Genomic DNA, 61,395 nt, shown 5'->3' on the forward strand with positions numbered 1-61,395 from the left:
ACTAATTTTCAGTTCATGGTGATTTATGAAATAATTAATTACTAGTCATTAACTTTGTTTAAAATTAGATTATATGTGTGCATGGGGTCTCCATGATTCCCGTGCACCTTTTCCAATAATAGCCTATACACTGCTAGGTGCCCTTGAGCTTTATGCGTAAGTGTAGTATGTGTTTCTGTTGTGTTCGTTATATCTTTTATGTCTATCTGATCCACAAACCACTAAAGTTTGTTCTGGTGAGCCTGGTAAGTGGAGTCTTGTCGAGGTGGCCCTGGGTGACCTTGGCTCTCAGGTGAAGTGACCCCAGGTCAGGTAATCAATCAATCAGTTGACAATGGTGAATATTGCTCAGACTGTGGAGAAAGACAACAGGACCAAACCTCTCTAGCTATTCTGTTACCCAACGCGGCTGCTTTGTCCACTGTTCCACTGAGTGAAAATACCCAAGAAATGTAACATTCTAAATGAACCTAATATTCAATAAGTTAAAGCACATAAACCATTGAAATCCAAGAGCTAAATAATCCATGGGGTTCAGTCAGTTTTGGTGGTCATCCAAGACTTAATGCCATTTTTTTGTTTTTTTAAATGTGTGTCCAAAGAGTGCCTCAGTAATCATTCATGAAAGTCATTGTCAAATCCTCTTTCATAACACTTTAGGTGTTGACTACATTTATCCAAGGATACCTCCTCGATTTATAATCAAGACACTGGATTGTAGATTTCATTTCTGTCCACAAAATGTATGGTGTTTGCAAGACCAAACATAATACTTCTTACATCTGAGTGTTCATTTTCCGTAGCTTCCATTTATGAACATTTACTTAATCAACATTTCAACTGAATGAGCACAAAAAAAGGGAGAAAAGAAAAGACTCACCCACCAAAAGTTTGCTTTCTCCTCTTTCTTGACATAGAGGCCTAGTGTCATCTCAGGGCGTTTAGTCTCCATTCTGGCATTTTCTTTCAAATAATGCCTGTGTAACATTGTGCAGCAGCGTTCCATTTATGACATAGGCTCGACCAATGTGTGTTTGAGAGATGATTTAACACGTTTTGGGGTTAGTAATTTCAGCTAGAAAGAAGAACGATGGCCAAATGTCCGCGACACCAGGTCAAATGTTAGCGTCTTGTTTCATGAAGTGTTATAACCAAGTCCTGGGGCCTTCATTTACATCATGTCTGCTCACTACATGATGAACAACGTTACAGTCGCCTTGGTATTTAAAAATGGGGAAGATCATACACAGAGGTCATGGTCATTATGTAATGGGCCCTACCTGAGGAGGATGCATCGTCGTGTACCTCCTCACCTCCCTGGCAAGGCCCCCTGAAATTATGCAGGGCTTGGCGGCCTCTCGTTTGACCCCAGAGGAGCGCCAGGCGTCATTATTTGTTCATCTCTCGACCCTGGGAGTGCTAGGAGGATAAATTGGTGCTGACAGATGACTGTCACCGCTGGTAGAGGAGAGGTCAGTGAACACCGCTAAAGTTGAGCTAGTGCTTGGTCTGCCTCTGCTGTTGGGAGAGGATGATTGGTGTGAGCTCTGATATCACATCTGAGCCTTCACTACACTGAAACATGCCACTTAGAGGAGGATGTGTGGTTCCATGTTTGAGAAGGACTAGAGAGAGAGAGAGAGAGAGAGAGAGAGAGAGAGAGAGAGCGAGAGAGAGTGTATGAGTGAGTGAGTGTGTGAGTGTGAGTAAGTAGTGTTGTGTTCTTTTCATGATCTAAAAATGCTGAAAGGGAATGAGGGTAAAATAAAGGAATTTTCACGAATATCCACAATTTATTATTCAATCAGAGACAAAAAATGGACTACCTGTAAGCTCTAAGTAAATAACATAATAATATAACTTTTATCTGTTATCAAACATCCTGCCTTACAGTTAGATCAATTCTTTATTGTTTTAGATGACTGTCTCTTGATAAGATTCAGGGTCTTTAGTCTTTAGGGTCTTTAGTCTTCTCTATGGAGTTGTTGTGTTTGTCTGGCTTACCTGTAGCGGCCACATGCGGTACACCGTCCTGGCTTTAACGGGCACCAATCACCTGCTAAACGGGAATGCCGTTAAGTCCTCATTGATTTTGATAATGTGCTGCTTTAATATGACAGTAACAGTTGTAAGCAGTACAGGAAGTCAAATTCCCTAGATTGATAGCCCCTAAAAACTGAGTTACAACCCCTCAACCTTACTGATGTCTCTGTCCCTACACCATTATAATAAAGCAGACAAATAAATAAGAGCCATGAAGGTGACAAAGGAAAATTGATATTTGACATTCCCCTGTGAACAGGCATCAATGAATGGAGACGAATCATACAGCAGTATACTGGGGTATATCTGCAAGGGTGAATGGGAAAAGACCATTTTTATTACTTCGTTGTGGTTATTGGTTTCAGTTTGACAAGAAGTTCATTCTCATTTTTGGCCAATTTTAGAAAATGTACATATGGGTAAAACAAATGGTTTTTTTGCTAGAGATTTCCCTTGATCATATGTCATTCAAACAGCTCTCAGAAGCTCTTGATGCATCTGGGAGGTTTTGACATTGAGCTTATGATAGCATCTCTTTAATACCCTCACAGATTTGCATTCTCCACATTACTGCTGTGACTTAGGCATGATTCAATTTCTTGGATAACTCATATGATTTTTCTTGTGCAGCAAGAAAGCATGTTAATGGAAATTTTAGCATTTTAAATGCAGTTAACATTGTTTTGTCGAGGACATGAATCCACATTATTCTTTGCCATGCAAGAGGAATCATGTTTTTATCCACTATCTGTTTATATTCTGTTTAAATTAGTATAATTTCAACACCAACCATTCTTCTACTATTCTCTAACTCACTTCAGTCAGGGGAAGAGATCTGAACCAACATTGAAAGGTCTGAACAGCAGACTTGGTTGGACCACCAGGGGCAATAACAAATAAACACAATCATAAACAGGCAAACAGAGGAAACACTTGTTTGTCGTGGGTCTTTGGGGCTTTCTCTTCTCTAGCATCCCCTGTAAGTGCTTTGAATGTTTTGCTTTGATTAATAGCCGTGGGATTCAGAGCCATGTGTCGTGGAGATGCTCTCTCATCTGCATCTGTTCCCACATTTACATAATTTCAATCTGAGTGTGATTAGACTAAAATGTCGTTATTCAGCAGCGACTTTGGTCTGCAGTATGACCCCTCCAGGTAATACAAAACATAGGGTAAGCTGTGTCCCTGTTGTGCGTATCATTTTCCAGAGTGATTTTGTCTTTTGTTAACTCCATCTTGCAACTATTGCAGCTGCCTCAGGAGGAAGGCTAAATACTGCACTAAAGATGGAGGAAAAAAAACTAACTCAATTCGCAAATCATTAAGGTTTGCATCCTAATAATTATGAATTTCATAATGAACTATATATTTTTTATGGTATATATTTAAGTGTTAGGGCCTTAGATTGAGTTGCATTAATTGCGCTTGTGTATTTCTCCCCCCCAACCTCCTATTCTCTGAGGGCCGTGATTAATAGTCGTATGACAGTAATAACAGAATTAGAATGGTATAGTGTGAGGCGCGGAGCACAGAGTTGGCATTTGCTACTGTCACAAACAGGGGCCATCGGCGGGCCAACTCCACCATTAAGCCCATTGCTCTGACTGCGTGGGTGATGGATGGTAATGCAGTGCCGTATGTACAATACCCGCATCCACGTACACAGGACGCCACTGCAGACACCAGGGACACAGAGAGAGAGAGAGAGAGAGAGAGAGAAAGAGAGCAACCAGAGAAAAAGAAAAGGCACTTCAACAACACCCTCAAAACAGCCAATATTTTCCATTATTATCCATTTGACAATCATCATCCCTAATGTTCTTTTGTTCTTTTGAAATACTTAGAATCTGCAAACAAAAAGGACCAGGGATTTCAGAGTGGGGCATAATGTAAATGTAGCATAGTGTTCATTGAGGCAGCAGACACGATTGTGCTGTGTGCTATTTCAAAGCAATTGTGATGATCTCACAGGCAGGAAGTCTGCTGATATGGCAGTTTACATGGTTAAAATATAATCAATTAACACAAACTGGATTATTCAAACATTTAATCAACATTTTCACAATATTGTTTACAAGCTATGATATTTTATGGTGTGTGGATATCACAATTGTATTAATACATACATAATAGTTTTTTCAATTCAATATGAATATTGTAATACATGATTACACATGTAAAATATTATTAATGTAATGCCCTTTCACAATGAGAAATGATTGCAGCCGGTGAGTAGGAATAACATTACAGATCAAACATTGATCAAATTACAATAGTTAGACATGACACTGAGTAGAATGCAGTTCACCTGTACAGATAGTATAGTATATGTATGTATATACTCAGAGTACTGAGGAAGCCATGTGGGTTGTGTCTTGATGTTGTGTTGAGGTTCCTGCAAATACCCCAGATGCAACATCTCACTGATGTTAGTGGAACAGGTGTGGGTAGGAGGAGCCGGAGTCTGCTGGCATGGCTGTTGATGGTCGTCCTCAAAGGTGTAGTCCAACAGAGGCTGATGACAACATCAGCCAACTACAGCAATTAGCACCTGTTCAAGTACCTGTGTGCAGCACCCTGCTCTCTAACCCCCTTCACAATTCATAACAAATGACCAAGTGCAACATCATTTCATTCATAATTATGGAGAGGTAGAAATGCTGTCCGTAACACTAGAAAAATTATCTCAGAACACCAGATTCATGAGGCTACGAGTTAAAGGAATATCCTTCCTAAGCCTCCGTATGCCTTGTTAGTTCCTCAGGTTTCCCAAAGTCAAGATTCTTTACTGAGAGGACTTGGGAAGCATGACTTGCTAAGTAGTTAGTTACGTCAGCCGGCCTCTGCATGGATCCTCATCAGAGCTCGGTCCGAAGTTCTGGAACCAGATTCTCCCTGAGACGCATGTGAATGGGGAGCTCAAGAGCCAGGCTCCTCGCATGATACCTGTGCAGTTTTCTGTCACTGCGGCCGTCCAAGAGGAACAAGTGTAGTCTCTTCTGTTGACTTTGCCACTGTCACACCTATCAAACAGGCTCCACCCCACTGGTCTCCTCCTCAAAAGATGTGCCTGGAGAGAGGGATACATAGGATAGACATTACATAGTGTATATGCAAAGGTCAGATTTAACTAACCTAGTGCTATACAATAGTGTCAATGCAATGTAATGCATTATGGACAATACCTGTAAAAGATTGATTCCATATAAGATAATTTACATTTCCAACATGTTTACATTAAACCAACACCACAGTTGTAATAATTGAGGCAGAACAACCTTGCTTTCCAATTTTTGCACTTTGGAGACTCAGATATCCCCTTCACTGCCTATGTCATATTGTTAGGTAGATGGACTGCCTGTGAGCTCTAAGTGGTTTGAAGAATGTTCTAGATGTAAAGTGCAACCAATTCAATTCGTCAATTCTACTGAGAGATGATTCATAAATGTCGATGGTTTTACAAAGACAGCAAGTCTTTGTAAAACCATAGACATTTATGAATATATTCTTGAAAAATGGAAAATGTAAGTCGATTCCTTCTGGATTGAGAGAAGGAAGACATCCTATTTCTGTCTTATATTTCCATGTGACATATAATATCTGTTATGGATTTCCCTCAACATCACGTTTGAAAGCTATGCGAACCTGAGACAACATCTGAAAAACACAAGTCAATCACGTGTTCTACTTCAATGCCAGCAATACCCCAATTAGCTCTAATTGAAAAAGCACATCGGACTGTGTAGTACAACAACAAGCCATAGGCCTACATTGGCTAGCTATCCATTATTGCCAGGCTAATATTCATGCTGCCATTTTGTGTTGTTTTTCACATGTTGGACAGGCATGGTATTTCCCATTGCCTCCTCATTGCAAAGTATCTTATGCTGCTTGTTTGCATAGCTCTTCACACTTTCAGGCTTTGGGTTAGGGTTTGAGGAAGGGGAGTGAGTAACAGAGTGAGTGAGTGAAAGACCCACAACGTACGTATTTCCTCTGTGAACTGTGAGTAAGTAACTTGGCCTAGCTACTTTCATGGTTTGCATCGCCTGTTCTCTGTTCCCCATGATGGATGTTGTGTAGGGGAATGTCAACCCAGAGTTGACCCTGCCTCCACTGAAGATATGATCTCCATTTAATTTACCCTTCAAGCATTAGTGGTTTCCATACGATGGACACCAGTCTTCCATATGCATCAAATGTGAAGGTATTAAGGAATTAGGGGATTATTCATTTTGCCCACAGAGGTTTATAAGGTCCTATGCTATAAGGTAAATAGGTTGTAACATTTAGGCCTAACATCTGTATTTCAATGAACAAACATTTAGGCCTACACATTAGAAATCTATCACCAATGGCTTTCCTTGCTGTTATGATGTTCTGCTGTGATCAGTATAGGCCTACATCTGTTTTAGTCAGTTGTCTAACCTATTAACAATTTTAGCAAGTTAGATCTTAAAGGAGCAATCTGGAATTCAAACAACAACAAAGCGGTCTCCCTGCCACTTTTTTTGGTAAACAACTGAGAGATGGGGCTGGAGACCCCTCTCAAATTCATAGTATGAGCTATGGATGCAAGGACTGACCATCCATGAGATCAAAATGATAGATTAAAAGCTATACAGTGTTTGTTTACAATTACATTTCTTACAAACAATGGAGTAAAACAATCTTATATTTTGGGTTCTGATGGGGTAAGAAGCATTTCTAAGTTATATTCTTTAAGAATCAGTTCATTTAAAAGTAAAAAAATGTATGTACCAATCCCAGATTACGATCCCCTTTAGGATGAACATGTTAAAACATAAGCAGCATTAGCAATGTCTGGAGAAACTGCATAAATAGGTTAGGCCTTGCGCAAAGTTATCAACGGAGATCATAATGGAAGTTTTCGAATTTTAGGGATTTTCACATTAATTGATCAATACCACTCAAATAAAGAAAGTGCAGTGAAATATTGAACTCGCAATAGACCCCTGTCTACATCTTCCACAAGGCTCTGCAGTCTTGACAAAAGAGAAGCAGCTTTGAATGATTTCAATGGTCTGTTATTTGTCATTGATGTACCATTAAATAACAGAAAACAAAGATACTACTTGAAACGACAATTAATTAGCCTACTGTTTTGCAATAACATGAGGTTGTTGAGCGGGTTTTGTAATTACAAATGAAAATAGGAACAGTCCATATTCCATTTTTGTAATAGCTTATAAACCCCACTAAACTCTAAACTATTAGGCCTGCACATATAAGAGCAATCGATGCTGTTCAAAGTAGCCTAGCCCTAATTGCGGAATGTGTTGTGTGGAATGTGGAATGTGTACAATTTCGCCCGCGTGAACAGTTGGACTCCCATAAAATAATTTAAAATGGTTGTCATTTTCATACTTTTCAATTCTTTATTTGAGAGGACAGTGACCATTTCCTTCCAATTTTATATCGCTTTCGAAGTTGACAAGAACAAACACAAACACTTCAGGTGGATTCATTATTATTGTTATCAGTGTTATTTATATTACTGTTATTATTATTGTTGTTGTTTTTATTATTATTATTGTTGTTGTTGTTATTATTATTATTATTATTATTATTATTATTATTATTATTATTATTATTATTATTATTATTATTATTATAGTTATGCCGATTATTATCATTTACAACCGGGAATTAGGCCTATATCATTTCGTTTTATTATAGGGTATTGTGCACGCGCAGTACAACAAACTTAAGTGAATTCTAAATGTTCACAGTATTTCTCTTTCTTTGTTATTTTCTTTTTTCAGAGCCAGCTCAAGCCCTTCCCTCTTCGCGCACAAGCAGGCGTGAACTCTGTGTGAACCGCGAAGGCGATAATAAATCATTTTTACTCTCCGCTCTCCCAGCGTTCGTGCCTGATGTTAGCTCAGTCTGTCCATAGTCTCCTTGCCTTTGAGGCTGCAGAGATTCGGAGGAGAAATATGAATAAAGGATATCTGAAGAAAAACCTCTATTACATATGAAATAAGAGTTTGATAATAAGAACAATACTGGGTTGTCTGTATACTGTAGCTCTATTTAAAAATAGAAGACATTGCCTAGGCAATAGCCTGCAGGCCTATACTGTTACAATCGGTTATTTCACATGTTTAAATTAGCTTATTAAACAATAGCCTAGTGAGCCTATCGTATAAAGCAAACAATCAGTAGCTTAAACGCTACTTTGATTTAGTCCCTAGTTCCTCTCTTCGGGGTCAAATGTAGTGGTGTAGGACGCACGGCTGGGGGATAGAGAGAAGGCAAAGGACTATGAAGACATGAATGGGAAAGGTACGGGCTGTGGTTTGGACCATGCATACAAATGGGGCTGTCTTGGAGCAGTCAGGGTAAGATTTATGACTTCATCGCCCTCTATTGCTGTAAACAACGCCGAGTATAAAAAAAGATGGAGTCGGTCGACCATTGAGGAGCCCAATATCAACGACATGAACATTGTTCAGAAAACAGTAATTCCAATGTTTTCCCATCTGATTCGATGTTGAAATATGTATGTTATTTAATTTAAAAAATGCATATTGTCCTAACCTGAATATTTGTGCACTTAAAGTAGCCTAATAAGTAGAATTTTGATGACCTTTCATTCATTCATTTAGAATACTAGGCCTATAAGACCAGTAAACTGGTAGGTACTTTCATAAAAAAAAAGTATTTTACTTAAAGGTCCAGTATGTATGCTAGATTTAAAATAGCGCTAAATGGCCATGATAAATCGGTAGCGATTGAGAAAAGAGACCGGAATGAAAAAGAACGTTTATTGGAGAGTGCTGTTTTGGTCCAGTCAAGCACTGGCCTTTTTGGTGGCTTTACATACCATGTGTAGGTTTTGTGGATATGCACACATTTGCCATTATAAGAGAATGTAGCATATTGTACAATTTCAGATTTTCAGTGTTGCCAAAGAGGGCAGCAACGTGCAAAACTACATGCTACACCTTTAACATTGCCATACAATATGATAAGAAATGCAGCCATAAGTAAATAGATTGGCTATAACACTAAATATTGTAGGTTTCAGTAAGGGGTTGTTTAGGCATTAGCACTTAAAAGAACACTTGCAAAACTAAGTTCCAGGATTCTAACACACAGCACTGGTGAGGCAATCATGTGCCGTGTGTTATGTTCCTCCATCACTTATACAGGTATACTTTATATATATTGTCAGCCACAGAGTTCCTAAAAGTTTCTAAAAAGACATTTAGTGAGCAGAGTCTACTTGCCCTGTTCACATCCATTACAGTGAGCTCAAGCCTAGCCAGGAGCAGCTGTAGGCCCCACTTGCTAAATAACAAAGATATGCAAGTAAAAACGATTTGGATGTTTCTGCATCAATGCTAACAACAACAACAACAAAAAAAGTCTAAACATGTGAACCATCTCTTTAAGTCGCATTGCTGCATTGACCCAGATGGGTAATCCCTTGGAGGGAGAGGTCAAAGCAGGGTGAAGTGTAATGGAGTTGGTTTGGTGACCACGCTTGTGGGATGTTGAAGACATGCGTTAGCTCCCTGAGCTAATGCCTGGCCTTAAGTGGGCCTAGTTAATAGTTTGTAAACTACCTATACAGGATAGTGATAAATGCACATGAATCTTAGGCCTGAACATGATGCAAGTGAAATTATGTAAATACTTTCGTGCACATATTTTCCAAGAGGACAACAAAAATAATACATTTGACTAGCAACATAGGCTACTTATATACATCTGGCAGAGGGTGTGTATGTGATTTGCGATGGGGGAAGGGGGCAAAACCGTGCTTCTAGGCCTCCATGTTTTCATAAGCAAATAACCACCTTTCGCAAAATGATGCCTGACAAGGTATGAAGCAGGTATCGATAGGCCTAAAGCAATCACTTTAGCCGGTAGCCAATATGTAAATCACATTATTTCGCGTAAATTACTTTTTTGTCACACAATGTGTGATACAAAGGCCTGTAGGGATACTGATGACCACACACACACACACACACACACACACACACACACACACACATACACACACACACACACACACACACACACACACACACACACACACACACACACACACACACACACACAGACACACACAGACACACGCGCGCGCGCACATCCGGGAGGAGGGGACATCTGCTGCTCTCCGGAGTATTGAATAAGAGAGCAGCTAGATTTATAACACATCACCATTGAGAGTGCCGCCCATTTTGTTCAATAGCAGACGACCTCTGTTTCAACTCTGTATTTCGCATGCTGCCGTCATGATGCACACATATACTCACTCACCTACACACTGAAACCATGCATCGGCGAACTCCAACAGCAATCCGTTACTTATAAAACCCTAAAGCGAAAAGAGGCCTACCTATACAACGTGCCTACAAATAAGATTGCGTATAGAAGGAACAAGTGAACACAGTATACGCTCCCTCTCGAATTCCTGACCAAAGATCCTCTTGAAGATCTCCACATTTTTGAGTGGCGTAGGAAGAAACATCTTTAAAACCTGCCATAAATCAAGGACGAAGGAATGCTCCACAGACACAACATAGTTCCAAAGCAGCTGTCCAGTGCTTGTGGACTCCCCCAGTCACACAGTGCTATAAAAAAACTATTGCCCACCGAGTTACACAAAATCCTATATTCAGTCGACTATATGATTTATGTTCATCATGAATTGCATTTCGCCACGACTTCATTATTTATTTATTTACTTCTTGTCAATATCTAGTCATACAAAAAAGTTTTACCCCATAAAAAAATCCAATGTTCCTATTACCATTCTGATAGAAAATGTGGATTCACGCCTGACAAATACACAGGCTATATGCCCTACGCCTATAACGTTTGAGATAGATGTTTTTTTTACATTTTTTACAAACGTCGAAAGACATTCAAATCCGTGTCGAACTTCAAGGTTTTTATATAGGCTACGCTTTTGTTTTTGTTTTTATCTCTGTCTTTGCATGATATCTGAATCAAGTATTAATTTAGCAGACAGCAAATGTCTCTCAACGTGCACCTACATGCACCTACATTATGAAGTGGCGCACATTATAATCCAGTATAGGTCTCTCCTGAACCTCTTCTCTTCCCTCTCCTCTCCTCTAAAGTGTTCATCCCATTTTGAAGTAGGGTCATGACCCTTTTCGTTGCCAGACACCAACTCACAAGTAAACATGTCATTAGGTCTTTAAATATTTATCATTGCTCCGCAAACAGGACAATCCGGAGACTTGGCCTAGTACGGCCAAAACATGCAGTCCACACCCAATCCACACCCTGAATTAGACAAGGCAAGAAACTAACAAACAAAAAAGCACAGGCTGCATAATTTTAACACAGCTGTTGAAAAAGTGCATACTTTCAGACCACTTCAAGAAGTAGGCAATAGTCAAAAGCAAACTTTCCAATGTGGCAAGCCGGGGGCTTGTTACACATAGCTAAAGCAGAGACACAAATAATCTCTTTTATTTGTTCTTAGATATTTTTCTTATTTGAAGGTCCTTCGATCAAATTTGCGCAAACAAAAGCATGATGGTTCAACGCAGCTGACTCCTGATGAGACTGTGAGCTCAATATTTCAATTGTATCTGTGCCTATGAAGTGAAGTATCATTATTATTAATATAAGTGTTATATATAGTGTTATAATTAGCCTTTCACTGAGGAAGGAGGGAGGTATGGTGTTATTTTATATGTTCCTTGTTTTTCTTTTTTTCATAGGCTAATGTCCTATTGAGATAGATCGTTTTTAGTGACCTAAAAAGACATGTAGGCCTATTTGCATTTGTAGGCAATGAAATGTTACTTCAGTTCTGATACAAGCCGAAAGATCTTACCTACACTCTGAAATCCACATCTCTTAAGGATTCGTTGAAATTGAAAGGTAAAATATGGTTGGCTATAAAGTATGATTGAGCAAATATGGTATCAACATTCTTTTCATCTACATACATTTTGTAGGCCTACACACAAGGAACCGTGTTTTCGTTGATTATACCGAAATGAGTTTTGAAATCTATCATTAGTCCCTGAGCACTTTTCTAACTCCGCCTTTTCATTAGTAAATGCATGGTGGTCATACATAGGCCTATTGATTATTTTTGCCAATTTGAAATTGGAATGGACGTGTAGCCTATTCATCATTGACATTGATCGCTCAGAAATTTTAACGTAAACATAAGCGCAGCATCCGATGAAGACCATCAATCTAATGCACGGCATTCACACATTTCTCTCTCTTTTCTTCTCTCTCGACACACAGTGGGAAAGAACAGGGTGATTCTGCAAAAGTATGCATCAAGCTCCCCTTTCGCCTCGATTTAATGTCTACCTTTACTGTTTACCTTTACAAGCACCTATGCCTGTCAGTACAGGTCTACTTGAAATTGTTTCCAAAATATGTTATCGTTGTTGAAGATAGTGAGAAATACATGACTTGCAGTTCCTAATCTGTTCGTAGGATACAGCCAAACGCCTCCAAGATATGCATAGCCTATATTTTACCTTGCAAGCAACGCAACAGGCTAAGTGAGAATAGTTTTATGGTCTCAGATTTATGTCACAGCAGCCTTAGGCCCCGAAATGCCAACACGATCGAATAAAACAGCCCTATTCAAATAAGTAAGCCTATTTCATTTGGCACTACAATGGAAACGAGGATATGGTAACATGATGAATCAGATTGGGGCTCTGATAGACAACAAACATTTGATTGAGTGAAGCAGTTTGAATCAACAGTAACAACCCATTTATTAAACACGTGTGATCAACACTTACACCCCAAGCGTATACCAAATACATGTTGTGCACAAAGTAATAGCCTAGATTTATGCGCTGAGCAAGTCATCTTTTTGTACCCCCGGTGCCGAAGTGATGATTAGGCCTACATTATTTAAATAAATGGGTTATATTTTCTAGTTAACTGTCTATCGATTAGCCTAATTATAAACCCTTAACAAACTCAAAAAAGGATATCTCAATGTAAAGTGTTACTGAATAGTCGTATACAGTACACAGTCTTTATGAGATACACGTGGTTATAAACTAGATATCACCTAATCCAGGTTATGAACATACACATAATCAGAACAATCAAGAAGTCCAAATGGCACCCATGGTTTCCCAATAGAACACACATCCACAGACAACCCCTTAACGAGACAAACAGACACACACACACACACACACACACACACACACACACACACACACACACACACACACGACAAGTTACAAGTCGAGAGATCTTGACCAGCCACGCCATTGAAAAGGTCGAGCAACTCGGGCTGGCTGAAACGAAGTTAATGGCAGAGAAAACGTGTCCCCCATGTGAACCCCGCGCCTTTTTTAACGTCCCCCTGAAAAATGTTCAATAGGAGTGCCCTTTTCAGCCGCGCAACGGGGCGACAAGGCTTTATAGAAAGAAGCTCACGGGGAGGCTGCAATTCTGGTATGCACACATTCATTTCTCACCGGTGTCCGGGATCATAATGGCCTGCATTACGTTGTGTAGATCTTATGGGTTCCATGCCCCCGAAAGTCATGGCCAAGCAAGGCTTTACACTGCATGTTGCTTATACCCGTTGTCGGAAGGAACTCAGAGAGGGCCATGTGGCGTGTTGTGGCGTGGTTGATTCATCAAGCCTCAAATTGTAGCCAACAAAACACAATGCTAAGTGTAACACCAAACAGGCTGATGTAAATGGTAGGATGGTGGTGACTTGGAATGAATGGTGACTTATATAACCAATATAGTTTAATCTTGCATCTTCCTTATTTTCATGCTGTTAAAGAGAATTGATTTGTGTTTACCAAATGAATTCGGTGTTATCTTTTGATGAAACACCGGAATTGCATATTGTGTTTCATCCAATCAGTTGGATAGACGACAACACAATATACATAAGGATGGTGGTGGATAGTCTTGGACCCTGAACTGTTTACGGACAGTGAGACCTACAGTACTGGAACCAATGCACCTCTCAACAGAGTTCATAGTACAGTGCAGTGTTTCCCTCTCCAAACTAATTGAATTTATTTTAATAATAAATAAACTCTAATAAACTCTTCTGCATTTGTTTTAACCTTTAGGTGAACTCAAGAGTGAGCTATTCGTGTGTGAAGACTCGGAAAGCACTCTACCGTTCTCACTCGAAGAATAGAATTGTTAAAGGAAGTTATCAATCAGTTATTTTAATGACATATACCACTTTAAGGTCTGAGTAGTCTACTTTTTGGGGGACGCCCAAGGGTTCACAGTATCTATATGGATTACCCAAAACACGGTGTGTGTTGGGGGGCTATATGCCTGCATGAAGGCCTTGAGGTTTATGCTTTGATTTAGGCCCAGTAAATAAACATGACTCAAATGTTTTCTAAACTACTCGACACTCACTGTTTTATTGACCACTACGATTATCACAAATACACTGAAATTATTTTGTTGCATTGTACAATGATCAGTTTAAATGAATGCTAAATCACAAAGTTGTAATCACAAAACACACTATACCTTCATTGCCTAAGATTGACCTTGCTTAAGAGGTTGTGCTGAGAAAAATAACAACATTTTACTAATTCACATGTATTGCAGAATTAAAATATATTCAATGAAACGTACACTGGCTGTTTTAACTGTCACGTAGGCTATGAGATGAAAAAATAAATTATCCTACAATTATTTTCAGAAAATAAATAAAACTATTGTGCATTTAAGTTGAAAGCTACGTACTCTGCCACAGGCGAATACTTTGATAATGTCCATTATTTTTAATCAAAACAATTCACAAAAACGTAGATAATTACTACAGTAAATAAATAAACCCTGATGACCGTAACAATCCGTTGGTATTCGCAGTAATCCATGCTATAACATGCGTACTTGTATAACTGTGGACCGAGAGGAAAAAACCCGTTTACGCACAAGAACACTACGAGGAAGAAATATATAAAAAGAATATATCTTATAAATAATCCGTTGTTTTCTTCCTCTCTGTCAGGTATCATTTCATGTCTATAACCTTGTAATATCCTGGTCTCGTTCGACTACGGGCACCCGAGAGAGTTCCTCGGAGGCTGGCACGGTGCTGGAGCCCACAGCACGTGGGACAGTGCTGGCTGTTGAAGCTGTGTTGGTCCCGTCGGTCGCGCTTATGTTGGAGGAGGATCTCACTTTTGTGTTGGGAAGCCTATGGTCTTTTTTCCACTTCATCCTGCGGTTCTGAAACCAAATTTTGATCTGTCGCTCGGAGAGAACAAGGGTGTGAGCAATCTCGATGCGTCTTCGCCTGGTTAGGTAGCGGTTATAGTGGAACTCCTTCTCCAATTCTAAGACCTGCTGGCGAGTGTAAGCAGTCCTAGACCGCTTGGAATCTGGTCCATTGTAATTGGGATTCGCTGAGAGATTTGGAGAATGAAACAGAAAGGGAGGAGAAAAGAAAGGAAAATAAAGGGAAAAGGAAGGAAAAGCAATTGCGTGAATTATGAGAAGAAATAGAGAGAGGTGTATGGGGAATAGAATCACTATTAAATTCTTGATAATAAAATATTTCATAGGGACATAGTAGTCTAGCATAATGTGTTTTTTATAAACACTTTCACAGGGACCCGCTGAATTATTTATTCAACATTACAACTCTAAAACAAATCTGTAGCCCTCTTTTTCCCTCTCTCACTCTCTCCTCCCTCTGACACATACATAACAGAAAAAGCCACATGGCAATACGGCTGTCCAGACTAGTGCCTCCGCTATAAAATTTATGGCGGGTGTAATTGCCAATGCTGACTCGTAAATCCGCCTCATATGTGCCATTTCAAAGGGGCTCTTCTCTCACAACGAACGAAGCACGAGCCGACTAGGGCAGGCGATCTAGGTAAAATAAGGGTGAAAGAGGGGGAAGAGAGGGAGGGAGAGCGAGTAAAGAGAATAACAACACAGATAGCCTACCGGTACTGATGTGAATTTTCTTCATCCATGGGTACACTACGGGCTGCTTAGCCGAGGCGGAGCTGGTGGGATGCTCCGGTGTGGCTTGGATGCAGGCAGGCGGCGCAGTCGGTGGGGTCGTAGGGGATGTGGGTAATGGTAGCGGGGGCTCATGTGGAGCCGTCTGCGCCTTCCCCGCAAGCAGATTCCTTGAGTGTGTGAGCCCATGCCCGGTCTGGGGCTCGGGCTCGGGAATGCTTACACAGTTATACGGGCGCTCCTGGTAGGTCACTCGCGGAGGATACAACTCCTGGTGGTGATGCTGGTAGCCAGTATCTCTCGTACGGCTGTAGTATTCAGGGCTATGTTCTGGGATGTAGCTATTTTGTGAATATTCCTCGCAAGGAGGAAATTTTGGATCGATGTAGTTAGAGTCCATCAAATACGAGCTCATGATCATTAATTTCTGGAGTGAAAAATAATTTTTCTACCTTTGTCGTTTTTCTGGTCCATAAAGCCCTCCTACTAGCAAGCAACCCTGTAAAGTTACTTTAACCACGTGACAGCACAGTCCAATGACAGCTTGTGAGGTAGTTCCCGGATAAGGAACCAAATATTTATTCGAATCTTTTTGTGCCCTTTGTGTAGGTATGATGATGTGTTCTCTCAATGCAAGAGATCAAGATCAGTATGAAATGAGTAAATATGGCAGAAAGAGGCAAAGGTTATTGAGAGATGGTGTGGGAGGGCATGGCGGAGATGCATCTGAGGCAGGAACTGAGCACAGGTACCGTGACGTGCCTCGAAAAAAAAGAACTCGAATTTCTTTTTTGTTATATTAACAATAGAGTGATAATCTAATCTATATCACACCCTTATCTCACGCAAGAGCATACATGCAGCCACATCTCGGTTGGTTCACAGAGATATACAAGAAGGCAACTCAAATTTATGAAATAATTCATTATGAATTATTATTATTATTATTATTGTTATTGTTATTATAATGCATAATGCACACGACTTACACCGCACTGATCATCGTCAGTGATGGCATGGAGACCATTTCGCACAACTGTGCTTATTAAACATCGAACATAGCCTAAATAGTAACTAAACCCGACAGACGAATGATGATAGACTCCCACTATTGGCATCTACTCCCACTACTTCTACTAATAATTATAATACGAGGCTAATAGCTTGGTAGGCTATTGATAACGTTAGGCCAGATGAAAATAATGTGCGTAATACCATTCACACACCTATTGTTGTTGCCTTCTTATGGAAACAGGGTATAATGTTTGGCCTAGGCAGTGGTTGTGTTAGAAGTCCTCGCATAGGCCTAGATGTCAGTATGTACAGTAGGCCTAGTTGCAGTGAGCCAGGCCTACTGTAGGTTATAGGCTATAGCCTATGACCACATCAGTGATAATAGCCTGGCGGGTTACTGGCGCAGTCTCCCTCCACAATCCATATCAGAGAGAACAGGTTAACCGTCCCTACTTCCTAAATAATAGTCATCATTGCAGTGTCAGTTTTTATTGGATAAAAATAAAAACGACACATAAAAGTTAGCATGCTTTATTTATTAGAATCTCACGCGCGCCCGTTCGCCGATGTTGAAGGCCCCTGGTTGAATGTTGTCTGAGTTTTATTGGGCTGTAAAAAGCAGTAAATCAATCCTTTCAAATGATCCTTGCTCGTTCGTGTGCTTTACGGTTTCTCACAACATTCCTCTCTCTCTCTCTCCCTGTCTTGTTGCCTCTCTCTGTTCTTGCAACCTTGGGCCTATTTCTCTTGCTCTCCTTCTCCATCTTCCAAAGGTTAGACTTGTGTTCTCATCAAAGTTCTTGATAAGCTCTGCGTTCTACCTGACCCAGCTGAGGTATTGGAATCGCCCATGTATTCCCGTAGAGGCGAATTTGCGGTTGTCAGTTGAAAACACAAATTCGGTTCTACAGGGTGCATATAGACGACTTGAGGTTCATTCCAATGCTGCAAACTGTGAATATAAAAACGTGCATGTTAAATGTCTTCCAAAATAAATAGGACAACGTCATGGATACAGTGCATTTGGGTGCAGATATCTGGCTCGTTCCCAATAGCATAGTTTACTTTTGCAATGAAGGGCCCACACCTGAGACTGAGACAAGAGACACATTCAGAGTGATAATCATATTCTATTCGTTATGTTATTATACAGCTTTGGGAAATAATAAGGCCTATAGAAAAACATATTTCAGAAAAGCTACGTAAGCCTAATAGTTGATGTTTTGTCTGTACATCCCAAAAATATGTTAACTCAATATGTAGAGTAAGGCAGCATACACAGATGTAAACGTGCTATAGACAAAACACACAACAAACAAATTAATTTGATCCATAAAGAATTCACATAAGCCTGTAGATAGGCCTAAAATTGTAATTCAAAATTGCCCTGAGTCTAACCTTGCGGGTACCCCTACCTAAACCATAAATATTCAGTTTCGAAAAGCGGTGGACACAAAGCGGCTACGTGACAGTGGAGATGAAAAATAACTTTCTATTATCCCCGAGGGTTTATTGTGTTCGTCATTACCATACTGACCGTTGGGTAACCCGAATATGGCGCACTGAACACTCTCTAAAGACGCCGCAAGAAGCCGAATCATATGTGTACAACCTTGGAAATATGAATGTATTAGGCTGTTGAACAGCCTAACTGAACCTCAAGCATTTCATATTTTATTTGAGAATGTCATGTGATAGGAAAAAAGGAAGAGTTCTCTCTTTTTCTCTCTCTCTCTCTCTCTCTCTCTCTCTCTCTCTCCCCCTCTCTCTCCCTGTCTCTCTAGCTGAAGGCATATTTTAATATTAGTTAGCTTGACCGGCGTTTCACCTCTTGCGTTTGACTCGTTCCAATAGTTCACTGCCAAGGAGTTATTGATGAGGAATCACCAATGAAATTTGTCTCCACACAAATGGCATTTAGATAGGTTGCCTCGTTCAATAACAGTATAGGAACTGAAAAAGAAAAGCCCTTAGTCCAACTATGGCTGTTCCATCATGTAGCCTAGTTCTTAGTATGGTCAATTGACGGGTTTTTGATATTTCTATTAAGCTGTAAGAACTCATGGTTTTCTTGCTTTATTTAGTTTAGAAAAACGGACTTTTACTATCACAAATCTGCACGCGTTTATAGTCTTTCTCTCTGAAATGCGGTGCCACCCAAACCATGAACTCAGGAATAGGACTGTGCAGCATTGTAATATGATGTTCCCAGCACCTTATACTAGCACTTTTACTAGCAGTTATACTACTTTCAATTCATTTCAGTCAACAGCATCCATTTTTTTTATCCAAACCTAAACAGATGCATCTCCTTCAAGTAACAGATATCTTCCACTGGGCACGAAGTTGAATCGTTGGATTTCCAAAAAGTCTTTGATGTGTTATTGATTTCACGTTAATTCATGTCGGTGACAACTATATCTAATATCAATATAAAACTATGAACTGACTTCTGTGCCCACTGGGATTTGGATACACAGTTAGAATGATAGTAATAAAAATCAGGCAACAGGAATATCTGCATTGTCTATCCCTACCGGAATTCGTGTCCATTTATTTGTAAATTTATTTTTAAAAATGATAGCCTACAATTAACTTAAAACATTTTTGGATGTTGATGCAGTTTCAACACCAACCTCTCTATAGGTTTATGGTTCAAATGCATGATAGGCTAGACCTAGCCTAAAACAAAGCCACAAGCTATATGACTGATAGCTTGTAGCCTAGAGCATAGGTCTGTCCTCAAGTTGGAAGACGGTCCCCTAAAAAAATAGTTTTCAGCACCACAAATGCATAACATCTGAACATTTTTAGAAAATTAACTTGTCAGTTAACATGTTAGTGAAATGTTACTCTTGTTACATATAATTTCAATTGATTGTTAAAGCCACAATCATCGTCATTCGGAAAACAACTAAACTGTAGCCCAACCACATAAAGCTGAAGGATGGGGTTGGAGAAATGTTACCACTCTCAAATTCATAGATTAGAACTATGGAAGCAAGGTCTGACAGTCTGTGACAACAACATGGGAATGTGAAACTTTTTTTTTAAGCCATCCAGTGGGTTTGTTTACTTTCCTGTTGTTTGTAAACATTTGAATAAAACAGCCTTTCTATTTTGGGTTATGATGGCGTAAGACAGTTGTATATAGCCTACACTCATGACGCATGAATGTATAAGTAATATACTTTAAGAATCAATGGGTATATATCATAAATTCATAAATCCCAAAACAACTTAGCAAATTACTGATTGTGGCTTTAAGACAGATAAAGAATGAACTAGGGTTAACCACAGAAAACACTTAGGAAATACTAAAGCAAAGGTTCACTAGCATGCACATGAGATGATTAAGATGTAGCCTACACACACTACAAGTTGACCTCACCCATGTCCTCCTGCAATCAAATCAATTATGACCTCCGCTTGCACTGCAGTGTTGACCCCAAGGTCATTAGTGTGTTCTAAGGACTTATTTGGGCTGGAGATCGATATTGAGGACAACGACGACGCAGTCAGTGGACATGTCATTGGGCAAAACAATAACGTTTCAATCAGAGCCTCGGAAAGCAACTCTTTATAATTAGGAAGTGGCTGCTGATACAGGAGCGTATTCAAATTACCATGGGCTCAAAGTACGGTCATTACCAAATCCCGCGATACTTAATACTTAGCCGCCAACATAGCACTTTGAAATATAATGTATATGTATATATAATGATTACACAGCTTATGGCACACCTCGAGACGAGTACCCTACTTACGCTGACTTAAAACGGGTGATTGAGCAGGCAAACTTCACACAGCTGTTCCACCGGGACTCACTAACTGTGAATTCTTCTAAGCAGTACTGTAGCAATAAAAAGCACTCGTTTTGAACATTGTTTGTGACTCTGTTTTGTGTAGCCTGTGTTTTACTCTTTGGGAAATACAGCCTCAACTAGGCTAGTCTCATATGCGCTGTAATTATTGTCATAAAGACACAATTATTGTATCATAAACCGTGTCATTTTTGGAGACAGGCGGTTACAATTGCAACCACGCAAGTGAGAAGGGACGTTGGCTAACGTGGAATATGTGGAGTGACGGCTGAAGTCAACCAAGTTTACTACTGCCATCGAAATGATAAGCGTCCTTGACTGAATTAGCTGTAGCTGCTGCTCTTGCTAGCGACTGTAACTGCCCTATGTCTCCAAAGATAACACAGTGTTTCACGTTTTCTTTACTTTAAGTAGTTTGACAGCAAGCTAAGTTGTAGGCTGTAGCAGTAGTTTGCGATAGCCAACTTTAGCCTGCTATCAACCTCTCTGCAATTACCGTCTTGTCATCAGTGATCTAATGAGATTTTACAAGAGAGTTATTTTGAGTGCCTCCCCTACATTGCACTCATCCAATCAGAGAGGTACATAATGCATTGCGTCATTAAAGACATACTTTTATTACGGTAATTCCACTATGCGTCCGTATCTGTGGCCACAGCCTTATCATTAAGGCGAGGGGAGCAAAGCAATACAGGCAAGCTGTTGAGCAGAGCAACACAAATTAATCAAATGTTAGAAAAAGGATTGGTCGTTTCAGAAAGTTAGGACTTGTATTCACAACTTGCAGGGTTAGGGTTAGGGTTACATACTATTCAAGGTGGAATAGTTAGCACCCGAATAGTAAGTTGTTATTGTAGCTGTAAGAGTCTATGACTATATGGGTAGCAGTAGTTGTAAAGGCAGTTTTAATAAATGAGTGTATTAAAGGTAGACTCTGGGATATGACATCACGCCCGTGAAAACAGAGCAACTTTCATCAACAAGAACAAGAATGAACAAGAGCATCCTCGTTTTACTGCTCTCTGACATTAGGTGGCAAAGTGCATGCGCAGTCGCATTCAACTTTACAGTGTAATCTTCTCCTCCTTTCGATTGTCGCTCTGTTGCAACAAGCTCTATTTTCCAGTGTGTTGCATCAGCGTTTTTGAAAGTCTCTGGCAGCTTCGCACCGCTCGTTTTGCTATGACGTCATATATCAGAGCCTACCTTTAAGGGGCACTTTTTGTCTTTTTTTTAGTGGTCGGTAAGGCAAGGCAATCACACTTGAAAGCCATTGTGACATCAAAGTTTTAGATATGTCATTGTTTAGAATCTGTCGTAGTACTACATTACCCACAATGCTCATTCCATGGTGTCCATCTCCATACCAATGGTGCTGCAGGCACATTCATAGGCTGACTGACATTTATGGCCAGCTCCCACCCTGCTCTGTTTATCCCAACTCTCAAAGTTAGCTTCAAATCCTTCGGCTGCTTTCAAATACTGTAATGCTCTCGAATAAAGCAAGGTTGATAATGAGTCAAAGAGGCCAAGTACTAGATTAAAACATGGGCTACAGACAAAGTCACCTCCCACAAACTGCTTTCACAATGCACAAGATGGGATGGACGGAACAGGAGGAAAAATGCCAGACACAGGCTACGGAAGACATCATTGGCTTAGGGCTTAGAATGTTGTTGTCAGTTCTGTGTGGGGATTTTCCACCAGGACTGGGTCTCACTCCAGTCTTTTTTAGGGGTGAAAGCACTAGTGTTAAGTCCCAAAAGTGTTAAGTCCCAAAAGTGTTAAGTCCCAAAAGTGTTAAGTCCCAAAAGTGTTAAGTCCCAAAAGTGTTATATAAATATCCCCTTGGCCCCAAGTCAGCGTAGGTCCACCGAGACCATGGTTCCAGATCTTTTTTGGGACGGAAAACAAAAAAGTCTGCGACATCAGGCCAAGTACTGTCAAGTCCCATGGTGGAAATGTTCCATAAGCTACTTTGTGACGATGTCTTTGTGAACAAAAATAGGCCTACAGTGTCTAATTGCATTGAGTCTAATAATTAATCAGATCCAATGATTTATGACCATGGGGGTGTTTTTTTTTATTTTCAGTTACGATGGAGGTAGATAAGCCTATCTCGATGTGACACAGATGGGAGTTGTGGCCTAATTGTTGTGAATGGCAGTGGTATTAGTTTTAGAATAACAAGACTAAAAACCATGGGTATATAATTAGAAGTGGATGTATGAATAGTACGATTGGAGTGGGATCAGTTTAGCATATGTGAATCAGCTAGTCAGTGAAAGATGCCCATTGTGCTGTGACATCACTCCACAGAGACTTATATACCCAACATCACTCAAAGAGTGGCATGTTTGCTTTCACTTTGTCAGTGGGTTATATGAGCATTATCTCATAAATTGTTGAAGTGGGTTCTTTGTCATGGCATAGCATTTTAAGTAGGCCCTAGCCTTGATAATGCATTATTTGGCATTGTTGCAGTATTGGTGGGTCATCCACATAATGATTCAGGGTGTAAACTTGAGAAACAATGTATTGTATGCAGAGTTTTCCATTCAATATTAAATGTTTTCGCTATGAACATAATTAATGAATTATCGTTTACAATACCAAATGCTGTTGTTACCAAACCTCTGCAGGCATTATCAAGCCATACTGTACACCTATTAAGTGGATTCAGATTTCACAAATGCAGTTGAAAGTCGTAGGAATGGTATTTGCCTCATCATGTAGTTATTCAATGTATTTTGGAATAGAAAGGATGACTGCAAATATTGTGGGCATTGAAAGCTGAAGCTTTTGTTTTACTAAGTTAAGGGAAACATGCCATGCTAATAGACCTAGCCTATAGGTTTGTAGCTTTTCCTATTGGATTACAATTTGGGAATAACACACTCATCGCTTCCTTAAGACAAGGCTATTAGATAGCTATTAGATAGCTAAGCTATAGTGAACACTGGTGGGTCATATTTTTAATTAATATTGCATTGAATATAACAAGTGCCAACCAAATGTATCCGTTAGTTGCAGCAGTTTCTTGAATGTGACGTCGCGTGACTCAAAATTGTAATATGCCATTATGTAACATTGGAACTCCAACAACAATGTTATAACATTCAACCGTTTACTTTTGGTTACCACAAAAAATCGTATCCAAATCTATTTTCACGAATAACCATATATTTAGACACTCATGGAAAGCCCCAGGGGACACATTCAACAAACATAAAACAAAGCAAAAAACAATCATTACATGTAAAAGCTGACTGTTGTAGCATCACGCCATCTAATGAAAAACAAAATAAACCATCCAGCATAGTTTTTTTAAGTCAAATTCAGAACCTGGAAAATTAGAGTTTCACAAGCTGTGTCTTGTGCGTTCAGTAGTCTGAATGAATGGAGCTCACGCGATACTGTCAGGCATCACGGGGTTTAATAGCCCAACCTGCTGTTATACTCGCTAAAACGTTAGAGAGGGGATAATTGCTATCTCTGAGTGAGCTGCTCGCACTACAATAGCTTCTTTGAGCCATACTGTGATATACAGTACACAGCCACACAAGGCCTACATGAGGGCTTTGAATGTACATATGAGATGTTTCAATGTCCTTCTGAATCTTTCCCTTATCATTTGATGTTGTCCACTATACAAGGATATAGCTATAGATTGACCACTCGACAACCTTTAGGATATTGACCTAGTCCTAGACTAAAAGATGTGTGCAACTGTAATTTATCAAAAGGCCTGACAAGCCAACCACAGGCCTACTTAACCACATCAAACTTAATCTCCACTTAGAATGCTACAGTTGCAGTCGATTTTCTAAGTGGGAGGAATACAGTTTGAACAATCGTCGTCACTGTGTGTTATAGGCCTATTGTTGCAGTAGTACATCGAACGTGAATACATGCTGACTGTTTACCCGATGAGCCACAATGATAGTATACTACGTTGCAGTCTTGATGTAATTATGTTATGACATATTGTATGTCACACAAGCAGTGGCCGTTTTAAAATCAATTCATAAAATGGGTATTACTAAGTTTACACGCACTGACACTCACACACACTGATTTTAGATTCAATCAGGAATGGCACTGATGTGATTTCAAACAACTCAACCTGATTTTCTCTCCTTTATGCCACAGTTATCATATTAGTGATCGGCTGCATTTGTTACAATAGGCACGTGATAAATGACAAAGAGGAGTACTTTTCTGAAATGTCCAGAACTGGAATGGAAATGACAACCAATGTATTTGGGAGCCTGCAGCCAAATCAACAAACACACACACACACACACACACACACACACACACACACTGATTCCGAACACACGCTGAAACGAATGGAACGAACTCAGCAGACTAAACATCATATCCATACCACACACAACTAGTCCAGTTTAAAAAGTAATCAGAGTTGAGTAAATGCCAACATGTTAAGAGCCTAATTGAAAATCATTAGCGCCAGATAACCATGGCATTTTTCAGGGTAATATTACATTACAGTATTAATTAACCCCCCTGGGTGTTACAAGGGGCAGGTGTCTATTTCATTACAAGCAAAAGAAACAAGATTATTAACTTACGGCACCGTCTGGGAACCATTTGCCGGAGTCGAAAGATGAGAGTGCGAAGCATTGGGGGCTAGATAATCCCATACTAAACGTCTTCTATCCCTCCGTCCACTCAGATAAGAGGATCCAACAGCTGCGATTCACGACAGTTAAGATTATATATGATGTAAATATATTGAGGGGCTGGTTTGTCAGCTCTCCCAAACCATAAAACTTACTTTAATGGCATCACGTGTTCCCCGCGAGCCACTCAGGGTCAGAGCCTAAGGCCCTTCTGCATACACAGCCACCAAAAGTTTAAAAGTAAAAAAAAAAGAAGAAAAAAAGACAGACAGACGGAAACAAAAAATATCCAATACAAACGCAACCCTGCTCCACGCTTTACTGACTTATCCGATAGGGATGTCAGACACAGGACCTCTAAGGAACTAACCACAATACGAAAAGGGTGAGTAATGTTTTTTTTTTTCATTCTCTCTCTCTGACGTGAATGGGTTTGACGTGGAAATACTGCAGGAAAGTCGTTTAAAGCTGCATAGACAGAAGAGTTTAACCTAGTTGATCGGGCTTCTTCAGAAGGAGATCATAGCGGATGGGTTTGTCCAGTGGGCCTACTGTTACCTGCCTATGTTGATGCAGTTGACACGTCGTAACAGGGTTGATGTTCGGCACCAGGGAGTTCCTCCTTTTAAGCTTTCAGCCAGACATACTCCTCTGCAGTAGCTCCGTAAGGACATCATGAAGGAAAGTCGTGTAGGCTACTATTCCGGAGAAATATGATGGACCCTAAGAAACGAAACGAAACCAAAACACTCGTGAACAGAGGCACTGAGTAGGCTACAATGATATTGACTTTTGAGTGAAATGAAATGTCTTTAATAAAGAAAACACATTTCCTTCAAAGAAGCTAGGCACCAAAACAAAGTATGTGTTTCTTTATGTATGTTCTCTTTGAAATACTGATATGGATACACAGCATAAGTCACAAAGTCATGTGCTTGGACATGTTTTGAGTAACACGTCAACTGATTTGATTAATGATGAGATGATCATTTCCGGTCCAAAGTTGCCTGTATGACAGATCATTCAAACGAGTTCTGAAAGTTTGGATTCTGATAGACCTACAGGAACATTGTTAGATATTGAATACATGCCAGTGCAAATATGATCAGCCCTACCTTTTTTATGTCAACTAACCGGAGTATGCTACAACTCGGGAATTGTATGATCAACATTCTAGGCCTAAATATGACCTATTTGTAATATTGACATATTTGTCCGGGTTGCACACATCAAAGGGGAATAGAGTTGTTTTCCTCTATTCAGACCTTTCCTGGCCTGCATCTGTTACGTTAGACAGGAAACAATTGTCGTTGTTTGGGAGGTGTTAGGGAAAGCTGTAAAGTTTTATGACGCGTCAGGGCTATAAAGTTTTACAGGCATCCGTCTGTACTATAATTGCTGAGGAAGTGGGGACTGACAGAACCGGCATCAAGGTCTGAGACCACGTTGAGAACTGTTAAGGGCCAACGAGTCAAAAACCAGGCATGTTTTCCTGCCTGGAGTAATCAAAGGCTACTGAATTAGCCGTACATTTTCCCAACCATTTTCCACCTTTACAAAGCACACAAGACCATATTTTCCAAATTTATTTCATAAAACACAAACATAAACAAATGCCTCTCCAGGAATTTCAGTCCAATTCAAAGACAAAATTTGAGCTATCTAAGTTGACAACAACTGCGTACAATGTTGAAAAGTATACTTGGCTAAATGTAGATTGTGGGCTGACATGTATTAAAACAACTGAAGTGCATTTCGATGCCATCCTCTCTAACATTCAATAGATTCCATTGGTGAATATTTGTCAAACCTTCACATTTTTCTTGGTAATCAATTCCATCTGTGCAACATAGATGGGGTGTTATGACAATTTGTGCTTTGTGATATCCACCAGAAGCGAGGGTGTGTAGGAAACTGTTTAATTGTTAAGACTACTCGTGGTGGACATGACAACCGTCAAGAGAAACCAAACTCGCATAAATTGGACACATACGTTTTTTCAAACATCTATCTGTTCTAATGTTCTCCTCCTTCAAACAATAGGCACAACAACGTTTGATTATTGAATTCAACATCATTTACACGTTACATAATTGTTCTACATGTTTGTGTTTTTATTTACCAACGTTTTAAAGTCAAGGCCCTGATGCAACCGTTCCCACAACCAATCTCTGCATACATGCATTTCCAATGTTTCCCATGTTTATATTTTAAGTGGTTCATAATGATTTGTCACAAACCTAGCACTGGGCAGCCCAATCCCATGACCCTACTTGGCACAATGAGCTTAGATCTTACAGTTAGATAATTAAAATAATTATTAAAGTCAAAAGCAAGCTTTTCTCCCCACAGATGGAGCACCTTGCCTACTCGCAAGTTACATAATACTCATACATTTGACACAAGGGCACATTTCACAGTATTATTCATGGTTCAATGCTTTATGGTAAATATTGACATTGCATAATTAGATTGACTTTTCTCTTAATTCTTTTTGACCTCTTTAAATTGACTAGGTTACTTTGAACTTATCACTTAGCAAGACATTCTTCAAATTGAGCCAAATTACAGTACATTCTTCAAAATCAGCCAAACACGTGTGCGACAGGCAGCATAAAATGCTTATCTCGTTGTCTCTTAGAATACATGACAAAGTGGGATTGGTAATGAAACAAAAACCAAACACATCGAGGAGTTGGAGGAAAATCTACACGGACTTCTCTTCGTTTTTGATAAGACATTATAGGCTACTCACACTTAAGACAATGACAGTGGTATAGATGATATAATGGTATGAAAACAATATAAATAAAGTTTTACTAGACAGTATAAGAGAATGAAAGGAAAAAATAGGAGTAAGAACAGAGCGTTCAAATGATCCTTTCCTCTGATACATTTCAAGTGTTTTCATTCTTACAATAGACCTACTATTCTGCTTTACAAGTTCATTCCAAGATATGAAATAAAACATCACAATACTCCAACAAAATTACAGGTGTATTACAGTTATGTTCTTCAGGTTCTTCATCGAAGAATTGTCAATATTTAATATCACACTGAAACATGGCATCACAAAAGTCACTGTTTGGAAACGTGGGTGGAGCTGAAAGTTTTTTGAGTGTCATCTTAAATAGAAACGTGTGTAACGTTTGAAAATGGCTCCTTTTTAGATTGACTCTTTGATTTTAAGCTTTGAGTCCTTCTTCCACTTCATTCGCCGGTTCTGGAACCAGATTTTGATTTGCCTCTCATTCAAACAGAGCGTATGGGCGATCTCGATGCGCCTGCGACGTGTCAGATAGCGGTTGAAGTGGAACTCTTTCTCCAACTCCAGAGTTTGGTAGCGTGTGTAACTCGTCCTTGACCGTTTGCCGTCAGCCTCTGGAGTGCAAGTGAGAGAAACATTACCAGTGACTCTTACTGTAAATGTGACGACTTATTGAAACAGACCAGCCAAAACATTAACCTTAAAACCTGTCTCCACTTCAGGACTATGGTCATGCAACAATGACTAAAAAAAAGATATAATTGCAAACAATAAGTTCCGGTTCAGTGAGGATTGGAAAATGTTGACATATGGCAGAGGCTATATGAGGATGGCTGGATGAATGTTCAAAATTAATATGGAGCTGGGTTTAAAACAAAACGGTTTTCCAGGTTGACTGGAAAACTATAGTGTTGCTGTTATTATTATTATTATTATTATTATTATTATTATTGGTAAATATGGAAAAGGGTCGTTAGATTTAAATCTTTGGTCCTTATTTGAAACAGTAAACTATACCGGATTACATACCAAGTTGCCAAGGCCATATCCACATACAGTATTTCTTACAGTTTTTCCCTTAGAAAGGAGTGCAATGTGAAATCCACAATCTCACCCTTTCAGTCCACTCCTCAAAAAAGTATCATACTAAAATGTAGAATAATGCATTGTTTGTTGAGGATTTGCAAGGACTTGTGTCTAGCTTATCCAATTACGCTGTCATAAATTTGGACGTAGATCGCCTCTCCGGTGTAACAGGACAGTTTTACGATCAATTGATGCCTTTGTCATAAAATTTACGACTGCGAGTTTTATTATTTCCGAATACGGCCTATAAAACTCAAGAAAGAAAAACTGTGAATGGACTCAAGAGGTTAAAAAACGAGGGAACACATGGAAGGGAGAGGGTGAGAGAGGGAAGCTCTTTTTTTCTCTACAAAATAAAAGCAAGAGATACAATAAACTTTACCGTGACCCATATGTAGTTTAGTCATCCAGGGATATATTCGTGGTTGCTGCTCGCTGGTTTGTGGCTGAGTAGAGTGGTTTGCTTGTCTTACTGGCTGGACGGGTTGCAAAGTGCCGACTTTGATTTCGCCTGTTTGAGTCTTGCCGATGGGCATTTTGCTTAATTCCGAGTCCGTCTCGGGTTTGCGATGATACAGTCCAAGATTGAGAGAGCCCTGGCCGCTTGTCTGCTCGTGTATATGGCGTCTCTGTGAACCATCTGCTGGAGAGGACTCTGGCCGTGGCGTCAAGTCGCCTGGATTGCCACGCAGCCCCACGTTCATCTCCCCCATGTTAAGGGAGCTCGAGGATGATGGGGACGCGAATGATCCGCGGTGATCATGCCCTCCATAACAGTAGTCGGACGCGTTGAGTTCGGGGTTAGTTCCGTAGCCATGGTTGTGCAAAGCGAAGGCTGACGCCTCATGAGTTTGCTTAAACAACGAGTTGGCTACGTAAGAGCTCATTTCAAGAGAAAACGCAAAGGACAGGAAATGGAAGCATTTATACGGACTAAATTATTGCATTAAAGTTTTGATGTAACACGATAATTGTTAGACATGTACAGAGAGCAGTTATAAAGGGTTGTTATTGTTATTGCGTTTGATTTGTGGCTCTTTTGAAGTTCATGGGGGTTTTATCCTAAAAATGACCACGATTTATAGGTGGGGGATGTTTTATTTTTTTCTCCATTGCCCAAATATGGGATGTCTAAAACGAATCACGTGCTTGTATTGGCCAGTCATAAATTTGGCTAGATCACACTTGGAGGTTATTGATGGAAATGGGAGAAACGCCTGATATCCGGGCATCGGGGACCCTGATGGGGCACTGCGGTGCAGAGCTGGACAGAAGGCCGAGAGCGTCACCTGGTGCCTGGGACGGATAAGAGCATTAAAACACACCACCTCCTCTGTACTAAACTATGTCGGGATCTACCTGGCAACAACAACCCAAAAAAGTTATGCGCATTGAGGCACGAGCTCACATAGCCTCACATAGTTCTTTCGCAGGGTGCATGGACTACAGTGAACTGCAGTGAGGTCGTAATGTTTAGGGTTTTTTGTAAGCATCCGCAGACCAAAGAGGTAGCCATCAAAGAGCAATGCAAGGCCTACACTGTAGTCTCGAAATAATAATAAGTCCATTTTTGAAACACATGTACAAACTGTAATATGTGTCATGATAACAATTGCCGTCGGCGGAGAACACGTGCATCACTGTCTTTCAGTGGTATAGGTCTATGCAAACTCCCCTTCAAAACAATATTAATTCTGATTATTATTATAATTATGAATATAATAACAACAAGTATGATATCATAATGAAGAATAATAATGATGATCATCTTTACAGTAAACTATTACTTTGGCTGTCTGTTTTCGGGTGTCTGGATCTCGCACATTGCATATGGACTTTATTTGTAATTGTCTTGGACTACAATGCGCAATGTACCACCACGAGTTTTGATATGCCTACTTAAGGCCACAATAATGATCCTAATAGTGATTATGATCATTGAAACGATGTTGTGATCTTGATTTGTGCTGTTTGCTTGATTATCAGTAAATCCATTTTTTGTATATGCCTGAAGGCAAATAGAAAGCAGACTACAACGTAAACACGTGTAAAATGTCCTTGCAGTAGTTTGAAATGGACGTTTGTAGCTATAGGCTACTGGCAAAGCTAGGGCTTTTTTTCTCAAAAGTGTGTACATTTGTTAAAAACATATACAATTGTGGATGGAAATCATAAATTAGGCCTTATCCTAATCGGATAGAATATTGATATAATCTAACAATATAATTCTAATATGATGGAATTTGGCTACTAGCAAAAATGCCTCTGATAGAATCAACTTAAGCTGTCCGTTTCTTTTTTCCGCGTCCATATTCTCCATGGTTTCGTATACAATTAAAGGGAATAGCCTACATTATAGTAGTAGCCTAGTAGGGTGTATTGGCTCTCAGTCACCATCATACACTTTAGTTTCCCTGTATGGTTTTGACAAAATATCATGCGTCAAAGAATGCTAGTATGGTTTGACATGTAATGGCAGGCCTAGCACATAGGCCCAGCTGGTTTGAAATTGTGTTCTTTCTGAATTTGCGAATGCAATGATAAAGGTGGAAGGAGTTCAGACGAAATTGTGAGATACACAATTTAAAGTTTTTTTTTTCTCCAAGATACATGTCAAGGGGGCTGTTATATGACGAATAAAAAAACTTATTTTTCAGGCTTTACTGCCGTTTGAGGCTTGGATTTTAGTGCGCAATTAAAGACTGCAAGTACACCTTTTATTTACAGTTTTATTAAATGTGACTTCACGTGAATTTCATACATCACTGTTTGTTTCGGTTTTCATTTTGATCAACATTACAATTAAACCCACATTGGCTAATTATGCTTTGACAACAATGTAGGCTATTACTGGTAAAGAGCTAAACATAAATAAAGTACCCAGGCTACTACAAAACAGCTGCGGGATGCACACAAATGCTCTCACAGGCTAAGGCGTGTAATATAGGCTAGATATACACATATATATATATATACAAACAAATCGACAATTTAGGTAGTATGAATAGTTTATAGCATAGTTTGTGTACAACAAAACTGCAAAACAAAAAACACAAATAGGTTACTGAAGCTATGTAGGCCTAATGTTTGTTTCCTTCACATTGTGACAATTACTTCTTTCGTCAAAACATAGGCTATTGCCGGCATATTCGTCATACAGTAGTGTGTGACATCTGAGAATCATTTCGTTGCTGTACATGAAAGAATACGATAATGAACATCTTTACACAGTTTGGGTATACATGAGGGAATGTCAAGTAAGGAATGAAATTATGTGGTCAACGTGAAAAGTTCATAGAGTTAAATGAAAAAGACAAAAATGACATGTTCCTTCCGCATTGCATTTGACACAGCCATTTCTTTGAATACACATACTGTCTTTATTGTGCCAAACAAGAGTTGATAGCTACTTGATATAGGTAGTTAAGTTATCCTCACATCGCGACGTATTGATGCATATTGGTAGTTACGAAGTCATTCACTCTTTCTTCTCATCTGTCGCATCTTCTGTGTCCTCCTTTCCCGTGTCTTGATTCGCCTCAGCCGAACCACTTTCGGTAAGAGTTGAAGTAAGATTGCTTTCTTTTTTCCATTTCATCCGGCGGTTCTGGAACCAGATTTTTATCTGGCGTTCGGTAAGACAGAGTGCATTGGCGATTTCAATACGTCTGCGTCTCGTCAAGTAGCGGTTGAAATGGAATTCCTTTTCTAGTTCTAGAGTTTGATACCGGGAGTAAATTTGACGGCCTCTTCGTCTGTCAGAACCGTATCCAACTCCTGAAAACACAGTTTGAGATAATACCGTTTTAGACACACACACACACACACACGCACACACACACACACACACACACACACAAGAAAAGAAAAGTAGCCCACATTAACATTCTCATTGCCCAAATCCAACTAGAGTCACGTTAATTATTTTGTGCTACAATTAACCAAATAATAAGAAACACCGAACGTGCGTCTACCGTCACTGAGTGGTAGTTAAAGTGATGGTCATCTTATCCACTGAACTATTTGATATGGGTAACAACAATATTCGTTTAAATGTTAGAAAGTGTTTTGTTTTTGGTAAATGGGGTGGATTGTGACGGAGAAGAAGAGGGCATAGTTTGGCCAAAAGGGGATTTCCTACGAAGATAAAAGGCCTTTATTGCTGGCGACAGGGTGCTGCTGCAGTAATGGTTTATGGGGTGATAAAAAGTAGCTTCCCTAGTCGTAAAACGGGCCAGCTCGTTTAATTTATCTTTGTGATACTCACCGGTATGAGAATTCATCCGCTGCATCCACGGGTAGATCTGAATGCTCCCCTTCTGCTCTTGCGATCCGTTCCTGCCCTGATCAGATGGGTAATCCTGCGCGAGCGAGCTTTGTGCACCTTGTCCCAGGCTAGTCTGCCTGCAGCTGGGTAACACGTCCTTATCCTGGTAAAACACGTTGGATCCATACTCGTAGGGTCTGCTCGAGCCGAAAACGACGTTGTCTTGGGGCGAATAGAAAGGCGAAGAATATAACCGGTTTGGGGCCACTGCTGCTCCGTAGGACGAAAAGTGTCGAACGGGGTCATAGGTGGTTGAGTTTAGGGCCACGTTAGGTAAAACCTCTTGACCACCAGCTAAATGGCATGAGAGCGACGGGTTTGCGAAATACGAATTCATACCTTCCCTCTCTCCCTTGCTCCCTCTCTTTCTCTTTCCCTCCCTCCCTTTCAATCTCAGCTCTATCTCTCTCCCTCTCTCTCTCTCCCTCTCTCACACTCACTTAGACGAGTCACTTTCTTTTTCCCCCTCTGCCAGTCTATCTTTTTAACACAGGCACGCTCTATGATTTCTTTATAATTTATTTCTGGACGCCAATAAAGACACAAGGCACACAGCCGAATGTTGTTGCTGAAGCCTCACTCCAGGATGGACAAGATGACAATGTCAGCTGACCAGATTTCCACCAATAAAAAGCAGGGAGTAGAGGGACTGAGAAAAAAAAAAAACGTAACTTCATTTTTTCTATCCTCTCTCGAAACTACTCTCATGCTATCACATGTAAACGCACAGGCACAGGCACACACACGCGCGCGCGCACACACACACGCGCGCGCACAAACTCGCGCGCGCACACACACACACACACACACACACACACACACACACACACACACACACGTGTGTCATCTACTTGTCATAACCTGATCGTGTAAATATATCTTTGTTGAACAATCAAAAGAAATGTGGGCGGAAAAACTCAAACAGATAAAGGGGAAATTTGAATAAATGAATGAGAAAAGGAATATAATTATTAAGAGAAATTGATGTCAATGTTTGATATACATGCTGTATTTTAATTATTTTACTATATGGGCCAGTCTCTGTCATTTTTTAAAGATGGCTCCTATTGACAGAGAGTTATGTTTTCGTGCCTCTCGTGGTTGAGTAAATAAGATTAGCCTCAGCAACCGCACAGTGATCGAATTATTCAGTCAGAAAAAAAGTCTTCACAATACAGATGATTGTTTTTCCTCGGTGTGAGCTACAAATCTTCGCCTTTTACCGATTAATAAGCGCGATTAATGTTATGATGATGATTCATGTAGCCTTCATGAAAACTTTTTGGGGTAAACTTAGATTTGAATATGTATTGGCAGCAACACAAATGACGTTTATTTTAGGGTTGGCCTTCAATTAGACGTTGATGTTATTTTATGCATTACACACGGTTATCCTCTCGTTTATATAAAATCCAAAGAATAAGTAGTCTACTACATTCAAGTAAAACCTCTATTTATTTTGTACAGGCTTTAAAGGTTAAAAATAAATTGAGTGCACCCTCGTTCGCTTTCGCTCTCTCTCTCTCCCCCCCCCCCCCCCTCTCTCTCTCTCTCTCTCTCACACACACACACACACACACACACACACACACACACACACACACACCTAATTTCTCATTATAGCTAAAATGACACTAAATATATTACGACGTTGAAGGCTCACCGTTTGGCACAATGTATCTTATTGCTAACGCTAAACATACCTAGTTTAGCCTATACTGCACTATTGCACTATGCTGCACTATTATTGCTGCACTGCAACTTTGACAAGAATTGAGTTAGAACCATGGTCCAATTCGACAAACGTTATTTTGGTAAGCGAAGTATGGAAAGGGGACAAGAGGCTTTTCGCCGCGTTTCCCCTTTGTTCAGTTGGAATTCTTTGGGCAAAAAGAGGGGGGTTTATGGCAGTTTTACAGCGAAAGAATGTCTTAACGCCTGTGTAAGCCGCAGAAGTCATAAAACCAGACAAATGACAGCTTCCAGTCTACCGCCTACAACACTCCTGCATGCACTGTGTTTTCCACGTTTGGGAAATCCTTGTTCGTGTTGGAAATACTATTTAAACATGGAAATTAGCTTCACTTGTAAATTGAGGTCGTTGGCTTTAGAGCACTGAAGAAGAATGAAAAGCGATGTAAGTTGGCCACTGGATAGCCAGGCGATAAATAAATTATATTGGCAAAACCACAAAGTTGTGAAACAAGTTTCAAACAAGGCAAGGCCTACTCGTAAAATACAAGAGCAATAGAAACAAGTTTATTGATACGGTATAGGCTGTAAGCTACTGCACTGTAAGTCGGTAACAAGGCTAAATAGCTACGCCAGTGTGGAGATGGAAATGATTGATCATTTTTGACACTGTTCCACAATGCGCAAATAGAATCCACACACATGTACTGTATTTCCAAAATACCCAAATATTTTGCGATATGTTTGTGTCTTCAAAAGATATGCCTAGCATATAGCATAAACATGGTTCAAATGTCGCTCATATTATAGAGCCTATAGCAAGATGAAACGCATTTATGACAGGTTTGACTAAATTAATTCTATTCATATCCACATAGCCCAATCAATCCTACTCTGCCTGCCAAATAAAAGTTCCGCACTCAGTGTAATCGGACTAATGAGCTCACGGGTCTGGCAGAAGATGTCGGATACAAACGTAGTGTTCCCCAAACAGCCTTTGATCCCTAAATCCAAATGCTTTCAAAAGGCTATTACTTTAATGTGGGCCATATGACAACGCAGGACTTGGAATGCTGTGTGATTTTATCTGCAGAGTGCAGTGTTTCTTTCTTTCTACGATGTGGGGGACTGAAGACTGGTTCATGGAATATATTCACCTTCTTCATGATTTTCATATGATTTCAACAAAACGTACCCCCCCCCTCCTCATCCCCCCCACAGGCCTATACCCAGGTTAAAACATATGTAGTTACTGCAGTTTTTGTTAGTGAATTGGGTTGGGGTGAGGGGATGGAGTGGTTTTATTGTAGCTACTTTGGAAGTGGAAGTGTACGGGGAAGTGTTTTATTGCATCCTTTGAGAGGGACAGTCTGGCATTTACACGGGAAAACAACTGGTAGTTTGGAACTATACCTCTCGAGACAGGCCGAAATGCTGCTTGGTGTAGTCCTAACCTGAAAAAAGCCATTTGGAATAAGGAAAACGACCAACTGTTCTTCTGAAAATGATGTAGGCCTACATTTGTTCCCTGACAGTATATACGCTAGGGTAAGGGTTAGCACAGTAAACCCAATCCAGCACAGTAAACCCAACCAAGTCAACCTTTAATTTCTTTCATTTATTTATTAATTGACATCTGTGCATGTATCTAGATTTTCGCTTATGCATATTGAAGTAAAAAGGATATGTGAGCGAAAATTAGAGTTACATCATTGATGTCTTATCGCAGAAATTGTATTGAACCCCAATATATAGCCTACAACATTTTGCATGCACAAAATAGCTACTATAGCCTAAAATTCCAATACATAATTAGCTATTAATATAAATCAGCTCTATCATATAAATATGTTGTTTAAGTATATAGGCCTATATATAATAATAATAATAATAATAATAATAATAATAATAATAATAATAATGATAATGATAATGATAATAATAATAATACAAAAATAAATAAATAATGTATAAACTAAACAAAATAATAATTTAGATGTAACATTTAGATATACAAATATGATTAGGCCTATAGGCTAACAGGCCTACTGAAGCGGTAGATTCCAAATATCCATATATATATTTTAAGCAATTTAACTCAACACCATGAACCACATGGCGCTCTGGATTTGTAGCGACTTTTAAAGTCAATAAAACACCGAAAATATGCCAGGCTTGACTTGCAATTGGTAATCCCTCCGCTCCATTTAGGGCGGGCTCACTCAGACAATTCATTTTCGTATTACAAACGATTATTGTATTTCGCTGATAAAGCACCCAATGTAGGCTACCGCTAAACATAATATTTTTGCTGTACATATTGTATTTACATTTCTACGTGCATTTAAGGTGCAGAGTCAGAGTAGTCTTTCGCCAATTTCGTTAGCATAACAAGTTCACTTCTCCACCCCCTGCTTTTACAGCACAATAAATGAAAAATAAACTGCTGAGAAAACAACAGCTACGTAGGCCTTGTTTGTGGCGTGTATTAACTTGTGTAGTGTTGTGGCTATATAACAAAATGGATTCGATCAAGACAACTATGGTTGTGAGATTGTATTGAATTATTTGTTATGGTGGTAATAAGAGTTCACGAGCTACCTTGTGGAGATATTCTCACTTTAATAAAAACCTGAGGAGAATGGTAACATAGTTTGTTGCTTTTTTTGGATGATAGATTTCCCCTTTCACAAAGAGTTTCCTTCACATGTTGACTAAGGCCATAAAATCTAATAACCTTACACCCTCTCACACCCCTTCTCTCTCCCTGTCTCTCCAGCTCTGACGGAAGGACAATCTGAAGGCATGTGTCCTTGGATAAACCCCAGGAGGCCGAGGAATTGCAACAATAAAAGGAGCGGATGCAATTCCCGTCAAAATAACACGTTTGTGCATGCCTCAGACAGACTAATGCAACATTGTAAACGGTCGTACAGTAATAACACATGCATTGAATTGGCTCTGCGTTCTCCATGAAACAATATTAATGTGACACATGCTTGTCCGCATTGTTCTTAAAAATATGTCTATTGTTTATGGACTTTTGCGACAAATCCTCTATTGACATACACGCACGAAATTCATCAATCAATTATCACAACTTTATAGGATTTGGTGCGAGCTTATTAAAATAGACTGCAGCTGATCATTTTCTTGGCAACCAACAGAAATTCCTTATCTGCCACGTTTTTTCTAGTGGTGGTAGTAGCCTAATAAACGGTGGTCTTGACATCATGGTAATAATTTACAAGGCATTGCCAACCATGACACAAGGCTCGCCAGGCTCCCTTTGAAGTAAACGATTTTCGGAAAAAAGGAGTATGTACTATAGTTGGCCTACCGTTACTACTTATTGTATGAGCTAATGTTGTCATGTACTGTAACCGTCTTGTCTTGTCTAAATTGCTATATGTCGATTAATGTAAAGCTTGTAAAGCATGTTGTACAGAAAACACATTCCACCAACCTCGATTCTATGGCAATAAATGGATCTTGTTTATTTTGTATCTTGGTGTGAAAGTGTGGCCAACTGGGTTTGAACCTAGGTCACAACTGTGTTAGGCCGCAAGTCTCAGGCAAGGTGTAACTCGCGAGCATGGTTCACCAAACCACCTCCATTACATCCATTACAACAACAGCAATATAATACTAGCCTAATAATAATAATAATAATAATAATAATAATAATAATAACAATCATCAGCAGCAGCAGCATCATCATCATCATCATCATCTTCGTCATATGTATAAAAAGTGTAATACTCTTAAGGACAAATTTGCTTTTAAAAAAAGTAGTGCCTCATAATGTAAACAATATTGGGTTGTTTAGTCAGTGTCACACGGTTTTTGCCACGTGTCATACCTAGGTGCGTAATGGAAATCTAAATCTGTACAATCATCTCCCAACAAGGGATACCATGGGCCTCATGCAGAGTACAGTTAACAGTTTCTGTTCACTCCTTTGTCCCATCTCTTGCGTCATGGCTAAAATGGTGGAAATAAACCAACGTGACTGAACACAGGCAGCATGTAATCGCTTCACGGAATGGATCACATATGGGGAATGACAGACTTATTAGGTTGTTTTTAGATCAAACACTAGGTGGCAGTGTTGACTGTAAATATTGGATGAGGGAATGGGGTTATGTTAGTTTGGGAATTAATTGGTTTGGCCATTATGACTATTTTAAATATAAATTAAAATACATTTGCTAACTAATACGACAAATGTGTCTTTGTTGTCCATGACATACAGACATACATTTTAAAACACTTTTGCATTGCATTGTTGTAATAAGTTAATTGATTAGTGTGAGACTGAAGTTTGAGTTTATGGACCTAAGATGATAAAGTGTTGTGTGAGTGTGAATCATTTAAATAAACTGTCAAATAAACGAATCCATGCATAATTTGATGACGATGATGATGATGATGGCAACCATCAACACCACTATCGTTTCCTCTTTGTTTTGTTTTTTCTCGGTGACGGTGTGCCTATGTATCTCAGTCTATCACAATGTATTGACACACATCATTAAGGTCTCGAGACACGAGCTTTGTTTTGAGGATAGTGAGCGAAACAATGGTAGGCCTGTAGACATGGCAACAGAGCAAAGCTAATAATGACATTACTTTCATTCGCATGTTGATATCGAAGGCTCGACACCAGTCTGACACAAACATTCAAAATGGAAATCCAAGACAAAGGTTACTTTACAACAAGTAACACTAGGGCAGGGTAAAACACATGCTACATGTTACATGTGTATATGTTACATATATACAAACGTAATATGGACCATCACCGTTGACCATGCCATTCTCAATGCACACGCCACCAGGAGGCTTCATGGGCTCAAACCGTTTAATGAGGCTATTATATTTAGTTTCTGCATTGTAGTTGCATTCTGTTCCTGGGGTCTGAGAGGAGCGTTGTCCCGTAGAAGCTAGTCCTAGTAAAGTGATGCACTATGCAATGGCCCTCTCATCTTTTGCTGTCATCATCAACATGATTACTCACGTGGGTTGCAGCTACTATCAGGAATTATTCCATTTTGATTCACTGCAGATTGCACACGGGAGTGACTTGGCCTACATATAGAAACTTACTTACGAAAGATAAGATCAGGTCACAAATATCAGTTTACTAGACGAAGACTGTTTTTCCTACACTGTTTATTACGACCACGTAGGGAGTCTGTGGATTGTAATAGATAGGTTTTCTCAATTTTACACGATCACTGACAGACATTACAATTGCTGTCTGTCGGTGCAGAGCATTATCGTAACTTCTCATCCTATGTTTTTAGGGCTGAGTATCCATTAAGATACATCTATATTCTATAACCTGCTTTTTGAGAATCTTTTTCATTTGATCCCAGTGAAGGCAAATATATGTTACATAGATGTATCCGATGGCCACGGACCATTTGATGAATTTTAAACCAATAAGGATCGTAGAAACCCAAACTTACCCACGTTCTTCTCGACGATACCAGTGACGCACATTTACTGGTCCAGCAGTAACCAGGGCGGGAGGGAAGCCAAGGACCAAGATGAACCCAACTTGAAAATATCCAATATGTTGTTAGTATTCTGTTAAACCATGTTGAACAAACGGGAATGTATTCAAACTCTGAGATATTGCGATCCACAATCAGGAACCGAGTAGGCTATGGTTCCACTTCTCACTAAGCGGCGATGAGCGAGCGAGGGGTAGACTAAGACAGAGAGAGAGCGCTGGATAGGGCCGGAGAGTCATAAAGCGAGAGAAGGGGGGGGGAGAAGGCAACCAGTTAAATAAAAACGGTAAACATACAGGTGTGCAGAAAATGAAAACAATTCTGTATAAAACGCGAAATTTCAGTTGGACCGGCAGGTCGTGTACCGATTGTAAAGGCTGCTGATCAGGGGGAGATACAACATCATAAAGTTCATGTTCATGGAGGGAGAGTCACATGACAAGCAACAGCCAATCCAAGTTCCGACTCAGTCGTAAACTTTTATTACTTAGCTGTAAATTTCCTACCAAACAACCAGGAATGTGTTGCGCCCCCTTCCTCCCTGGCCGACCCATTCTCTATCTCTTCCTTTACAAAACACTTCACACATCCAACCCATAAAGTGTAAACTATAGCAATTTGCATGTCATAAATGTAGATTAAGACTATAACATAGGCCTATATTCTTGATGCATTATTGTTGGCTAACTTTCATTTACGGCCTTGCTTCTACGGTTAGATAAAACGATATTTGATTCAATTATCTGAAACAGTCGTATACGAAAAATATTCATGTCACATTAATCTTCATTCGAAAATGTTTTGGGTGATATGACGGGCGTTTTTTCTAGAATACTACTCAAACAATCAAGCTACCAATAACAATCCAACAATGTCAATTGTAATAGCAATTTACAGTCACTTTTAATCAGTGCGTAACTCCACGGCGGATGTATCCAACTCAGGCACCAACCACCCCTCCACTTGCGCGGCACACATGCGCGTAAACATGACAGGGCTACAGCTGCACCAAACAAAAGCCGCGTGCACTTGCCTCAGCAGCGACTCTGTCTGTATTCCACAGGATGTAGATCTGTTAAAAAATGTATTTGATAAACATTCTATTCACACAGCATGCTCGAAGGTCTTGGAACCGAAACGTTGACTGAATAAATCAGTGTTTTAAAAGCGCAGTGCAGACGGTTTTATTGGTTAGACAATGTTGTCCATATTCAACGCACCTGCGGACAACATAATCTGGATGGGCGGGTATATTCAATTTGTTGATGTTCCCGCGGACAGAGAAACCTTGTGACACTTTGATTTGACACGATTGTAGAATCCCCTTTTTCGAATTAAGGCTTACTCAGTTGGAAACATAGTTTTTGGCGACCAAATAAATATAATATTGGGAGAAGTCCTTCCTCTTCGTGCTGGCTACAGCCCTTGGACAATGAGCTATGCACATAGCATTAATCTGGCACGAAACGGTCAACACCGTTGCCACTAGAAATTAGTTTTTGTTTTTATAACAACCTATTTGTTCTAAAGAGGGCGTTCACAGACTTTACATGTGATTCAAAATACATGAACATGGCCCGTTCCTCTTCCCATCAAAATAACAACAAAACATGATATCTTTATGGACCAGAAGTTTGTGTAGCATTATGGACGTAGAATAACTCAACATCAGCCATTGAAATGTGTCCTTAGCATCTCTTTGTGTAATGAGTCTACACCGAGCATATCTTTTTAATTCAGCAAACTGATTTGTATGCCACACGAGCTTGTTCCATCGCATTTCAGTCCATCTTGGCCTATTTTGAGTTTAATTGTTGCTATCCACAACTGTGTAGTTACGTTTTACTACAACCAAAACTGAGATAAATAGAGCAAACCAATTGCATTATTTGTAGAGGCTTATGCTGAAAACGCTATTAGTGGGTGGAATACAGAGAAACGGGTGAGTTTATATGCCGTCCATAAAGTTTACAGGTGGTTACGACCTTATTCGGAAGTGGTCTCCCCTTACGGCAATATAAGCATAAAGGGGGACGGGAAGACAATGCTCACAGACAATTGCTACTCTTACAGAAAACTTCCGGAATTTCGGCTGTAAACATACAGAAATCGGCTATAGTAAGTCAAGAGGGCTGTGCGATAAGCCAGGAAAACACTAGGTAAAATGTCCTCTGAGCTTCCAAATGTAGCAGCGTTGATTCAGCCGGTGAGTGCATGTTATATTCGATGTAATTTTACACAAACAATAAGAATAGTAGGCTTAAGAATGAGATAGGCTATGCAACATTGGCATCAGATACAGGCTATAACTAGACTGATATTCCTAAATTGTCGTCTCTAATTTGTGCAATGTTTCATGGCCTAGAAAATAGGACGGCTGTAGTGGAGCACGGCGTTAACAGTAGCCTATTAACCAAAGGTGCGAATCAAATGGATTTGTGTGGCTTATACTGTTTAAATACATATTTGTTATTGTTGAAGATAGGCCTAGTTGGAAAGAAACTACCACATTGCACAATCAATTGAGTCCAATTAAAACCTTATTTGGGATTCAACGGCAAGGCAAGATTTTCTTAAAAAAAAAAAACACACAAACCCTGTTATCATAATGGGAATAAGGCCTATACATATATTTTTTTTTACATATAGGCGTAGGGAATAGGCTAAAATTCAAGGTGATCAGAATTTCAGCTGTTTTACTCGAGGCTCTGTTTACTTGATTTGATTATAGGCTGTAGCCTACTGTTTGAAGTTAAGGTATCGTCTCGGAAATATCTTGAATAATCTGAACAACAGATGATAATCGACTACGATACATTGAAATCAAAAATCGCAATCTGTTTAACTATGCTACTAATTTAACTAGTCTATCTAAAATATAAACATAAAATAGCCTACATTGATTTCAATTGGTTTCAACTATTAGAAGTCCCTTGGACAATTACTATTATGGTGTAATCATCATGATGTGAAGAGGTAGGCGCCCCCCCCCCCCCTACACACACACACACACACACACACACACCTACACAAATCTTTGTTGGGCCTAATTTTTATTATTTATATCCGTGTTTTGTTTAGTCCTGCCCCCTATATATTGTTATATAATGCAGATACTGCGATTTTGCGCGTCTACTGGAAATCTGCCAAGAAACACTTCCAAATTTCAGCTCTGTTTATGATAGGTTTTAGATTATCTGTGAATGATGTGTATCCATGTATCAATATGTATACGATCTCTGTCTGTCTGTTTGTCTGTTTGTCTGTCTGCCTGTCTGCCTGTCTGTCTGTCTGTCTGTCTGTCTGTCTGTCTGTCTGTCTGTCTGTCTGTAGGGTTAGGTTAAGATCATAAAACGACACGGCTGAGGTAAGGTTGAGGTTACGAAATGAGTAAATATTTTGTGTGTGTGTGTGTGTGTGTGTGTGTGTGTGTGTGTGTGTGTGTGTGTGTGTGTGTGTGAAGTGATGAAGAGACGGATGAAGAATGAGATTTGTATTGCATTTATTTATTTATATCTCATATCAAGGGTGTGTGTACTTGGAACCAATACCCTCTCATTTAACTTAAAACAAATAAGAAATCAAGCTTATTTATACAACAACATACGAAGACATACATAGGTCATAATCAGTGCAATAAAAAACGAGTCTATTGCATCAGCTCAATATGTAACGATATTTAGTAGCCGATGAACTATTAGAATACAATTCTTCGTTCAATTATAACATATTGGTTAAATAAATGTGCTAATTTTAGGCAGTTTAAGTTGTTGGGACACCAATGTCCAGCCGACTAGGTATATGGTACTGGCACACTTGTTTCTAAGATAAATACGGCTATTGTACCGCCACAAGTAAGCTAACACCCCCGCTCAATCAAAGGCAATATTTTAGTTATATTGTTGCCTTTCCTTGCCACTCTTCCGTGGCAACATGTCTAGATCAACATGGTCTTTGTCAGATAAAACATTTTTAGGTAGATTTTAACATCACCTGTAAGTGCACCTAAACCTATAGGCCTCTAGGTAGTGAGTGATCGCGGTAAATTCAAACCAATTGGCTTATAAAAAATGCTACCTTGTTATGATATAGAATGTTTAACTTCCATGGAATTGTATTTCCTATACAAGAAATGTTTGTGAAACTGTTGTGAAACTAGATTGAATAGATTCGAGTTCATTAGTGATCAAAAGCTCAGCACTCACAAAATTTGCTAAATAAGCTACATTACAATACACACTTTATATGTTTGAAAAGACTAGACTGAAATTTGAGACACAATATGAAATACTCCCAATGAACTGTACCTTCTAACCAAGAATTCATATTGCAATTTCCCATTTAAAAGTAAGGTAGCATCTTTATGACTCTCCAAACGTGGAACTGCCCATCGCGAATGGAAATAAAACCCAGCACCCCACTACATACACCCAAACTCACATACAGTAAATCATACTTTCGAGACCCCCCCACCCCCACCGACCACTAGGCTATAAAGTTTGTTTGCATGGACAATAAAACATTTCCCCCGATTGAGAACATGATGAAAACGTTTGAAGCATCCTCTTCTGTTGTGCATTCTGTGATTGTGGACATGAGAGTATTAGCAAAGTGCTTTAGGTGTTCTTCTGGGTTATGCAGTGCTTTTTTCCTCGTGTACATAGAGGGCTATTTGCGGCAATCCTGACTTTTCTCGCTCATCATCTTGGGAGTAGGTAGTGAAGGGGGAAAGGTTTTGTTCCATTCTTTTTTTCTTTTCTTTTTTAAAATTGTGTCATTAAAGCATTTTCTCACTTGTTGACTCAGTAAAACCATGTTCATCTCCGTCTCCCTCTCCCTTCCTCAGGACTGTGTTTGAACTTTTAAGCAATGTAATCAGATAAAGAAAAACATATTTTTTGAATTACTATTTTTTGTCTTCTTCCTCTGCAGTTTCCTTTTTGTCTTCCTCATCTACTTCACCGTCGTCGTTGCCCTCATCTTCGCCCTCTCCGTCTGCCTCGCCCTCGCCCTCGCCCTCTGCCTCTGCCTCGGCCTCGGCCTCTGCCTCTGCCTCTGCCTCTGCCTCTGCCTCGCCTCTCTGTCCCGGAAATTTGTCCTTGTTATTCTCCTTTTTCCACTTCATCCGTCGGTTTTGGAACCAAATCTTCACTTGCCGCTCTGTCAATCCTAAAGCGTGAGACACTTCGATCCGACGCTTACGGGTGAGGTAAGGGTTGAAAAGGAATTCCTTTTCCAACTCCAGTGTTTGGTATCGACTGTAGGTCTGTCGGCCACTGCGTCTTCCGGGGGCTGTGGAATGGAAAGAGCACATTTAATTCGGCAGAAATGGATGACGTGTAGCCTAATCTCACACATTACACACTATAACCCTATCATTTTCAATGCCATAAAATGTTTTGTGTGTGTGTGTGTGTGTGTGTGTCACTATGTGGCTGTAGTAGCGGCGGTGTGCATAGCTGAGTAACCACAATGTCCAATGTCTGTGTAGTGTATCGCTGAGGTTGGTGACATCCACAATTCAACCATATCACTGTTTATTGATGGCCTGGAGCTTACTGAACATTCTCAGTCTAGCCTCTCTCTTTGGAAACCTTGGATAGGGCAGATAAACGCCATGCCAAGTGTTACTGTTGTTATTTATCTCTACCTGTTTTATAGGCTATCAACAGAGCCGCCGTGAGTGGCATGACTCCAAGGCAGATCAACGAGTATAAATGAGTCTGTAAACAAAGTAAGCTCTCATGAGAGTGAATCACTGTGTTGGGTTGTATGCGACAGATAACCGATGAAGTTTCACTGAGTGAAAATGTAGTAGCCTAGTACAAATTACAACATAACCACAGGATACATTGGCTCCACGCATTAACCTGGAAATGATACAATAGTGAAATATACACACAATAACCTAGCCTACTCACCGTGTGGTCTCATCCATGGAAACATTAGAGTAGGAGACGGGTTTTGATTTAGGTGGCCTTGTCCTTCTCCGAGGTTAGAGCCATTTGACGATTTACTGTCTGGGTATTGCGCCACACTCGCCTCTTGCTGGGTACCATAAAGCGTTTGTCTCGGAAGGGCTTCGTACCCATAAAATTTAGTGGCATCTCCATGGCAAGCCAAGGCGCATGGATTCTGCTGGTAGCCTGGTGTGGAGATTCCCGGCGTCCCATGGTGGAAGAAGTCTTGGACGTGATGGGGCGGGTGCTGAAAGCCCGGTGCCGGCGCACCCGCTCCATATACCAGCGCGTGGCTCCGAGTGACGCTTTGAGGGAACCTGCAGTCGTAGTAAGTTGGTTCCAATGTTTCGCTACCTTTGTACTTTGAAAATAGAGGATTTACAAAATAGGAACTCATGTTTTTGTGATCAGTGTTACAGCTGAAGTAATTCGTTGACGACAATTCCAATTATTGCCTTAGTCCTGTTCCAAACCCCATACATACAATCACAAAACCATATATACAGGTTTAAATTATGGAAACAATAAAGCCTTCTTCCTCACCCACCTCCCCTCTGTTCCACCACTGTCTTTTCCCCCCCAATATAGCTTACGTCCTTTGCTTTTTCTCTCTGTTTCCTTTTGCAGCTTCAAATACGACTTATGTCGTGAATGGTGGATGAGTGCTATAGCTAAAGCTGGCTAGCCCCATCGACACACAGTCACACGCGTTTTGCCCCCCTCCACGACATCGACCCCCTCCTCTCTCCGAACCAACCTTCAACCCCCTCCCATTCTCGCGGCATGCTCAGTCTATACAGTACCCCGAAACAGACGAGTGGAAAGAACTGGGCATTTTGCTTTCAGAATAAGGACAACAAAGAATGGAAAATGTTAGGGGATTTTGTCAGGTTTCCTTTGGATTGTCTTCTGCATCATTTGAGAGACTAGTTTGTACTTTGAAGAGGAGACATTCTCTCTTTCTCTCTCTCTCTCACACACACACACGGGCGCGCGATCGTGTATAACTGCTGTCATGATGCACCTATATGTAGATTAGCCTACATTTGCTTATAACACAGTAGGTCTTTTTGGCTGAATGTTTTGTCTTGCCAATTGTATTCCTTAAGTTGTATGGAATAATGTGGAAATGGCTTCGAAGTAATGCAAATGTCAAACATAATGAAATAAAAGTTATATACATTTTCCGTGTAATTTTGTCTTTCATTTGACCAAATTAGACATAATGAACTATCAAACTATAGTCTACAATGTGATAAAGGAGACGATTTTGATATTAAGTTATTTGTGAGCCTTATTGGGAACGCTTCAGTCAAATTGATCTGAGATGACTATCGTTCTCGACAAACGAGAAGTGACCTGTCGTAGTCTGACGGAAAAATATGATTCACATCAAATGAAGCATAGGCCTATAGGAATACAGAAGACATTGCCTACAGTCACAGACAGAAAACTGCGCCCTATATTAAAACATTTAAGGCCTACACATCGATCTTTATACAGTATTTTACAGCAGGGCCTATTTAAGAGCTGAAAGCGCGGACCCAGTTGTTGTCCATCTCTACGCTACATCTGTGATTGTGAACCATATTAAAGCCGACAAGGAAACCATCTTCTTTAAAGCTTCCAATAGAAAATGTAAACATACCCAGAGGTGGAAAATGTTAAATGCTTAATCGACAGCGACATCTAGTGGCACTTTGTGTGTATTGCATAGGCCTACTGCACTAACTCGGCGGGCCGCACTGAGCAATGAGCAATGATAACATTTAGTGAAATATTACGTGTATACATCTCCGTCTTAACTTGTTCAGCACCCTTTCTTAAGTAGCACGCATTCTAATGACAATAAAAGTGTAGGCTTAGCCACATTTACTATTGCGTCCTTTCTTCAGGTTTCGAGTTAGAAGACTAAGCTTCGACTTTATGAGACCTCCAATAAGGAGTTATTAGGCTACATAATATCCACAATATGTGTACCAGGCTATTAAGACAAAACAACAACAACAACAACTAATGATCCATCCACAAATCACATTCAGCTAAAGAGATGGAAGTACTGGTTGCTGCAGCAAATATTATGCATTTCGGTAGGCTATTTCCATCACTTTTGAAAAGGTGTATTCTTATCATAGAAGGCTATGGTTATTGTTGGTTATTGTTGCTTTAAGTTGTCGTTGATGATATATTATTACTATTTTAAGCATGCTGTTGATGTGTGCGAGTGCCAAGAAGTATAGATTTGTTATTCTTTTAATAATAGATTACCAATATGCATTACAATAATATGAATGATAAATGGTCTTAATAAACGTAAATGTATTGTATCACTATAGGTCTGTAACCAACACATACAAAAGGATAATAATAACCTCATAATATTTTTTGCATAATAATAATAATAATTACAAGAAGAAGAAGAAGAAGACGAAGAACAATTCATTCGAATTGTTATAATATCAATTAGCCCACATGGTATTGGTTACAATTAATTCGAATAGCCCTTGTCTATTGGCATTAGGCCCTATAGGCTAATAGGCTAGTAAACTAAAAGTTGGTGTCCATATAAGCCTACGTAGTGTACGGATCTCATATACGGGCTTAAGCCTACAAAGGTTGGACTCAGATTCTATTTCGGAATAACGGAACTGTCAATTCGAGAGAGGACCGTGTTACAATGAGATATTGGTGTGGTTACTATTGGAATAAATTAAGTGGAATTCGACCTCTTTAAAGGTGGTCATCTTCTCTCCCCTCTGCCACATTCAGAGTGAAAAAGAGGGAGGGGGGAGGGAGACGCGTTTACAGCAGACAAAAAAACAAGTGCAATAAGCCTCCTTTGAAATAGCACGCCATAGCCTCAAATAAGAACAATAAAGTAATTTAGGCCAGACGTCTAGCCAGTTCTGCCGGGTTTGCTTTGTTAGATTGCATTCGAGACAAACCGCGCGGCCCGAAGCAGGGTTGTAAACCCTACATTTCTCTGTGCTCCGCGACGGAAATGTCCAACTATATTGGGCTTTAAAATCTCTGCTTCCTGTCAGTATTGTTTGTGGCACCTTAAGGGAAGGGCAATTTAGTAAAGCAACCAAGAAAAAATAAACGCCAGACAAGATAGGCCAGTACTTCACACACCTACTCAAATGAACAAACCTACAACGCAAAAGATGACGCGTGTCTAAGAGTGTCCAAAATTAGCACCATGACACAAAAGGTGAACAAATGTGTAGCCGTTTGTTGTTAGTAAATCTCACATACCTACGACACTAACTATCTAAACTTCAACACAGAACACCAACTAAGCCATAGGCCTTCTTAAACAGCCTCGGCTAAGGCACGTTCAAAGCCTAAGCCTATGCCTTTATATGCATTAGATATGAACGTAAATCAGTTTGTAATGCCCTCAATATAGGCTGCATTTTGCGAAAAGTAGGATACATTTTAACTTGAAACTATGCGTATTTCATTAAAGATTATGGCAAAGTAAAAACTATAAAACACCTCACATTTCATCGAACGACCCCCAACGTACGATACAGTATTTGAAACTACGCACAGATTAGGCCTACCATCTTTGAGTCACGCCTTGTGTGGTTGTAAAAACAAAACATCACTACGTTAGACTGTCCAAATTCCCCAAAAAACATTGTTACGAGCGTATGCATGCGTTTCAGAAGCTTTATGTAGCCTACCATGTGTAATGTAGGCCTATGTGTTTAACTAGTTACAATAGCCAAAAATCTTAATTTTTCTGATCGATTCCCCAAAAACATAAAAAATACATTACTAATACGAGGAAGTGGTCAGGAAACATGTATTAGGCCTGGGAAACAGAGAAGGAAGAATGGGTTAAAAGTCAACGGCTTTGACACAGAGTGTCTGACTCTCCTTTATTTGTATATGAACTTTCTACAAAACAACAAACGACTTACTTCATTTTGGTATAGCTTAAAGTCTACAATCTCCACGCCATCTCGAATTGTGTGTGCATGTGTTTACATATCTGAACATAGTTACACGGAAGGACTTTGTTACCTCATTTAATAACAACGAACAGACAAACACGGGAATTGGATTATTTTTGATAGCCTACTCAAACGTTGCCACAATCTATCAGTATCACATTAAATTGTAGTGGCGAGAGAAAGTAATATAAAAAACATAGATAGAACAGAATAATCTATATCCACATAAACGTTCAAATAATTTGTTCAATTTGGATGTACAAAACAATCTTAATTAACATTTCAATAAGATGCAACATCTACAAAAATACACAGGTTTTGTTACAGGAGCAGAGGTATTCAACCACTGTGGGCAGTGTAATCCTAGTTGACTTAGAGATATAGATATAGTTCTACATTAGAACCTTCTTTATGTATTATTTATCTTGTGTCTTTTGACCATGAAACCGTAATAAAGAATAAATAGTCCAAACATGGTCCAAACAATCTGCATTGTGGTCACATCGGAGACTTAAATCTGCTTCATTGCCAAGAATGTACCTTATTATCAGATCAGATAGGCTATAATGTTAAGAGACCTCTAGAAAACAGGCCGTTGTCCTCAGACCTTGAGTAGCATTTTTCTAAATGTGTATGTGTCCATATATAGGCACTTTACTGCTCATTGGTTTCCGTCTTCTCTTTATTCATTTTCTTCATCTTCATTCGCCGATTCTGGAACCATATTTTGACCTGTCTCTCGGTCAGATTCAAAACCCGAGCTACCTCATATCGACGGTCCCTGGTAAGGTACGTACTGAACAAAAACTCTTTTTCGAGTTCGAGAGTCTGATATTTAGAATAAGGACACCGTTTCTTCCTTGTAGAACGTGCGTGTATCCAATTTGCCACCGGGTTACCTGTAAAAGGATACAACAGAAACAAGTAAACAACCTGCTTTCAAACATTGTCATAAACACCTCCGCACATAGTAAGCCAAATAAAGTACACCTTCTTGTTTTCCAACCACAGACGAGACCATGGTTCATTTTAATCCATGTACATTGTCAAGTGCGACTTCAATGCTTTTTCATGATATTTGCAAATAAGCATCTCTCTGATGGACATCCATCTTTTAAGAGCGTCAACAGTGCTAGAACGGGACTGAGTCGTAAAATTGTGAGTGCGCCCGTTTGCTTTATTGGCCCATAAAATATTTTAAAAGCCTTTAGCTTCAAGTCTCGGCAGGTCTGCAACCTAGGCAGCTCGATGTGTTTCGCCGTGGCATTCCTCCTGTTATGGCCTAGCCTGTTCTGTGTATATGGCTCTACGTTGTAATGCTGAGGACACGTCGTCGCACCTTTGCTCTGGCTTATCGTAGGATATAAAGTCATTAAAGTGTGTGGACTGCATGTGTACCAGTGCTTCATTGAATAATCACTTGGATGGACTAAATCACAACTGGACAATGAGCCATTATTGGCTTACTTTAAGTCAAATTAAAATAGCAATATAATAATAATAATAACAACAACAACAACAATAATCATATGCCTACTACTACTACTACTACTACTACTACTACTAATAATAATAATAATAATAACAATAATAAATGGCCTGACTAATGATAGTAATAACATAAGGCCACACCTATAGTTCGCATCAATGTTATAATTCACATCTGAGTTCTCTGTTAAGTTAAATCAACCAAATTTCAATAAACTGTTTGTGCATGTTTAGGCTACGTGAGAATGTGGAATGGCTTAGGCTGTTTCGGATCTCGCCTATGAAAAGCTTGTCTGAGTTTCCCCATTTTATAGCTCTTTTATAGCTGCTTCCCACTTTACAGCCTTAGAGGGATCGGCAGTTGTCCTGTCTAACACTGTCTAACAGCCCCTCCACAAGGACCCTCGTTCAAAGGGAAGGGAAAGAAACGAAAATGTCGTTTTATAGTCGGACAGCAAACTACAACGAGCAAAAAGACCCATGGAAGAAGACGAACACCCCCACCTCACGCACACACATAGGACTCGGTTGTAAACTGCCATGGCTTCTACTTACTTGGGTCAAATTGTGGCTTGTCGTCTTTGTGCTTTGCAGTGGCCAAAACCTCCGACTCTGTAGAAGGGATAGTTTGCTGCGTCTTATCGCGGATGTCTACGGGGGAGTTGTAGAAATAGTCCGGGTATCCACGTCCGTTGGAGGCGATGCTGTCTCCGCCTCGGCGCTCTGGAAAACCATCGGGTTTAAGACCGTAGTGTCTGCTGCTAGCCGGGTACCCTGTGAAGGATACTGCTCCAGATATGGGCTCCAGCCATGAGCGAACATATCTCGAGTCGGTTCCAATGTGAGGTTGATGGCTGTACGGGTGGTAGATCACTGATGACTGAGAGTGAACTGGGCCCCAGGAGGAAGTAAAGTTCGGTTTTGGTGCAAAACTGCATGAGGGAAATTCCGAACACTCCGGTAGGGTCGTCGGACGAGAGCCGGTGGGGAGAAGCTCGGGAGCTGAAAATCGCGACGCCAACACATCCTCGCTTTCATGGTTTATCAACGAATCCACATAATAACTGGTTATGGGACCCGTGGTCGACATGACGATGGCTCTCGTTTCTTTTACATCCATCAGATTATTATACTGTATGGAGTGTATGTGTACTTTTTTAATCTTACCCCTAGAACAATCAGGCCAGGTAATTATTTCTCCCGGGGTTCTTCGACTCTCATTGGCCAACGCTGGGCACGTGATTATATTTACCCTCAAATTATACAGTCGATTAATGCGCAAGCACTCCTTGGACAGTGATGCACCTAATATCTTGTTTATGTACAGGATTTCTGTTTTATGAGCAATCATTTAGCCGGATTGACCACGTATGATTTTTTCGCTTTACCTCCTTGTCACAAAACATGGAGAACTGCTTAGGCTATCCCCTCTTGTTGGAACATAAGGTACGTTGACCACAGTGCACGAGGCACTATTTCTCGATGTCATTTGTCTTTCTCGACCACAATGTGAGTATTTGAATATGAATTAAAACAATACGAAAAAAAGTTCCTCTTGGCTATGTCGACATATATATACGTAGGATATAACATTGTTGTAACATGCGCCACAACAGATTACATATTCAAATGGCCAACATAATGCCCCATATGTGTGATTCGTGATTTTATGTGTCAGAAACACGTAATAGCATACACTGTGCATTCTCAGTAAATGAGTCTGGAACTTTGTGATGGGAAACAATCGGAACGTGCCCACCACTGCGGCTGAAGGGAGAGGGGCCGCTCATGTTTTTATGTCCCTCAATAAATTTTTACGAGGATCATTTGATTGTTCATAAACGTGTCGTTAATAAAAAACTAAACCGAGTTATTCGTATCACATAAAACCCACTTATTCCACGAGGAACAGGACGCAAATCACAGCTATTGCGTGGATAATATATCCATCAACAACTGAATGAGGGAAAAATAACATAGGAGATGGGCATCATTGCCATTTATCAGAGGAACAGTTGATATCTCCCAAAGGTACAGAAAGGTAATCTATTGTAGCCTAGGTTCATATAATTTGGTTGAAAGGAAACCGCTGTCCACTACAATAACCACAACATAGCCTAATTTAACGTGTTCATCATGTCAGCCAGACGGAATAGCCTAATATGATGTGAGACGTGTGGAATAAGGCTTGTTAAGGTTGATGTAATATCGTAGCATATCTAGTGTGCACCAAAGGATTACATCGTTCTGGTCTCTTGTGTGTTCTGCTTGCATTATGCTCAAACTTTAAATTGTGGCCATCTGAGAAAAAAAAAAAAGTGAACAAGAACATTGATAAAATCATTCATTTAGATAATATAGATAATTATAGCAAACCTATCATTGCCATTATATTAGGCCCTACCTCAACCAGATATGATAGCCTAGCCTGTAGCCTATCTGTAGAGTTATCCAAAGATTTTTTTTACATCATATTCGAAATTGCTGCCAATTTTAAGAAGTCATTTACGGTGAAATCTGGAACCTGGCCGAACATCTCCTATGCCGAGAAAGCATAGAATACGAGACTACTCCGCAGTGCGGTGTCTGCGCGTTGGATGACCAGTCATTGTAATTCCTTCTGGGACCAACATCTCTCTTGCGGCAACAACTCAACCTACGAGTACGTCCAACGACTTGATTCTCACCGGGACTCAAGTCACCTGCTATTCAGACAAGTACAATCCTAGACATGCATATATAGCCTTGTCTTAAACATTTAGAAGTCAATCGAATCTGGACCGATAAGAAATCTTTGGAGAAAATGGCGGACAAGGCAGATTCCTATAGCCATAGCCTACTGCAACAGACTCTGACTTTGACTGTTGTTGAGAAAGCAAAGATAGACATAGTCCTAGTTAATAACTGTAGGCCTATTATTGGCGTCTTACCAACCGAAACTAATCAATCAACAAAAACGAACATAACACATTATTGGTCAAGGAGTGACTTTTCCTTGTCTGTAGCCTAAGTACAAAAAGCGGGGCAAAACTGATTAGAACAAGAGGTGATGATGGTGCGTGCTCCGCTATTGCCAGTTGATTTTTGATCAGAGTCGATGTTTACATTAACGGAGACAGACGTCAAGTCCATACACTTTCACACGCAAATACGAAAAAATAGACATGTGTGAATAGGCGAGTCTTTAGCCTATATATAATGCATAAAACAACTGTCAATAAGCTAGGCTAAATTAAAAATGCAACTTAGAATTTTCAACTTGACATTGTCCACAATGCAATTCCTCGCCTCCGATCAATATAAGCCTTTCATTACAGATTTTATTTTTTCTAAAGTCCTAGAGATGAACAGACTGTTTGTGCATCACAATTTTCGTTACTTTTTATATATATTTTTTTTACAATGCACGGTTCAGTTGGGTTGAGCATGTATGATATGTAGACCTATATGTCTAATGTCTAGTATAATGCCTATCTCGGCTCAAAACGAAATTCATTTTCTGGCGGTCGATAAAGTATTTACCTTTCTATGCTACTATATTATAGCATAACTACACCTCTATTGGAATCTTGTTGATAGCATAGGCCTAATTGTGTATTGATCTCGCTGTAACCTTATAGATGTCGTATTATAAATAGTTGGTCAGCAATACAAATAATCATCACCGGAGCTCAAATCACCTAAGTAAAAGCATTGTCTTAAGCATTAAAAAGTCAATATTAAAAATAAAATAATTAGAAATAAAACTTTTTAGACTACTGTTAGAATGAGACTTGCATATGTTTTATTTAAAATGTCCTGACTATATTGCATCATCCAGGTAAGGGCCATAATTCTATAAAATAAATTATCACGAATCTACCACTTGATCAAGGCATAGCCTACTACTACTACTACTAGGCCTATTACTCCTACTACTACTACTACTACTACTACTACTACTACTACTACTACTGCTACTACTACTACTACTACTACTACTAGGCCTATTACTCCTACTACTACTACTACTACTACTACTACTACTACTGCTACTACTGCTACTACTACTACTACTACTACTACTACTACTACTACTGTACTACTGTAACTAGAAACCATTGCTATCAAAGACAACAGTAGACCTACTTTCTACTATTATTGTTTTATGATAATTATGTTGATCATCATTTTTGGGATAACATAATAATCATAAAGACAATAATAGTAGAAAGCAGATACCTTCTATTGTTTAGAATCGATGTTTGTTTGCTTAGCTTGTTCCAGCTAAGTTTTTGTGATTTGTGATTTCATCTGAAAAAATAAAAGGTAAACATTAAACCCGTGTGTTGAGTAAGATTATTTTTTTAGATTAAATCAGAAATGGCGTTGATGTGATTTCAAACAACTCAACCTACTATGCTGTCATGTATCTCATATATCTCATTTATCCTATTAGTGATCGGCTGCATTTATTACAATAGGCAAATGATAAATGACAGAGAGGAGCACTTTAATGAAACGTCCGAAACTGGAATGGAAATGACAGTCCCTATATTTGGGAGCCTACAGCCAAATCAACACACACACACACACACACACACACACACACACACACACACACACACACACACACACACACACACACACACACACACACACACACACACACACACACACACACACACACACACACACACACACACGCACACACGATTCAGGCATTTTCCCCATTGGCCAAGCAGCTATAACCATGTGATTCCAGAAGTAAAACCATATTTTGTCCATTATAGCCTGTATGCTTGCGTTTAGTTTGCGCAGTTTGATTTCGTGCTGTTGCTTAGGGTGGAATCCTAACTCGCCGAGTATCTCCAACATTCGAGGAAATCTTAGGTAGATGTAAATGGGAAATTTGCTCAATGATTGGAGTTCGAACGCGGATCTCGAATAAGTGAACATAAATGACACACAGCACAGTAGCAACGTGTAGCCAATCTACTCTAGCTCAATGACGTTATTACAACGTTTTTATTAAGTGTAGAATATGTAGCATAGCCTAGCATGGGGCCTTGACCTTAATTGACTCCCTTTCCCACCAACTAACAGACGTATAATATTCAGTAACTTGGGGTGCTAGACAATAAGATAATACGAAATTGATTGTGATTACACTGGGATGAACACAGGAACCTGAGAATATTTAAGATATGCTTACCATTTACCTGTCTATATTACCGTCACCCTGGCTAGACTACTTCAGTAAACCCTGCACCTCGGAAACACACGTTGTCGTTTCTATACTTGTTGGAGCAAAAACCATTGTGCGGATCTAGTTCATGTTTTGCTACTAGGCCTGTTTTTCTTTCGAATCCAACATTGGGCAACTTCTTTGGATGTGCGCATATTGGTCTAGCATTTCTTTAAACATACCATTTCAGTTCCCAGCTTTTGAGCATTCATACGGTATCATATAAAGTGACATAACTGTTTAATATTGGTGCGTGGAGGGCAGTATGGACATCGGCTACCTACAAGCCTATGTAGCCAATGGATGTTAACACGTAGACTAGCATAAAGGGGGAGTAGGCTACATACCAACGTTATAACCGATTACCGATCTGTAAAAGAAACTGACTTCAGATAGCAGTTATGTATTTATTTTTGTCAGATACAGAGCCTTGGTGAGGAGTTGCCGCTCCTATCCATTTCTATGCGGAATAACAAAATGTTCTTCTTGGAACGGAGTGAACACAATATACAAACGGTCTATAACGAATGTTGAGGTTCAGATGTTCTTGACCAAATAAGTGAACATTACTTCCACGATAATGGAAATCTAGGCTACTATTAATAAATATATTTTGGGGAAGATTGCCGGTTTTGCCGCAGTCTAGTCTATCAAATTAAAGAGCCTTGCAGACAGTAGGTCAACCATCACCATGGTTGGATTTCAATCATCATGTGACGGTAATTCGACAAGGGAGAAAAAACTCCAGTATGACGTTTTTTTCGCGCCTTAGCACACTGTGAAGTAGCCTATCAATTATTTATCTGTATCTCTAATAGACCTACACTGATCACTTAATAGGCCTAATGGCCATAATGTAATATAAGACAAAAATATAATAGGCGTAGTAGAAATAGACTTCATTAGTTCACAAAAAGCACAGTTTCCATTAATGAAGCTACATGTACATGGAAAACAAAATCAAGAACTAACAGCTTGAAACGTCATAACCGTTGGCCACTCAATTGGTGTGAGCAGGTGGGTGTATTTCAGGCCTATACCTAAATGCCACTACCGAGGCGCTTCAGCTACGCTATAGATAGATAGAGAGAGAGAGAGAGAGAGGGAGTGTGTGTGTGTGTGTGTGTGTGTGTGTGTGTGTGTGTGCGTGCGAGTGTATGTGTGTGTCCGCATTAATTAAAGAGAGGAATTAAAACAAAAATAACTATGTCCAATTAAAATATTCGCTCATCACTACAGTAAGATATTAGGACTGATCCAACACAACCAGGCCACGTCCATCCCATTCTTCTGATACTCAAAATTGAGTCCGTTCTGGGAGCTAAAGGCTCCGTAAAATAATTCTACAGGGTGATATTATTCACTGTCAGTCCTGAAGGTTTGTCAAAGTAATGCATTTCCAAACGATCACTTGATATGTCGCTGGCAATAGGTAGAGTCTATCGGCATTTGACTAAATGCATAACATTTCTCTCCTCTGCTCAGGGATTATAACTAGAAGCCGTCGGGATTGGAGGAATGCTGTTTATTACGGACGTTAATTTGGTCGAGTTGAAGTAACATTGCGAACTCGTTACCACATTTAAAGCCACCAGTTAAACTTCCTACTGACAGTAAACGTTTCAATAAAGCTACCGTCGTGTTGGTTTTTGTTTTCATTCATGTTATGATAGCAATCCGGTGTTAGCCCTTTAGCTTTACGGAGGGGAAAGAAAAACAATGTTGTTGTCATATTGAAAACTTGTCTGCTAGAAAAAAAACAAATTCTGGTCACCAAATACATGCAAAAGACAGCCGGACAGACCAAGCTGACAACAGGCCCACGCGTCCGTGCATTTGGGCAACAACAAAAGAAAATACATTTATTTACACATATGGACAACCTTTTTGTCTATGGCTAAATTCATTGCCTGTTGTTCATCAATCATTTTAGATCATTCATTATTTGATGTTCATTTTCAAAAGAAAATAGATGCATAGCAGATAAAGTAACTCTTAAGTTATGAGTTGAGGATGTCGGTGGCTTCAAAATACGGTACAATCATATGATTTTTTTACTTATTTTCCTAATCCGTTAATTATTTTGTCTTCTGTCCACTGGTTTCACTGAATTCCCGTCATATAGATTTTTTTAAATCAGAATTTATGAAGACGTGCATAACTGGAGGGCAAAATGCAGTCCCTGTGCCTATATTCAGGTAAGGAGTTCCACTGGACACCTATCAGGTGAGTTTTCTGCGCACAGATCCTCAACTTTGAAATACCATTTTGAGATGTTATTGGTTTAGGTTAGAGTTAGTTCTATAATTACCATTGGTTTATGCAGTAAAAACCCTTACGCATATACCATAACACACACACACACACACACACACACACACACACACACACACACACACACACACACACACACACACACAACACAACACAACACAACACAACACAACACACAACATAATGAATGACCAATTCAATAATGTAAATTGCAACCTGATTATGAGGTCTCATTTTGATGCGGACAAATTTCCCTTTTTATCACGTGATAGATGAACAGTATAAGGACACTATCATGATCAAGTCCAATCATTGTGACAAAATCACAGCTAAATGAGTCTATAGATAGTCTGAGAGACTTTTTTTTTAGTCCTTGCCAGATGTCCCATTTAGGTACCTGGAGACGCTCTTGGAATGCTGAGGAAGACCATCCCTAAAACACCTCCGGTCAATAACCCATATACTAGCCCATGTCAAAAGTAAGTTGCAACACAAAAAAGACGTTACCCCGTGATGTTTACAACCCCAATTCTCCCACTGAAGCCATATAGCTTTTAGTGTCCACCACATAAAGCCAGAGGGCGAAGAAAAAGGGCTAGCCGTGGATATTGGTGGCTTGGTTCATTTACAATGCCATTTGCGGCGACTCCGGGCTGAGTGTGTAATCTGGCGGAAATTGACGCCCTTGATGAAGGCGAACTGACGTAATCAAGGCAGTTTCTTGTTGCCGAGCCAGGAAGTCATTCCCAACAACATGAAACTACCTAAACCACGCATCAGCTGAACGTGAAGGGGCAATCCATTGACAATGAGACAGTAGGCTACTGATTCGCAGGTGATATTGTATTATACTTTCCGGGGTAAAAGGTCCCTATAGACCCACAAAAAACATAGCAGCCTGATGAAATACGCATCTCAACCAAAAGCATCATTCTATAATAGATAACTGTAATATTTAATAGATGTTGTGCAAGTGAAGCTTAAACTCGTCATTTTGATGTCACATAGCCTAAATGAGACGTATAGGTAACAGAAATCCATACGACGATGATCACGCCAAGTGTCCAGCGGGAATGATCATTCTATTTTGTAGATGTATTGTGCAGTAGGTCTATAATTGTTGATAAACTGATACATTCTTCATTGCTTACATTCCGAACGCTAGTTCTATATAAATTAAAACAGCATTGTCCAAACTATCTCGACACACATAGGCTATTCCAAAGTCCACTCGCAAACCTCGAGCTCATAAACATTGAAAACAACATGAACATAACTGGTCAAATCTCGACCGCATGTAATATAAAGCTACTGAAAAGAAATTACGAAACACATTCATTGTTTCGGAAATGATTATGCTGCCAGCTGCAGAAAAGCCAAAGCCAGACGTCTTCTAGTCCAAAGCAAATAAGAGAAATGCCGGCGGCTAGTCCTACCTTAAACGCTGCGGCTATGTGCCTTGTTGCCTATTTTGATCCATCATATCCATTTCCGTAAAGTATCCTAATCTCCCGGTCGCCTTTTGCTCCATCAGCCCGTGCAAAATGTCGCATTTCCTTCATCCAGTGAAAGCAGTGTCG

The 61,395-nt window shown here is 39.7% G+C and overlaps 5 protein-coding genes across 5 annotated transcripts; all 5 read right to left on the bottom strand.

Annotated features, from left to right (window-relative positions):
* Positions 1-15,072: 15,072 nt before the first annotated feature.
* On the bottom strand, positions 15,073-16,534 carry LOC310804168 (homeobox protein Hox-C4a-like; the record flags this gene model as incomplete). The annotated part of the gene is made up of 2 exons (XM_083669285.1): positions 16,006-16,534; positions 15,073-15,455 (listed from the first exon to the last, which is right to left on the bottom strand). Exons 1-2 carry the CDS (start codon positions 16,442-16,444, stop codon positions 15,073-15,075), a joined length of 822 nt encoding a protein of 273 aa, XP_083525411.1. The 5' UTR covers positions 16,445-16,534.
* Positions 16,535-27,128: 10,594 nt separating this feature from the next.
* On the bottom strand, positions 27,129-30,247 carry LOC310804177 (homeobox protein Hox-C5a-like; the record flags this gene model as incomplete). The annotated part of the gene is made up of 2 exons (XM_083669297.1): positions 27,129-28,888; positions 29,743-30,247. The coding sequence occupies 2 exons, from the start codon at positions 30,245-30,247 to the stop codon at positions 28,674-28,676; spliced, it is 720 nt and encodes a 239-aa protein (XP_083525423.1). The 3' UTR covers positions 27,129-28,673.
* Positions 30,248-32,838: 2,591 nt separating this feature from the next.
* Positions 32,839-34,039, bottom strand: LOC310804069 (homeobox protein Hox-C6-like; the record flags this gene model as incomplete). The annotated part of the gene is made up of 2 exons (XM_083669159.1): positions 33,628-34,039; positions 32,839-33,137 (listed from the first exon to the last, which is right to left on the bottom strand). Exons 1-2 carry the CDS (start codon positions 34,022-34,024, stop codon positions 32,839-32,841), a joined length of 696 nt encoding a protein of 231 aa, XP_083525285.1. The 5' UTR covers positions 34,025-34,039.
* Positions 34,040-45,807: 11,768 nt separating this feature from the next.
* On the bottom strand, positions 45,808-47,258 carry LOC310803651 (homeobox protein Hox-C8a-like; the record flags this gene model as incomplete). Its single annotated transcript, XM_083668505.1, has 2 exons — positions 45,808-46,193; positions 46,823-47,258. 2 exons carry the CDS (start codon positions 47,256-47,258, stop codon positions 45,808-45,810), a joined length of 822 nt encoding a protein of 273 aa, XP_083524631.1.
* Positions 47,259-51,480: 4,222 nt separating this feature from the next.
* Positions 51,481-53,440, bottom strand: LOC310803765 (homeobox protein Hox-C9-like; the record flags this gene model as incomplete). Its single annotated transcript, XM_083668645.1, has 2 exons — positions 52,870-53,440; positions 51,481-51,725 (listed from the first exon to the last, which is right to left on the bottom strand). The coding sequence occupies exons 1-2, from the start codon at positions 53,432-53,434 to the stop codon at positions 51,481-51,483; spliced, it is 810 nt and encodes a 269-aa protein (XP_083524771.1). The 5' UTR covers positions 53,435-53,440.
* Between the last annotated feature and the right edge of the window lie 7,955 nt (positions 53,441-61,395).

Source organism: Argentina silus (genome assembly GCF_951799395.1).
Source record: "Argentina silus genome assembly, chromosome: 4".
Classification (NCBI taxonomy): Eukaryota; Metazoa; Chordata; class Actinopteri; order Argentiniformes; family Argentinidae; genus Argentina; species Argentina silus.